This window comes from Impatiens glandulifera, chromosome 5, assembly GCF_907164915.1.
Source record: "Impatiens glandulifera chromosome 5, dImpGla2.1, whole genome shotgun sequence".
Lineage (NCBI taxonomy): Eukaryota > Viridiplantae > Streptophyta > Magnoliopsida > Ericales > Balsaminaceae > Impatiens > Impatiens glandulifera.
In genome coordinates this window covers 7998802-8070890 of record NC_061866.1, presented here as the reverse complement: position 1 = coordinate 8070890, position 72089 = coordinate 7998802, and the positions used below count along the sequence as shown (strand labels likewise).

Genomic DNA, 72089 nt, shown 5'->3' with positions numbered 1-72089 from the left:
TATATTTTAAAAACTTATCATATTTCTAGGTTTTTCATATTCCTAGACTTTTTATATTTTTAAAATTTTCATTATCTCATTGTAGGTTATATATAGGCATGAATATATGTCTATCAATGAAAATATCCAATACTTTTATTCTTCTTCTATATGTTTATCTTTCTATATTCATCATTCTTAGTACTTAAGTGAATTAAGTTTCTTCTTAACACAATTCTGATAATTTTTTCTTTGATTTACAGAGAATTAGCATAACACTCACACTCATGAATATCTGTTTTAGTGAGAATATATTAAATTTGTGAATTTTTGGTCTCTTAGGTCGACTTTTTCAATCGAACAATCTTTGTGGCGCTAGCACGATCTTTATAGTAATCTTACTTAAATTTAAGTGTTCTTAATAAAAAAAATTATCTAATTTTGTTTTAGTTTTTAAGTAAAATTATCTGAGAAAGAAAGAACAGACAAGTAGAAACAAATAGACTTTACAATCTTTGCTAGTTATGTGTGATTTGTATATTAGGAGGTGAATTATATATATATATATATATATATATATATATATATAATAATTTTGTGTTAAATTCAAAATAATCTTCAAATAGTTATAACCCCATATTCTAACCTTAACCCAATAACCTTTATTAATCATTATTATGTGTATATATAACAAGATAAATAAATTTAGTGACCGATCCAACACATTAATTGCAACAATACTATGAAATAAGAGAACGTAGATTTTTTATTGAAAGTGTACACATCTCATTAGTTCACAAGACTATAGACTACCACATATAACTTCAACAAAATTATTTAAAAACAAATAATTACATAATTTATTATATATATATATGAAATATATCATATTTATCTAAAAGTGTCAAATATACTCATGTATAAAATATTTTATTTATATATCTACAAACTTAACTAAATTGTATTTATTAAATTAACGAAAAAAAGAATAATAGTGTTATTATTATTGCGAGAGTTTGACATTAAACAAACTGAACAACAAATATGTCATTATTTATTTTGATTAAAAAGTACTTATTTATAATATTATTATTATAATTATTTCTGAGACTCGTTCTGAAAAATCGATATAGTCCGTCGGGATTGTTAATTGTCTTCTCGAGTACTCACGAATTCGATAACCTATATATTAACGTTTTTTTTATTTTTATTTTTTATATTTTATTTTTATTTTTATGTCATGCTTTTGTTGGTGTGCTTACACGATTTTCATTATTTTTAATATATGATATTTTTTTAAAATAAAGTACTTATTTTTTATATATATATATATATATATCATCTTTGCAATTAATCATTTTATTTAAAATATTTAAAATTTGTAATTTTATTTCAATTCTTTTAATAAGCTTACCAATATCAATTTATGTATACTTATAATAATTAAAATCAACTATAATTAAGAATAAAATATATAATTATATTTAAATCCTCTAATCAAGTTTATAGATACAACAAATAATTCAACATTAACAGCATAAGTGAAGACCAACTAATCAAAATCAAACATTTACGAAAATCATTTATCTCAAAGAGAATGAAAAATGCATTATAATCCACTAAAGTATTATATGACAACCCACAATCATATCCTCACTCACCGGCTTCAACTCATAAGAACGTTTCCTAACTCAAAAATACCTTCATTTGATGATGCACTATGTTCTATCTCTTTAAAAATCACAACTAGTGTAACTATAAAGAGGCAATCAACATTAGGATAAACATTAACCAAGTATTCGGTATTCATGAAACTACCTTGATCGTTCATCTGCAATTCAATTCAATCAAATCAAATCGAATCAAATCAAATTAAATCGAATTAATTTATAACATTATAGAAAATTACTCACTTGAGCAATAAGGTTGTTTTTAGTGTTTCCAGCATATATCTCATTTTCATAGATCTTGAAATCACAGCAACCACTTTCCTCTGAATTGGTAGCCATGAAAACATCATATTCAGTGTTGCTCTGGAACATAGAATGCGACTTCACGCTAAATAGTAGATTATTATCTTCTGTACTGTCTCCCCTGAAAACTTTCCACCTTGAATGCATGCTCATTAACTGAAAATGTATTTTTTTTTCAAAAAAGACACAACACATAGATATGGGGTTGGAAAAAGATTTAGTGAAGTAAAAACGTACACATTCCTGAAGAATTAGGATGGTGTTTCTGGCTGGATCATGGAGGTGTCGACGGCGATGGAAGCTGGAGGAGTGCTCTGTCACCTTAAACAAGATATTCCCATTAACACCGGTGACGGCGTATTTTTGTTTACGTAGGCTGCTGAAGTTCTTCTTTTTTATGATGATATCAACTGGGTAAGCTGTACAGAATTGAGGGTTCAAGACTGAGATCTGGCCGGAGCTGGAAGTTGACGCCATAAATAATCACCGTCCGGTTGAGATATTTGTATTGGTCTTTTGAAAGCCTCTAATTTTCCTTTTATTTGTTTCTTTGTTATTCTTCACATTTGATATCTTTATAAATAGAAGATAGAGAGAAGAAAATGTCTACTACCTATTACTTTTCAATGTTTAGATGGTTAAACTATTTTACACGTATAGATGTTTTTCTTCTTTATGTTATCTTTGAAATTTCTTGCAGCTTGAATTTTATTTATTTTCATATTTGAAATAATAAAAATGTATTAATAAATATTTAATTAAGTTAGGTTCAATAAGGCGTAAAACCTTGTCTCTCTTTATTTTAGTAAGTTAATTTACAGATTGAATTTTATTTATTTTTATATTTGAAATAATAAAAATGTATTAATAAATATTTAATTAAGTTAGGTTCAATAAGGCGTAAAACCTTGTCTCTCTTTGTTTTAGTAAGTTAATTAACGAGTTTATTTGTTATAATTTGAAGCATCAAACATTAATTATCAAGCATAAATATTAAGAATCACGAATAAAGTTTTAAGAATCAAGCATCAAAATTCAAACGAAAAAAGAATCAAACATAAAGCCTCAAGGCTCGAGCCTAAATCTCAATCCTTTAAGTCTCAAGACTCAAGCCTTTAATCATCAAACATCTAAATGTAGCTCTATCGATCTTTTGACTTGACGATCATGTCATCCACGTACACTTTCACTTTCATGTGGATCTTTTGGTACGTGACATTAACATTTTTAAGTCTAAAGGGCATGACTCAATAGCAATACGTTCCAACTTTCATGATAAATATAATATTTTATTTGTCTTCCAATACAATCAACACTTGGTTGTATTCGGAAAAATCGTCCATAATTGAGAACAGTTAATTGTACGCGACATGATCAACCAACACGTTAATGTGCCTCAACGTGGGGATAAAATGAAATTATTTATCTTGACCACTCACACTACATTTGTCACCCCTGCCTCAAGCAATCAAGCCCACATAAGATATCAAACAATAAACACAAGCATTTGACAAAAACCAAATTCAATATTTGGTGGAAAATATTAATAATTTTTTTATTTAATTTGATCTAAATTTATTATTCAAAAAAAAAAAATTATTTAAATAATTTAATATAATTTATTCACAATATCTTTTATACTAAATAAAATTACTTTCATTTTTACTTTAATAACTAAAAAAATAGTTGTAATTATATTGACAACTAAACACTAATTTTTAAATAATTTTGTTATTTTATTTAAATTAGATAAATATTTTACTTGTTATAATTAAAATTTAATAACTACTTATATCTATTACTCATTATTATTTTATATAAAATGAAATTAATTGAATTAAGATGAAATAAATTAATGACACAAAATTCTAAATCGAAGTCTGCAACAAATATAGTAATAAGAAAATCGACAAACAACTCAAATATTTTTGCAAAATAAATTAAATTTCAATGTTTGCAAAATATTTAGCAATAAGTTATATTTTCATCAACTTTTGTATTAAATAATATAATATAGGATTGTTATAGTTGCAAATATAAATATGAAATAACTTTAGTGGTTTTGTTATTTAAATTTATACTATATATTGTAGTAAAACAAATAAATAATCTTTTCGCAACTATATCTCTAGTACTATGATAAAACATCATTGCATAATATATTATACTAGTATTTTATATTTTTTTAAATATTCATTTCACAATAAGATTTGCATTAATTTATATAAATTTTTACTTGTCAGTTATTTTCATATCTATCAGTGTTATTCCTATTAAAAATAATCGTTCATAATCAGTGTGCAACATAATTTACAGTAAGTTATTAAATATAATATTCATCAGTGTAAACGTAGTTGCTAGTCCTATAAAATATAATAGTTCATAAATTGTTCGTAATATGAGTTGCATTAATTTATATAAATTTATACTTAGAATATATTTTCAAATGTTTTCATACCCATCAGTGCAAAGGTAATTGTTATTCCTATTAAAATTAATCTTTCATAAGTTGTTCGCAATTACATTTGCAGTAAGTTATATACATTTATACTTGGTATATATTTTCAAATATTTTCATACCCATCATTGCAAACGTAGTTGCTATACTTATTAAACAAAATCATTCATGATCTTTTAACAATAACATTTGTAGTAAGGTATATATAAATTTATGATATATTTTCAAACGTTTTTATACTCGTCCGTGCAAACGTAGTTGGTATACCTATTAAATAAAATCCTTCATAAATGGTTCGCAATTATATTTGTATAAGTTATATATGTTATGGTTTTGCGTTATATTTAACCTTTATATATATAATAGTGCCAATATTATTGTAGAGCGTTTGAAAAATATTATCCCTCTGTTAGTTAAAAATCTCCTATATTAGTGTGCACTAATATTGACACTAAACAACTTAGAAAATTATATTCCATTAGCGTTTGCGCTAACAAATTGAATGTGTATTGCGAGAACTAGTACAGTCGTATTTATTTTTGAATTCTCGGATAGTAATCTACAATATTAATGTGCACTAATATTTGTACTTAACCATTTATAAAATTATATTGCATTAGCGTTTCCACTAACAATTTGGATATGTATTGCGAGAATTGGTGCAGATTGAATGACATATATTGTAATTATTTTTGAACTCTCGGGTAAAAATCCCCTATATTAGTGTGAACTAATATTTACACTAACTCATTTATAAAATTATACCGCATTAACGTTTGAACTAACAATTTGGATGTGTATTACGAGAATTAGAGCTGATCGAATGACATATATTGTAATTATTTTTGAACTCTTAAGAACAAATCATCTAGTGTGCACTACTATTTTCACTAATCCATTTAGAAAATTATACTGCTTTAGCGTTTGCACTAATAATTTGGATGTGTATTGCAAGAATTAGTGCAGATTGAATGACATGTATTGTAATTATTTTTGAACTCTCGGGAACAAATCCCCTGTATTAATGTGCACTAATATTTGCACTAACCTATTTAGAAAATTATATTATATTACTGTTTGCACTAACAAATAATATGTGTATTGCAAGCACTAGTGCATATCGAATATCAAATATATTATACATCTAATTAGTAACAATTTTAGCATTAACTAATTATTAATTATTTCTCACCAACCTCATCTACTCATGTACTTTTTTACTAACCTTATTCAATTCTTCTTCATTTTCCTTTATTTCATCTTCATCTTTTCTCTACATTTTTCTTACAATCTTCTTCATTTTACATCATTCATCTACCATTTTATTTTCCAAAACTTTATCTTTCATCACCACCTTAGAAAGGATCTTCAAACATTGATCACCAAAATTAAGAACATCAATTCATTGGTTTTGCATTTCAAGTTAATCACCATTTCAAGGTAATTATGTTTACAATTTTACTTTAATTCTATAAACTTCTTCACTCACTTTATCTATTCTTATCTTTCATTATTATATATATATATATATATATATATATATATTTATTTATTGACTAATTATGTTTATAAATAGATATATAATTGACTTAGATATAAACATATTAATTTAGTGAATTAAGATATTTTAATCTATAATAATAGATAACTATGATTTTCTTGTTTTTAATCTGTATTGTAGATTATATACATAATTAGAAATGAGGTCTGACCATGATTGGATGTATAAGAGAAACCTTGGAGGCATGGAATATTTTTTAAAAGGAGTACAAAAGTTCATTTTATTTGCCACAACTCAACTTGGTTATATGGATGGTGAAAAAATAAGGTGCCATTGATTACAATGTCGTATTCAAAAGTAAATTACGTCGGATTTGTGTCTTAATCATTTGATTAAGCATGGATTCATGAAAAACTATCATACGTGGCTTGTTAATGGGTAATCTAGTCAAACCTCGAATGTATACACCTTTCGACGTAAAAGACCTTCACTCGGTTACAATGAAATAACAACAAATCAGTACGAGTCAATGATACATGGCATGGGTTCTAGTTACCAACCAAATGTGGAAAATGAAGCTTCATCCTCTTCCAATTCTAACACATATATTTTATCAGAAAGGTTTTGGAAAGCATTGGATGCGACACACAAACCGATTTGGCCTGGTAAAGATAGTGAGAGTAAACTATCTTCAAAAGTGAAATATCTTAACAAGAAATCCGAGAACAATTGGTCCGAATGTGCTGGAAAAACATATTCATGTTGGCCAGTTATTCTAACACCGTACAATCTACCACCGGGGCAAAGCCAGAATAGAAGCGTCCATATGCAATGCGTATATTTTAAAAGAAATCTCCACGTTTTTTCATATTATTTTGAATCGAAGGTGAATTACAAACAAAGACAACCGCAAATGAACACTAAAGGGCTAGTAACATAACAGAACCACCGATTTCAACTTTCAAGTACCTTGGACGTGGAACTAGTGGTTCATCAAGGAGATTTATGTCTAGCTAAGAAACTTTAGCGGCTCACAATTATGTCATATTGAATATTCTAGAGGTGGATCCATATTATAGGTAATGAATGATTCAATTTGTATTTCAATTAAAAATTTGATTGCCTAAAATTTATATCATGATTGTAAGGCCTTTTGTGACCTGAATATCATATTAGATCAGGGTGAAATAGATTGTTAATTCTCGTCATGATTCCGATCAAAGGTGATGAATGAACTTATGATCCAACAAGAGGTACTAGAGTTAATCCAATCTTTAGATTAGTTGACATTAACATGAAACATAGATTGAAGAAATATGATCCATTTGTTCTTGCACAACAAGTCATACAAGTTTATTATTTGTACTATCCAACTCCAATGAATGATCCTAATTGTGAATGGTTGGCCATTTGTAAAACAAAATCAAGAGGAAAGATTTAGGATATATGAAAAAATGATGTGGAGGTGGAGTATCAACAAGATTATCCAACCATTGAACTGTATATTCACCTTGATATATCGTTGTACAATGTCAATGATTTGAGTGACCTAAATATTTTGAATGTTGAGTTAGATGGATCAAATGAAATTGAATCGCATGGGAGTGATTCAGAGGAAACTGAATTTGTACTAAGTGATTCAGATTACAATACAAATGGAGATGTTGAACCTATATTAGGGGAAGAACAATTCGAAGATTACATTTTTTGATTGCTAATAATATGATTTAAATTATGGTTTATTTAATGACATATTATGGTTTATTTAATTACATAATATGGTATATTTTTTTTAGTTCAAGACTTGTTAGCCTCAATATTATGGTATATTGTAGTGAATATTATGGTGAATTTGAGTGTAAATTATAGTTAATTTTAGTGTAAAATAAATCTAGCACTACCTTTGACACTGACGTAGTAAAGCGATTATTGCAAGAGTTAACGTAGATTAAAATTTACTTATGGTTAAAGGAGAGTATTGCAATACATAGCACAATTGTTAAAATGTCATTGAATTTGCATTAACATCTGTACTGATATTGAAATGTAAATACTACAATTATTAGCACAGATTGGCGCTGAAGTCTGCTTACCCCTATATTAATTAGTTGCAATTTCAATTTGTAAAAATTTATTTGAGGGTTGAAAAATAATTACTTAAAATGTCATTGAATTTGCATTAACATTGCACTGATGTTGAAATGTAAATACTGAAAATAGTAGCGCAATTTGGGGTTGAAGTCCTCTTAATCCTATATTAGTTGCAATTCCAATTTACAAAAACCTAGTAGGACGACACTGAAGTCCTGTTACTCTTAAATTAGTTGCAAGTATCTTTACTCCAAATATTATAACCGGCCTTTTAATTTCATTTTTCGCCTAAATAAAAACTCTTTACCGCCTAAGTCCCCAAACCTTATTTTATTTTCCAAAAACATGTCTCGGCCAATCGAAACAATTATCTAGCTCAAATCATTTCTTCTCAAATCACTACCCTAATCCCTCCAACCGACACCCTAATCCTGCTAACCCTCCTCCAGCTGAAACCCTAATTCCATCTGAAACCTTATCTAACCGTTAACTTATATATTAATGTTTTTTTAATTATTTTATTTTTTTATTTTACTTTATTTATTATATTTTTTATTCTTACACGATTTTCATTATTTTTAAAATATGACATTTAAAAAAAAATACTTATTTAATATATACATATCTGAAGGAATTGTGTCCTTTAATTTAATGTGCAATGACTAAACTTGGATAGGACAAATTAACCGATATAATTTAATTCAATTATTTTAGGAGTCGTAGTGCTTTGCTAGAAGCCAACTACGATTAATGGGGTTAAACCTATAACTATTATAATCGGGTCCTATGAGGTCACACACTTAGAGTTGACCGACTAGATAAACGAGAAAGATGGTTAATTATTAATACATATTAGATATTATTAATAATAAGAAATATTATTTATTTGTGAAATAAAATAATATATAATTAATGGTTAATTATGGAGTTAAGATTGTGAAATAAAATAATTTATAATTAATACATATTAAATATTATTAATAATAAGAAATATTATTTATTTGTGAAATAAAATAATATATAATTAATGGTTAATTATGGAATTTTATTTAATACAAAAGGATTCACTTATTTGCAAGAAAACGGAAGGGAATAGAGAGAGAATTGTTCATCTTTTAAAACGGCTTTTGCTATATTACGGTGAGAACTCCAAGATGAAGAAATCATCTTTTAATCTAGCAATTGAATTGCTTCCCTTTTGTCCTTTTCGTCCTAGCAGTCGAAAGTAAAGAGATCTAGTCGGGCTCGTGTGAACCAAGTAGAGGAGCAACACGTGAGGCTCTCGATTATTCATTACTACCAGATCTGATCCGGTTCACGCATCAAAAGTATATTTCTATAAACTATATATCATGATTCTATCAATTATGCAACAATATCATCTTTGCAATTAATCATTTTATTTAAAATAATAAGTAATAAAATATTTAAAATTTGTAATTTTATTTCAATTTTTTTAATAAGTTTACCAATATCAATTTATATATACTTATATATAATAATTAAAATCAACTATAATTTGAAATAAAATATATAATTATATTTAACACCTCTAATCATGTTTATAGATAAATATGATATTATTCTCTCAAATTTATAATAAGGTAATAAAGAAACAACAAATAATTCAACATTAACACCATAAGTGAAGACCAACTAATCAAAATCAAACATGAGTAAAATCATTTATCCCCAAGAGAATGAAAACTGCAAAACTAGATGATTAGAGCATCCTCATCCCATACATAGATACAAATATGTGCCACATCAGCAGCCACATCACAAATAAATTATACCTCTCAATTTATACCTCTATTCCCCAACCATCTCAAGTACAATTGTGGTCCCACCATCCACATCATCTAATTCATACAATATTTTTTAATTCAATAATTCAAGTAATCTTGTTTTATTTTTTATTATACTAATTTGTTTAAATTAATAAAACTAATATTTATAAATTATATTAAAAAATTAAAAAAATCAATAATTTTTAAAAATAATTTAGTAAATTATTATCACAATAATACTTGAAAAAAATAGACTACTAAATCATATTTTGTTAAATAAAAAATTAAATAAAACGGTTTATTTTTTAAAAATTTTAAATGTTTATTTTTTTTATAAAAAAGTGGGGGTGGGGACCACTTTTTTTGACTTTTTCTCATTTGTACCCAGTAGCAAAACTTTGCTACTCAATTTTCTCTCTCCTAATTTCTACCCATCTCCCCATTAGTGTACCCAAGTACAAATTTTGTCCACATCAGATTTGTACCTACCGATGGAGATGCTCTTACAATCCACAATTCTAAAGTATTATATGACATCCCACCCCTTCAACTCAAAACAATGTTTGCTAACTCAAATATGCCTTCAGAATTTGATGTTCCACCATGTTTAATTTCTTCAAAAATCACAACTAGTGCGACTATAAAGACCAAATCAACATTAGGATAAACATTAACCAAGTATTCGGTATTCATGAAACTACCTTGATCGTTCATCTGCAATTCAATCAAATCAAATCGAATCAAATCAAATTAAATCGAATTAATTTATAACATTATAGAAAATTACTCACTTGAGCAATAAGGTTATTTTTAGTGTTTCCAGCATATATCTCATTTTCATAGATCTTGAAATCACAACAACCACTTTCCTCTGAATTGGTAGCCATGAAAACATCATATTCAGTGTTGCTTTGGAACATAGAATGCGACTTCACGCTAAATAGTAGATTATTATCTTCTGTACTGTCTCCCATGAAAACTTCCCACCTTGAATGCATGGTCATTATCTGAAAATGTTTTTTCTTTTTCAAAAAAGACACAACACATAGATATGGGGTTGGAAAAAGATTTAATGAAGTAAAAACGTACACATTCCTGAAGAGTAAGGAAGGTGTTTCCGTCGGTATCACTGAGGTACCGACGGCGATGAACGCCGAAGAAGTTCTCTGTCACGTTAAGAAAGAGATCCCCATCAGCGTTGGTGACGGCGTATTTTTTTTTACTTAGGCTGAAGAGCTTCTTTTTTATGATGATATCAACTGGGTAAGCTAAACAGAATTCAGAGTTCACGACTGAGATCTGGCCGGAGCTGGAAATCGACGCCATAAATAATCACGTTCCCGGTTGAGATATTTATATTGGTCTTTTGAAAGTCTGTAATTTTCCTTTTATTTGTTTTCTAACGATAATGTAATAGAAGAAAGAACGATAATGTTTGGATGGTCAATTGTAGATATCATTATTTGTTATAATTTTATTATATTTTGACAAAAATTAAAATAAAAAATGTTAGAAAATATTAATAACTCTATTTGTTTTTCATCTAAATAATAATTTGTTTTATCCATTTCTTATCTATTTTTTTTTTATAATTTAATCACATATTTTATACTAAATAAAAATAAAATTACTTTCATTTCTTGTTTTAATAATTTTTAAATTTTTTTTGTAATTATAGTGAAAATAAAATACTAAATTTTTAATAACTTCTGGAAATGCCTAAAATTTTTGGATTATATCCGTCAGCTTGAGTACAAGTCGGATTATTTGAAACAAATGCCTAAAATTTTTTGAGGTTAATACTACACGCTGCTATTCATAATCAAAAAGATATTTTTTTTCTAAACTAATTATTAATTTCACTTTCTTATTTTTTTTCCCACTTCTAATTTATTTATTTTATGTTTCTCTAAATTATATATATATATATATATATATATATATATTATAAAAAATAAACTTATTTAGATGCATATACTAGTACAAATTTTAACAAATTAACTATTAAAAGTTGAGAATATATACCTCTTAACGTTAAGATTAAGATAGAAGTTTGGCTAAATTAGCCTTTCATTATAAAAAAAAAAACTTATTTTTTTTCCCAAATTTATCACTTAATTAAAATATCTAAATACATAAATAATAATAAATTATTTAATAATATTCTTCTTTTTTTTTTAATTCAAATTTGTAACCTAGAAAACTCGCAGGGGCTGGACGTGTGGCCAAAGTGACTTGATGTTCGATAATTTTAATTTTGATTTGTGTATCATACATAATTTTAAAATAAAATATTATTTTAAAAAATTAGTAGTTCTTAAGAGTTTTAAAATTAATTATAAAATAATTAATTTTATTTAAATTTTAATAGTAAGAAATTTGTGATGATCAAACAACAATTTAATTTTTATGAAATCGTTTAAATTAATTAAATATAATTAATTTAAAAATATATTTATTTGAACACAGAGTCGCAAATTGATTTTCTAAAAATAATAATAAAAAAGTATACATGTACAAACGTATTTTTCACCAGAGTTTCGTTTTGATTCGAAGTTTGGTGATACTCAAGAAAGGGCTTTTACACTTCATCATCGGTATTTGTTTTAAAAACCGTCTATAATTTATAAATTGACTTTTTAAAAATCGATTGTATAACGTTTGAGTTTTAACCGATTATTTTTTCGTTCCTTGTCATGCTTTTAGGTTTCAACGTTATTTAAAATATTGTAACAACAATATTTAAATGATGATACCTGTTGCTAACGATAACTAAGGAGAAATATATCAAGGATTGGAGAACACCTCTAGTACCTTAGGGAAGCTTTTGGGATGCTCAAATCCAAGCTTTAAGGCCTTCTACAAAGATTTCAAAAAAGTCTGAAAGCTTGAAGCTTTAATGGAGGAAATATGAGTTTCTTCGATTTGAAGTTGGAGAGTGGATCTCTTAGCTTTGGATTTGTTCAAGAAAGCTATTTATAACCTCCTGAAGTCGGTTGAGGGCTTCAAGTGAATTGAATCAACTAAAATCTAATCATGGTATTAATTTACTGTTCTTTATCCTACTTACCGGAATATGGTTGAATCATCCCTATTAATGTGGGAGAATTGATCACTGTGGTACGGTAGGGTGATCATTACACCTTTCAAATCACCCGAAATGGTGGACTAACGATTGGGCTTCATCTTTGAAAAATCAAAGATGAGACTACATCCTTATCCCTCATGTGTCCTGACGAAGAAGACAACTGGGGCTCAAAACGGCGTTGTTTCGAGTGTAAATCGGACACGGAGCATTCTGTCTGCATTTCGTCCAAGTTCCGTCTGTTCCGTTAGCTGATCGGGTGGTGCGGGTGCGCGTTCCCTCTATTGTAGCGGGCTACACGGTTAGCCTAGGAGCGTTGAATGACAATCCATCACTTATCTACTGACTCTAGTCTTTGCTGTAGTCGAATTTCATAATTTCGGTTACACATGATTATATATATATATATATATATTTAATTAAATCCTTAAGGGTTTGTTTGAAATTGATTTTTTCCCACTCTTTTAGCTTTAATTTTTATATTTTTAAATACACAAAATATCAAAATAAATATAACATATATTTTGCCAATTTATTTTATTTTGTTGCATATTTTAGGGTTAAATAAATAATTTTTGGGGTTAAAATGAGTACACCACATTTCATCCTAAATTATTTATTTTTGATCACTTAATTTTTCTAAAATTATTTATCCCAAATAATTTTATTTTTGTTTGTTTTGGCCTTTACCTTTAACTAATTAGATTTAATTATCATATTAATTAATTTTAATTAATTATTTTTAATTGGCTTTTGGCCATGGGGTTAATTATTTTGATTTTATTTATTTGAAAATAAATCAAAATAATTATTTAATATTATAAATTGGATGGATAGATTTTTAATGCTTACAGAGTGCCCCTCTCGAATCGAGTTTGAATATAATAAAGTGGTTTTGAAAATACTAATTCAAGGATGACATCTAACACTAAGTTATCTTGTCCAATTTATAAAGAGGGTGTTTGAAAAGATGGAACCTATAGCGTGCCTATGTTGGAGTGACCTGATGATGTTGTGCGTAGCATTCGTTGAGGTGCTTCCAAGCGTGGCTTTATGGATCTTTTCTGGGTGGTTATCCTAACAATGATAACTCTTAGGAAATTATGTTTTACAGATCTTAAGTAAAATCTATGGGATAATGATAATCATAGGTATTGAAGAATCAATTCCTACTTAGACATAAACATAAACATCAACAGATTATTCATGTTTTAGTCTTGTAAAAATGGCTAAGGTTATTTTCAAGTGGTATGTAGGGAACATGAAAGTTTTAATAACGTTTCATATGGGTTACTAACAAGTAACATCGTTAGAGTAATCATAAATATATGATTGCCAGACTATCAACATATGAGTCTTGTTGAAGGCTAACAAGCTTACCTAGAGGTCTTAATAACAAGTAATTCCTATGGTGATCATGTATAAATGATCGTCGTACCATAAATGTATATGTTTATCGCGGGAGTTAATAAAGTTTCTACGGGGGTTACCAACAGGTAAGGTTGAACGCAAACATGTACAAATGATCGGGATACTATCAACATATAGATCTTTGTGAGTTAGAAGGACTATACCTATTGAAAAATAGGATTTTTGATTGGATACTTATGAAGATACCTATCAAAGGATAGGGTTTTGTCTGGATCACATACAAATGATCGATGTGCTTCGTCGAAAGACAAGACTCTACTACGGAGTATTGGATTGAGAGTGATGTCGTGGAAAGAGATACCTATCAAGAGATAGGGTTTTGGTATCTATCAGTATAAAGGATTTTTGGAGTACTTGTTTGGATGATAGGGTTTTGGTACCTATCGAGCGATAGGGTTTGAAGTACCTATTTGGATGACAGAGTTTTGGTACCTATCGAGCGATAGAGTTTTGTCGTGATTTAGATCGCGTACGAACGATCTCGAGTTCTTGTCAACAAACAAGGATTTAATACCTATCAAAAGATAGGATTTGGATGTGGAGTCGTGTACGAACGACGTCTCGACCTATCGATATATAGGGTTCTTGTAGATGGAGTCATGTATGAACGATGTCTCAAACTATCGACAAATAGAGTTTTGGTACCAAACTACAATTAAGGTTTTAAAAATGGTATCGTGTACGGATGATCTCACGTACTTATTAACAGATAGGGTTTAGGGTACCTAAATACAATTAAGGTTTTAAAACGGGATCGTGTACGAACGATCTCACGTACCTATCAACAAATATGGTTTAAGGTACTTAAATACAATTAGAATTTTAAAACGGGATCGTGTACGAACAATCTCATGTACCTATCAACAGATAGGGTTTAGGGTACCTAAATACAATTAGGATTTTAAAACGAGATTGTGTACGAATAATCTCACATACTTATCAACATATAGGGTTTAAAGTACCTAAATACAATTAGGATTTTAAAACGAGATTGTGTACGAATAATCTCACATACTTATCAACATATAGGGTTTAAAAAGTGGAGTCGTGTACGAACGTCGTCTCGACCTATCGACAAATAGAGTTTTAATGCGGAGTCGTGTATGAATGACGTCTCGGTCTATCAATAGATAGGGTTTTGGTAACTAACTACAATTAAGGTTTTGAAATGGAATCGTGTAAGAACAATCTCACACGCCTATCAATAGATAGGGCTTAGGGTACCTAAATACAATTAGGGTTTTAAAATGGGATCATGTACGAACGATCTCACTTACCTATCAATAGATAGAGTTTAAGGTACCTAAATATAATTAGGGTTTTAAAACAGGATCGTGTATGAACGATCTCACATACCTATCAACAAATAGGGTTTTTGGTACCAAAATATAATTAGGGTTTTAAAACGAGATTGTGTACGAACGATCTCACGTTCCTATCAACAAATATAGTTTATGATATCTAAATACAATTAGGGTTTTAAAACGGGATCGTGTACGAACGATCTCACGTATGCTTCAACCCATTTGGTGAAATAGTCTATGGCATCGAGTATGAACTCGTGTCCATTTGAAGCATGGAAATATATTTTCTCAATGACATTGATGCCCCATGTAGAAAAGGGCCAAGGAGATGTCATATTGTAGAGGAGCGAGGTCGGTGTATACTTTAGGTTATCATATATTTGGCATTGATGACAACTCCTTACATAACTCAAATATTATTGTTCAAGGTTTTTTCAATAATATCCTAGGCGGAATATTTTTTTGGCTAAAGCCATTCCATTCATGTGTGGGCCGCATGTCCCTACATTTATTTCTTCCATGATCCTCTTGGATTCATCAGTATCAATGTAGATCATGTTTTGACCGTCGAATGATTGACGATAAGCCTGTTGGTGATCCAAGTATAGTTGGTGGAATACTGATGCAATGTCCATTGTTCCTTAGCTCAGAAGTGGTGTAGATATTCTCCATACTCAATATACTTCTAGAGAGTATCGTATTAAGGGTTAATATCATCCTCACAAGAAGTTAATGCTCCCTTCTCAAAAGTAGGTCGTTGTATTTATTGAATTCAAAGGGGTTTAACTTTAATTCTATCGGGAATTTGAGTCATGGCTGATAAAGTAGCCATGGCGTTTGCGAAGCGGTTTCGACTTTTTGGAGCATGAACAAACGATACATGATCAAACTTGTCCATGAGTTTGGTTTGGTGGGTGTGGTAAGGGTTTAGGTTTTCCCCTTTCACTTGCCACGTGTCATTGATTTTGGATATAACCAAATTAGAGTCACCAACAACTTCTAGATTGGTTTCACCTTTTTCGTAAGCCAATTTGAGATCCGAGAGGTATGCCTCGTATTCATACTTATTACTAGTGACGGGATATTTGAGTTTTATGTTGATTGGGTTGTACGTCCCTTTCGGGTCAACTAACAAAATCTCAATTCTGTAATCCTATTTTCTAGAAGCTCCGTCAAGAATCATTTTCTATGTGTCTGATGTAACACTCATAATTCTCTTGTCGGAGAACTCAAGTTTGTCTTCTAACTCAACATTGATGGCTTGGTCAGTAAGGAATTCCACAACAACGCTTCCTTTAATAGACTTCTGTACCATGTAGTCTATGTCGTATTTAGACAACATCATCATCCATTTGGCTAGCCTTGGTGATAGAAGTGTTCATTATAGAAATAAGTGGATCGGGTTCAGTCTTGATACCAACTTGATGGTGGTGGGCTTTAATGTAGTGTCTCAATTTTTTGGTGACCCATGCAAGTGCCCAACATATTTTCTCACTTGGAGTGTAATTGATTTCACATTCAGTCATTGTTTTATTGATGTAGTACACAACCGTTTCGATTTTGTCCTCATTTTCTTGAGCCAACAGGCTTCCCGTAGATGTGTCTGTTACAGTAAGGTATAAGATGAGGGGTATGTCGGCTTTAGGCGACATGAGTAATCCTTGATTCTAACAAATACTTGTGACAACCTTTGTCCATATAAACTTTTGGTCTTTCTTCATAATCTTAAAAAACGGATCGCATGTCATGGTAACGTTGCTGATGAATCGGCTAATGTATTGGATTTTTTTTAGAAATCCTCGGACCTCTTTTTCGTTTTGAGGGACCAGAATAGCTGTGATTGCTTCAATCTTAGAGGGTTCAACTTCTATTTCCCTCTTTTTGATTAAGAAGTCGAACATTTTACCAAATGTGACTCCGAAGTTATATTTCTTCGGATTGAGTCTTAGTTGTTTTTTTCCGATTCGTTGTAGGAAGTTCTCGAGGTTTTGGACATGTCCTTGCCGATCCTTTGATTTGACGATCATGTCGTCGACATATACTTCCACTTCCTTGTGGATCATCATGTCTTGGATGATCATGGTGACTGACATTTGATATGTGGCTCCTACATTTTTAAGACCGAAAGACATGACACAATAACATAATGTTCCTACTTCTGTTATGAACGTGGTCTTTTCCTTGTCTTGCGGGGCCATCTAGGATTTGGATATATTCTGAGAATCCGTTCGAATCCGTCCATGAACGATAGCCATTCATGACCGCAACATGATCGATTAGTATGTCAATTTGTGGTTAAAATATTTTTTCTTTTTATTATCTATAAAATTTATTTTTTAATAACTCAATTAAAATCCAATTAATTAAATAATCTCAATTTAAATAAGATCATATTTAATTTAAAAAATATAAATTTATGATAAACAATGATGTAATTAAAACTTTTTATTTTGAACCAGTTTAAATTAAACAGAAAATCAATCGAGCTGACTATTTATAAAATATTTAAGCCAAACCTAATAATTTGATTGATTGGTTTAGCGAAGGCCTTACCATTTAACCTAATCGATTATTATTAATATTTAAAATATACCTAATTTATTTATAACTCATAGATTATTATTAAAATTTAAAATATACCTAATTTATTTATAACTCATAGTTGATACTGTACACAGTGGCGAACTTACAAGAGGGGGCCTTGGGTGTCCGGGCCTCCCCCAATCAAGGTAAAACTTTTAAGATATTTTATATATATTTACCAAATAAGGCTTTGTCCTGATGACTTTGGAGCTGAAATCTATAATAGAGGTCAGGTGATCAAAACCCTGCCTCTAAGATACAATATTTATAATAATACATAAATTTTAGTTAATATATAAATAAAATTTATTTATATAAGTTAAAATATAAAGAATTATATATAAAATAATGAAAATCATATAATATTATTATTTATTTTAAAACTACATTTATATTATAATTTATTTAAAGGTAAAATAACCATTTATATAAATATAAGAATAAAATATTATTTTATATTTCTTAATTTTAAATTAGTTTTAAATTATTTCAACAAATAAATGTATTTGTTAGATTTTATTTAAGTGTCTAGGGTTGACACATATTTATTTTTAATTATTTATTTTATGTATGATATAGAATAATGGGGATGTTCTATAAACGAATTTGTACTTCTACATCACATGACCATCATGAGTTTTTTCAATCAATTAATGAGCCTACTAATGAGTCTAATGTTACTTATCAAATATATATGGTTAGAATATAGCATATCAAAAGATGCATCATTTTGTTTTGGTGTTATCTTTTCAAACCTTTAAATAGAGAAAACGTAGATGATACATTTATAGGAGATGAGTACAAAAATTGGAAAATGGCATTAGAAAGATTCAATCATCATATGAGAACTTCAAATAGTTGTCATAATGAAACTAAAGTTCAATTTGAATCATTTTAAGATCAAAGTCTTAACGTGAGAAACGTTTTATGTACACATGGTCGTGATATAGAAATAAATTATCGCACCTGTTTAACGACAATGTTTGATGTAACACGCTTTCTATTGAGACAAGGATTACCTTTTCGAGAACATATGAGTCAAGTAGTTCATCAAATAAAGTTAATTTTCTTGAATTGATTGATTGGTATATTCAACATAATGAAGATATTTTGTCTTCTTTTGTACCGACTCATGGACAAGAATAATTTTGTAATTGTGCTTGTTAGTATTTTTATGTAATTATCGAGTAAAATTTTAATTAAAAAATGCATTTATTTGATAGCCAAAAAAATGCTACGTTACTATGTATTTGGCTCCCCGAAAAAATATTTCTGAGTCCGCCACTTACTATACATATTTATCCTAACAATTAAGTTTATCACATTTTTATAGTGCAATATACATTTGATGCTATATGTTTTTTAAACCAAATATACATGTTTGATATTTGTTTTTCTAATGCATAAATATATTATTTAGTAATAATTTTCATACAAATGAATTAAATAATGACTTAAAATTCAAATGATGTCATGGATCGATGTTATGAATGATGTCATTAAGCAAAAAAAAAACAAAATACCAAAATGGGTCCACTTTCTTGCAACATGTTGAAGTCATTGTCGTCTAATTGTATATATTAGGAGTGATTGTAAATAAATTATTATTATTATTATTCTATTTTATATTATAGTATAGAATTAAGCTATTGTGGATTTGATTTTTCTTTTCTTTTTTTTTCATGTTGTTTAAATATAGATGACGTGGAAGCTTGAACTAATTAAGCCTATCTATTCTTTGTGTGGTTCTTGATTATGGAGGAGACTAAGAAGAATGGAGACGACCATAACTCCACTTGGAGGAGTTAATTCATTTCAATCAAAATCAAGAAATCCCTAAATTATTAAACAAAAACAATTAAAAGACTTTTCATATTTATAGACTTCCCTATCCCTTAGACTTTTCATTATCCTATTATTTATATATATATATATATATATAAATAAAATGAAAATACAAAATACTTTTATTCTAATATTCTCTCTACTTATTTTTTTTATATTCATTTCAATTACTTAAGTGAATAATTTTTTTTTAATAATCTTACTTAAATTTAAGTGTTCTTAATAAAAAAAAAAAATCTAATTTTGTTTTAGTTTAAATAAGATTATCTAAGAAAGAAGAACAGTCAATATAAACAAATGGACTTTAATCTTAGCTAATTAGGCCAGATTTGAACATTATCCTTATTATAGACTAGGAGGTGAATTAAAATTTGTAATTTTATACATGAATATATATATTAAGATAATTTTGTTAATATCAAAATAATATTTAAATAGTTATAACCCCATGTTCTAACCTTAACCCAATAACATTTATTAATCATTATTAGATATATATAACAAGATAAATAAATTTTGTGACTGAGCCAACACATTAAATGCAACAATACTATGAAAAAAAATGAATTTATAGATTTTTTTTTTTGAAAGAATGCTACACATTTCATTAGTTCACAATACTATAGACTACCACATATAACTTCAACAAAATTTTTAAAAACAAATAATTACATAATTTATTATACGAAATATATCATATTTATCTATAAACTTGATCGAAGTGTCAAATATACTTGTGTATAAAAACATTTTATTTATATATCTACAAACTTAACTAAATGTGTCGTATTTATTAAATTAACAAAAATATACTAACAGTGTTATTATTATTGCCAGTGACTTTAAAAAAAACTTAACAACCAATATGCCATTATTTATTTCGATTAAAAAGTACTTATTTAATATATATATATATATATATATATATATATTTATTATCTTTGCAATTAAACATTTTATTTAAAATAATAAAAAATAAAATATTTATAATTTATAATTTTATTTCAATTTGTTTAATAAGCTTACAAATATCAATTTATTACAAATATCAATTTATGAATACTTATAATAATTAAAAACAGTAATAATTTAGAATAAAATATATTATTATATTTAACACATCTAATTAAGTTTATAGTTAAATATGATATTCTCTCAAACTTATTACAAGCAACATTAAGATCACTAGCATAATGTTCATCAGTTGCGAGAATAAATAAGATTCACATCTACAAAGTGAAAATAGATAATACTCACATTTTTATTGTCACTATATATATTATCGTTTTATCGCCTTCATCAACTTTTTCATCGACAATATCTATGGTATGAACATGAAGGACTTTAATGGTTGGGACAATCTAGTGGTCGTCTTACTCCTCTCATTCTTGTTTTTGTTATTTATCAAAAAAAAAAAAACATGATAACAAATTTGATAAGGAGACATTCATTTAACTTTTTTCTCATTAGTTCATTGATTTTACCCTCATTTCTCGGTCAACCAAAAATATCATTTCTTACATAATAGACATATAATATTACTAATATCGTAATCTCATTTTTGCACCAAATTATCTCAACAATACCAATATCTTTTAATTTCACTTTTGACAAACACATAATCTCATCATATCATTAACCTTCTTACATTAACTTCTTTAGTAGACCAACAATCTCATAATATATTTAGCCACCAATATTTGTTGTTTTCCAATTAGTCTTTCATTACTAATATATAATCTTATCTCTTGGCAAACCAACAACAAATCTCTTATCATTGACAAACCAATGTTACTAGCGTCTTTTTCCCTCGGTAAACCAACCACATATATTAATGACACTTTCATATCTCTTATCCCTCGACAAACCAACCACCAAACTCAATCACACTTTCACACGCCTCTTATCCCTTTATAAAACACATCTCAATCACATTTTCACACCTCTTTAATCGCGTGACCTCACGATCCTTTATTATCGGTCTTTTATCCCCCGGCAAACTAACCATCAATTTCAATCATCCCAATCCTAATGTTACTGGTCTCATATCCATCAGTAATCCAACCACCAATCTGAATCAACCTCACGATCCTTTGTTACCGACCTCTTATCTCTCGACAAACCAAACACAAATCTCAATCACACTTTAACAAGTCTATTATCCTTAGTAAATAAATATTATCGGTCTCTTATCCATCGAAAAATGAACCATTACCTCACGATCCTTTACCGGTCTCATTCGAACTCTTGTCTCGAGTGTGGGCCTGTTATCCACAAATATAATTTACATAAATTTGTATTTGCAAGGATTCGAACATTTATCTCGGGTGTCAAAGATGATCACTTAAACTATCAGACCATTTATGTTGTGTTTTATTTATAATTTTGTGTATGCATGTTGTTATATATATATTATAACTAATAAAATTTTAATTTTTTAATTTTTGATTTATTTTTTTGATAAATTTCATAAATAACATTAAACCATTTTTATTTATAAACTAAAACTATATTTTCAATATAAAAAATATTATTTATCATTTTGTGTTAAATATAAAATGTGGATAAATATTAAAAAAAATTAATTTATTTTTAACTATTTTTTCAGTATAAAAAATATTAGTTATCTGTCTAATGTAAATTGTTGAAAAGTAATAAAAAATAATAATTTATTTTTATTTAAATATATCGCAAATTAAGTTTTAATAGATTGTTATATATATAATATAATTTTAAAAAATGGTCCATATATATAATATAATAATATAAAAATAATTGATATAAATAGAATTATTGATTATATATATATATTTATTAAAAAATTATATAGAAAAATATTTATTATGTTAATATAATTAAATTAATTTTTATTTTTAAAATTGATTAATTCTTCTATTGTTATTGTTTTATTTATTAGTTAAAGATAGAAATGAAAAATTAATATTTTTATATAATTTAAAAAAATGGTGTAGAATTATTGATAAATTGGTGTAGAATTATTAATATATATCATTACATTTGTGACGAAAATTTACTGAGGTATAAAGGCTGTCAAAAAATTTCGACGATTTTACTTACATCATTTGTGACAAAAATAATGCATAAACAATTATGCAAATTTAGCGATGCTCATTTCCATCATTTTTGTGGACAATAAATACATGACACAAATTCCACGGGAATATTTCTAAGGTATTTTTGATATATTTTTCGACGAATTTAAATTTCGACAGATATTTTTGACGAAATTTGCGCATATTTTTTTGACAATTTCGGATTTCGTCAGAAATTTTTATTTTTGACAGATATTTGACGGAATTTGTTATTAAAATTTCTGTCGAAATTTCGGTCACAAATTTATTAACCTAATATTTTGTAATGGTCATAATTAACTGGTCGTTCATAGTTGGTTTCGCAATCAGCGACTCCATCGTCACCAAGTTATCTCTCAATCTGACCGGTAAATATATAAGACTTTTATCTTTTACTTTATCCAATTTGATTGCTCTTTGATTAATAGTCATGTATGTATGTATGTATATCTGATTACTACTAGATGAATTTCATCTATGCGTCAATTTTATTAATGAACACTTGTTATTCTAATATAATTTATTAAATTGTTAATTTTGATTATACATTTAATTTATTAACTATCCCGTGCATTTGCTCGTATAAGAATATATACAAAATATTATTTATCTATAAATATTTTTAACTTAAAATTTGTTTTAGTTTATAAAAATTAAGTTTAATCTTAAACTTAATGTTAACATATATTTTATTCCCTCGACACCCACTTAATCATTAAAATTACCGTCATCTTGTGACTCACACTTTTTCATATGCGTTTTTTATCCCCTCGACAAATCACTTACTATTCTTAGTCGACCTCAATTGATGACACACCTCTTATCTCTTGTCAAACGCAATCACTAATCCCCCAATTGACCATCTTCCTGTGACTCACACTTTTTCATATTCCTCGATAAACCACTCACCAATCTTTACCTCTCTTTTACTCTCGTTTCAATAAATCAACAACCAATCCCAATTTTGATCACAGACCCCTTATCCAATGTCAAACCAACCACTAACCACCACACGACCTCCATCTCGTGACCTTACACTTTCAAATGATCGTCAAACCAATCACTTATTCTGACTTCACACTTGTTAAACCACCCACCACCCGACATATCCATCTCGTGACCTCACACTTTCAAATGCTCACCAAACCAACTACTAATTCCAATCACACACTCGACAAACCATCCACCACCCGACCTCCATCTCGTGACCTCACCTCACCCTTTCAATTGCTCGTCAAACTAACCACTAATTCTAATATCACACTCGACAAACCATCCATAACCAGACCTCCATCTCGTGACATTACACTTTTAAATGCTCGCCAAACCAACCACTAATTCTGACCTCACACTCGACGAACCACCACTACCCGACCTCCATCTCGTGACCTCACACTTTCAAATGCTCGTCAAACTAACTATTAATTCCGACCTCACACTTTTAGATGCATCGTAATCTTTTGTTTAAAAGTTACGCCACCATATATTATAGTCAAGAATGCATCCTTGAAAATCTAAATTTACATGATTTGGGATTCGAACCCTATTTTTAAGCATGAAATGTGAACACTTTAATCGCCACACCACTTGAGATTGTTGAAATAATTTTATTATTTTGTGTATGTATATATTTTGTATTTAATATTTATTAATAATTAGTTAACTTTTATATTAATCAAAAAAAATATTTATACTGATAGAGAAAATATTATATATATTTGATGAGAAAAAAATATATAATAAAAGAAAAAATGTATTTATATAAAATTAATAATTAAAAATAATTTAATATACATTATATATATATATATATATATATATATATATATATATATATATATATATATATATATATATATATATATATATATATATATATATATATATATATATATATATATATATATATATATATATATATATATATATGGACGGATCTAGGAATTTGGGTGTGCTTAAAATACAATTAAGTTTGATTTAAAAATATTATGGTGGGTTGAATAAAATAAATGAAAATTATGAAAGAAACAAGTGAATAAATATAAATATAATATTTTTTTTAAAAAATTTGTTTAGAAGAATAATGAATAAAAATGAAAAACAATTAAGGAGTCATGTCACTGTTTTATTGGGAAAAAAATTATTTTTTTGTTTTGTGATTCTAAGCACACTTCAGCCTTAAATATGTAACTGAAAAAATGAACAAAATATAATTTATAAAAATTATCACAGATAAATGATAATATTATTATTATTGAAAGATTAGTATATGCTACCTTAATATTAATTATTATAAAAAAATAATTATTTATTATATTGGTCATAAAAAAATTATGGATGTAAAAGAATTGAGTTATTGTGCTGGTGGATAATTGTTTTGAGTTTAAATTTTAAACATATAGAAATAGAATAGAAAGAGAAATGAAATCAGATTAGATCTTCGGGAAGATAATATAATAAATAAATAAATAATTTATTTATTTATTTACTATATTACCCTTCCTCTTGTCATAAGAACATGTTAAGTTAACACCAGAGGATCTCATGACAAATGAAATAAAACTATAAAAAATTTTATTCGTTTTCATATTCAAACTGACTCACCGGACCCATACCGGCTGTATTCTTAAAAGAATGAAACTGCAAACTAGATGATCATCTATCAGATCACAATTCACTACACTATTTATTTTATTATTTAAAAAAAGAGAATAAACATGACAAACAACCCCATCACGCATTCAAACTCGCCAGAACAAAATAAGATTTTTTTTTACTATGTTCCATCTCTTCAAAAATCACAACTAGTGCAACTATAAGGACGTAATCAACATTAGGATAAACATTAACCAAGTATTCAGTATTCATGAAACTACCTTGATCGTTCATCTGCAATTCAATCAAATAGAATAAAATCAAATCAAATCAAATTAATTTATAATATTATATATAGAAAATTACTCATCTGAGCAATAAGGATGTTTTTAGTGTTTCCAGCATATATCTCTTTTTCATAGATCTTGAAATCACAGCAACCACTTTCCTCTGAATTGGTAGCCATGAAAACATCATATTCAGTGTTGCTTTGGAACATAGAATGCGACTTCACGCTAAATAGTAAATTATTATCTTCTGTACTGTCTCCCCTGAAAACTTCCCACCTTGAATGTGTTGAGTTATGGAGCATACACTTATAATAAACTCTACATTGTTAATTAGAGTTTATTGGGTTTTCTTTTTTTGGTTTTGGGCTTGGGCCTGACCAAAGTTATTTAGGTTTATTACCTGAATGTTTACCCTATAAATATGTGATTATTAAGGGTTTACATTGGTTAGACAGAATTCTAGAGAGAAAAAGTGTGAGGCAAAAACTCTGTATTCCTTCTTCTTCTTCATAGTAAATCTGGTGGTGGCTGAAGTGGATGTAGCTCAATTTGAGTGAACCACTATAAATCTGTGTGTTCTTGTGTTCTTCTTTCTTGTGTTTTTACAGATTGTTTTCAAGCTGGTAGGATTTGGGAGATACAAATCCTAACAACTGGTATCAGAGCAGCTAGGCTAGATCTGGGCATTGAAAATAATGGCAAGTGAGAATAGTATAGGACATGGGATTGGAAGATTTGATGGGAAAGATTATGTCTTCTGGAGAATGTAGATTGAAGATTATCTCTATGGAAAGAAGCTTCATGTTCCTTTAAGTGAGAAACCAGAGAAGATTGATGAAGCTGAATGGAAACTCCTTGATAGACAAGTTTTGGGAGTTGTCCGATTGACGCTAGCCAAGACAGTTGCTCACAATGTAGCAAAGGAGAAGACCACCATGGGTCTGATGAAAGCTCTTTCTGATATGTATGAGAAACCATCTGCTAACAACAAGGTACACTTAATGAAAAGACTCTTTTACTTAAGAATGGTTGATGGTACTTCTGTCACTACTCATTTGAATGAATTCAATACAATTGTGAATCAATTGCAATCTATTGAGATTGATTTTGGGGATGAAGTTAGTGCCCTGATTTTGTTAGCATCTCTACCAAATAGCTGGGAACCTATGAGGGCAGCAATTAGTAATTCAGTTGGAAATGCTAAACTGAAATTTGTTGAAGTTAGAGATCGTATTCTTGCTGAAGAGGTTCGTAAAATTGATTCTGGTGAAACGTTCAAAGGTTCTGCTCTGAATGTGGAAAACAGGGGAAGAGGTAATGATAGAAATTTCAACCGAAGTAAGAGCAGATCTATGTCAAGGAGCAGGAGGAGTCAGTCCAAGTATGGGAGGACATTTGAGTGCTGGAATTGTGGTAAACAGGGTCATCTGAAGAGGAACTGCAAAGCACTGAAGAAAAACGGTGATGATAAAAATGATGCAGCCAACGTTGTTACAGAATCTGTCACTGATGCGTTACTTCTGTCTGTTGATAGCCCGATAGATTCATGGGTTTTGGACTCATGAGCGTCTTTCCACACCACTGCTCACAAAGAATTAATGGAGAATTATGTGGCTGGAATCTGTGGGAAAGTTTATCTCGCAGATGGTGAGCCACTGGATATTGTTGGCATTGGTGACATCAAATTGAAGATGGCAAATGGTTCTGTTTGGAAGATTAATAAGGTGAGACACATTCCAGGTTTAATGCGCAATTTGATCTCTATTACACAACTTGATGAAGAAGGTCACAATTTCAGTTGTGGAAATGGTGCATGGAAGGTGACTAAAGGAGCAATTGTTGCTGCTCGAGGTCACAAAACTGGAACGTTATACACGACTTCAACTTGAAGAGAAACAGTTGCTGCTGTAATTGATGACTCGAAGAATAGTGAGCTATGGCATTGCAGGTTGGGCCATATGAGCGAAAAAGGGATGAAAATTCTTTTGAAGAATGGACAGATTCCAGAACTGAAGTCTGTTGAACATCAGTTATGTGAAAACTGCATTCTTGGAAAACAAAAACGGGTGAGTTTCTTAAAAACTGGGAAGGAGCTCAAGAAAGAAAGACTAGAGTTGGTACACACTGATGTGTGGGGACCTGCACCTGTTTCTTCTATTAGCGGATCATACTACTATGTGACTTTTATAGATGATTCAACAAGAAAAGTATGGGTTTACTTTATGAAGCATAAGTCTGAAGTATTTGCTATTTTCAAGAAGTGGAAGGCTTTGGTTGAAAATGAAACAAATCAGAAAGTTAAGTGCTTGAGATCCGACAACGGAGGTGAATATATCAATTCAGATTTCAAAGAGTATTGTGCTGAGAATGAGATCAGTATGGTGAAGACTGTTCCCCGAACGCCTCAAGAGAATGGAGTAGCTGAAAGAATGAATCGAACATTGAACGAGCGTGCTAGAAGAATGAGATTGCATGCAGGGCTGCCTAAAACCTTCTGGGCAGAAGCTATTAATACTGCTGCCTATTTGATAAACAGGGGACCCTCTGTTCCTCTTGAATTCAGAATTCCTGAAGAAGCTTGGAGCAATAAAAAGGTAAACCTTTCTTATTTGAAAGTGTTAGGATGTTTATCATATGTTCATATTAATGAATGTGATAGGAGCAAACTTGATCCAAAGTCTAATAAATGTTTTTTCATTGGTTATGGTGATATCGAGTTTGGTTATCGTTTCTGGGATAATCAAAATCGGAAGATCATTCGTAGCAGAAATGTTATCTTCAATGAACAGGTTCTCTACAAAGATTGTGTTGGGAAGACATTAGGTGGTGATTCCAAGTTGGAAGAGACTAGTACAGTCGATTTGAGAGAATCTTCAGCTGAATATATACCGGTTGTCGAAGAAGAACAATGTGTTGTTGAAGATGAAATCGTTGAGAACGTGGCCCCAGAGGTAAATCAGCAAACACCGGTTATACAGTTGAGAAGATCATCAAGGAATCGAAAACCAGTTGAGAGGTGGTCTCCATCTCTAAACTATATCTTGTTGACAGATAGAGGTGAACCTGAATGCTATGAGGAAGCAATACAATCTGATGAATCGGTTAAGTTGTAGTCTGCGATGAAAGATGAGATGGACTCTTTGATGTTGAATCAGACTTGGAAGCTCACTGAGCTACCAAAGGGAAGGAAATCACTTCACAACAAATGGATCTTCAGGATTAAAGAAGAACAAGATAAAACCATGAGGTATAAGGCAAGGTTGGTTGTGAAAGGATTTCAACAGAAAGAAGGTATTGACTACAATAAAATCTTCTCTCCAGTAGTTAAATTGATGACAATTAGAACTATTTTGAGTTTGGTTGTGAAAGAAGACCTTCATCTTCAAAAAATGGATGTCAAAACTGCTTTTCTTCATGGTGATCTAGATGAAGAAATTTATATGCGACAACCAGAAGGATTTGAAATCAAAGGAAAAGATGAGCTTGTGTGTAAGCTTCAGAAGAGTCTGTATGGTTTGAAACAGGCTCCAAGGCAATGGTACAAGAAGTTTGATAGCTTCATGAAAAGTAACAATTTTTTGAGGTGTGAAGCTGATCATTGCTGCTATATCAAGAGGTTTGATAAATCGTACATTATTCTTCTTCTCTACGTTGATGACATGTTGATTGCTGGAGCAAGCTTGTATGAGATTAACAAGCTTAAGAAAAAGTTGTCTGAAAAGTTTGCAATGAAAGATTTGGGTGCTGCAAAACAAATCCTTGGGATGAGAATTTTCAGGGATGAAGAAGTTCTCAAGCTTTCACAAGAAGAATATGTGAAGAAAGTTCTTAGTAGGTTCAACTTGTATGATGCAAAACCAGTTACTACCCCCTTAGCTAGTCACTTCAGACTATCTAAAGATCAGTCGCCTTCAACAGAGGAGGAGAAAAATTACATGGCCACTGTTCCATATGCCTGTGCCATTGGTTGTATTATGTATGCGATGGTTTGCACAAGACCAGACATAGCACATGCAGTGGGAGTTGTTAGCAGATTCATGAGCAATCCGGGTAGACAACATTGGGAAGCAGTAAGTGGATACTACGATACTTAAGAGGAAGTACGAGTCTCGCTTTGTGTTTTCGAAAGTCTAATATGGGTTTAGAAGGATATGTTGATGCTGACAATGGTGGTGATGTTGATAGTAGAAAGAGCACAACATGGTACATTTATACTCTGGGAGGTACTGCAATCAGTTGGGTATCAAAATTGCAGAAGATTGTTGCTCTTTCTAGTTGTGAAGCAGAGTATGTTGTTGTGACAGAAGCTGCTAAGGAGATGATGTGGTTACAACCATTTTTGCGAGAATTGGGTCAAGACTACGAGAAAAGTGTGTTGCGATGCGACAGTCAGAGTGCCATTCATTTGGAAAAGAATCCTGTTTATCATGGCAGGACGAAGCATATACAGGTTCGTTATCATTTCATCCGGTCAGCTTTAGAAGATGGAGTATTAGCTCTTGAGAAGATTCCCGGGAGTGAGAATCCAGCTGATATGTTGACGAAAACTGTGACAAATGAGAAACTGAAGTTGTGTGCAACTTCAGTTGGTCTTCTTCGTTAAGACACCGAATGGAAAGCCACTACCGATCGAGAGATGATGAAGTTAGTCTCCAAGTGGGAGATTGTTGAGTTATGGAGCCTACACTTATAATAAACTCTACATTGTTAATTAGAGTTTATTGGGTTTTCTTTTTTTGGTTTTGGGCTTGGGCCTGACCAAAGTTATTTAGGTTTATTACCTGAATGTTTACCCTATAAATATGTGATTATTAAGGGTTTACATTGGTTAGACAGAATTCTAAAGAGAAAAAGTGTGAGACAAAAACTCTGTATTCCTTTTTCTTCATAGTAAATCTAGTGGTGGCTGAAGTGGATGTAGCTCAATTTGAGTGAGCCACTATAAATCTGTGTGTTTTTGTGTTTTTCTTTCTTGTGTTTTTACAGATTGTTTTCAAACCGGTCGGATTTAGGAGATACAAATCCTAACAGAATGCATGGTCATTGTCTGAAAATGTATTTTCTTTTTCAAAAAAGACAACACATAGATATGGGGTCGTTGGAAAAAGATTTAATGAAGTAAAAACGTACACATTCCTGAAGAGTGAGGATGGTGTTTCCGGCGGGATCAAGGAGGTGCCGACGACGATGGAGGCCGAAGGAGTGCCCCGTCACCTTAAACAAGATATTTCCATTAACGCCGGTGACGGCGTATTTTTGTTTACTTAGGCTGCTGAAGTTCTTCTTTTTTATGGTGATATCAACTGGGTAAGCTAAAAGAATTGAGGGTTCACGACTGAGATCTGGCCGGAGCTGGAAGTCGACGCCATAAATAATCACCTTCCGGTTGAGATATTTGTATTGGTCTTTTGAAAGTCTTTAATTTTCCTTTTATTTGTTTTCTTCTTATTATTCTTTATAAATAGAAGAAAGAGAGAAGATAATGTTTGGATGGTCAATTGTAGATATTTTTATTTGTTATAATTTTATTTTATTTTGACAAAAATTAAAATAAATGGTAGGATATATTGATAACTTTTTTTTTTATCTAACTAATAATTTGTTTTATCCATTTCTTATCTATTTTTATTTTATAATTGAATCACATATTTTATACTAAATAAAAATAAAATTCCTTTCATTTCTTATTTTAACAATTTAAAAAAATATTTGTAATTATAATGAAAATAAAATACAAATTTTCTAATAACTTTATTAATTAATTTAAATAAGATAAATACTTAGCAAATAATATTATAGATTTGATTTATTTGTTATAAATTAAATTTAATAACTACTTATATCTATTACTCATTCTTTTATATAAAATGAAACTAATTGAATTTATATGAAATAAATTAATAACACTAGCTTCTATTTCTATTTGTATTGATAATCGTTGAAAAATATGTTTGTCATTACGTATAGTTGTTTTTATTGACCGTATCAAATATAGAGAATGATTAAAAAGTGATGAAAATATGTTAAAAGATTTTTGTTTATGATTAGAAATAAGGGGTTAAATTCGTCTTTTCGAAATTTTATGCGGTGACGTCATCTGAATAATTTTTATGTGAGACATTGTTACACTTTTTCAATAAAATTAGCCCGATTGATCTCTATTGGAAAAAATTATGGGAGTCTAAGATGCCTACCAAGATTTATTTTTTGTTGGAGTGTTATTCACAACAGAATTCTCACTGACGATAAATTTATGAAAAAAATACATGATTATTGTGAGTTATTGTTGTATGTGTTACAAAGAGGTTGAGATAGTTTCGCATCTACTTTTACATTGCCACGTTGTTGCAAGTCTATGAAGTTTTTTGTGGAATCTGACTGGATTTCAATGAGTTATGTCGGAAACCGTTAGTGGTTATTTGGAAACATGGATTGAGGCGACTAAAAATGCGAGATTTAGAATATGGGTCTTTATCTCTATAATTTCCTGGTGGACTATTTGGTTGGAAAGAAATCGGAAAACACTTAACAACGAAAGTAAGTTATTAATGATTATTCACAATGTCATTATCATGACGATGTCAGAGATTAGATCTGAAAATATGTGGATTCGTGTGGAGATCTTATTGCTCTTCTTGAAGATTTTCGAGTCAATTAATTATTGTAATGTATTCAATTTGTACATAACTTTTTTTCATGTTATGCTTTTATCCTTAAACTATTTTTTTATTAAATAGATCATTTAAAAAAATTACTAGACTTTCCATTTATGATAGACATGTAGGACATAGCCTTGATGACCATTTCTTAGAGTGTAACCAAGCACTGAACCCTGAAAAATAAATATATGATTTTTTTATTTAGTTTTTTTGAGAAATAAACTAAAGTGGCGACTCTAAACTCAATTAGATCGATTTGTCCGCGAATGGATCGATCTACGACGTATACGTGCCAATTTGAAAAAACATACGCTAGAGAATTCTATTTTCCATTTCTCATCCATTATATTTTCATCTTTTTCGGGGTGCAGAGGAAAGTAAGTTAAGGAGTTCTCTAAAATAGCTAGCCTGAATAACACAAAAAAAAATTCTCCAAAAATAGTGCACGGGTCGAGTCTACCATAAAAGGTCGATCAATTTCAGATTGCACGAACCACCCTTAAGGACGGGCCTTCGGAAAACAATCTAATTGGAGATTCTAACCAAACTGGAAAAAAAAAAGTGAATGTGGACTGTAAAAAAAACGCATACATTCTCAAACCAAGTACATTAATTATATTTTGACTCGTGTTGATATGCATTAATCCAAACCACTACACTCCGGTTTCCTCGTGTTCCTCCTTGTCTCAAAATGATGGGAATCACTACCTAATCCTACTATATATCGAAGTATCTCTTCAATACTTTACAATCTGATCTGCAAACCGAGCTGGTTAGTTTATGTAATCACCCATCACAAGCATTTTGTATTATCTTCATCGATTTCCTTATAATGGCATTTTCTTCCGTCAGACTCAAAACCTTACACTAATTGTCTATTCTCATGCAAATTGGGCTGGTTGTCCTGATCATGCTCGGTGCTCTACGACATAATATGGTATATTTCTAGGAGATAACCCTATTTCATGGAAATCTAAGAAACAATAAGTGATAACTCGCTCAAACACTGAATTTGAATATCACACACTTACTTGCATATGCGACTCTAGAACTATGTTAGCTTCAATCATTTCTTGGGGAACTAAAATTTCTCTACCATCTCTGCCAATCTTGTGATGTGACAATATTAGAATGGTATTTTTATCGACCAATCCAATTTTTCATGCTTGAACTAAACACATTGAAATTAATTTACATTTTATTTCCTGAAGAGTTGTCAACAAGTTACTAATCATCAAATACATTTCTACGAAGACCAAATTGCATATATTTTTACGGAAAGGTCCCTCAACGTTCTATATTTTTTCGAGTACCTTCCAGTTTCTCCCAATTTTGCTTGCGGGGATGTTAGAGAATAAAATAATAAAACTCCGAGGGCTATAATAAATGAATTAATAAACTTAATATATTTAAGATAAGAATTATCTATTAAATATATAAAAATTAATCTTTTTGGAATCATAAGTAAAGTGCAGCCTGTGTAGGCTATATAGTATGTTTAGGTAAGTATATAAATAATATAAAAGAAAGAAGCAAAACTGCTAGAACCTAAATTATATCTCTATCCTCTTCATTCAAGTTCTTGCTTATCTTGTTTAGTTTCTTTCTCATTCTAGTTTTGGGAACTTTAGGGAATGTCCATTGTTTTCAAGTATTAATACGTAGGTTTCTGTTTAGTCTCTCACTGAAGGATGGTCTGGTTCTAGGATTTCGATGGATCAAGAACATGTCCAAATTACTGAAAGAGAACTGTAGATACAAAATTCTGTAGAGATTCCCGATTAATTTTTCCACTTTTGAGCATTTGATTCCTCTTTGGGAGATGATTATAGTATTGGACTTTGAACGAAAAGTAAAGTTGATGATTCAATGGTGTTGACAATAACACTAGAAAACATATGTTACATTTTGGTCTATGTGACTCTTTTCACTTGACATTCTGGTGAGATAAGGAGACATATAAAATTGTAATAGCTCAAAAATAAATATTACATAATTTATTATAAGTTAATGAATACAAGAAATACTAATCATTACATAATTTATCTGTCAAAATCAAATCAAGATACAACAAATAGTCCAACATTAACATAATCATAAGTGAAACCCGCTTAGAAAAAAAAAAATAGACAACACCAACAAATCAAAAACCAATCATTGACGAAAATCATTTATCCACAAGAAAATGAAAACTGCAAACTAGATTATCACATTCACACTACTAAACTATTATAATTTCTTCTTGCACATGATTGAATCTCTTCATAAATCACAACTAGTGCAATTATAAAGACATAGTCAACACCAGTATAAACATTAACCAAGTATTTGTTACTCATAAAACCAATGTGATTGTGCATCTGCAATTTAATCAAACCAAACCAAATCAAATCAATCCATCCAATCAATTTATAATATTATAGAAAATCACTTACCTGAGCAATAACGATGTTTTTAGTATTTCCAACATATATCTTATTTTTACAGATCTTGAAATCACAAAAATCATTTTCCTTTGGATTGGTAGCCATGAAAATATCATATTCAGTATTTATTAGGAACATAGAAGACCTCTTCACGCTAAATAACAGATTCTTATATTCTGTATTGTCTCCCCTGAAAACTTCCCATCTTGAATGCATGTTCATACCCTGAAAAATGTAATTTTTTTTTTGAAAAATACAACACATAGATATGTGGTTGGAAAAAGATATAATAAAGTAAAAACGTACACTTTGCTGAAGAGTGAGGATGGTGTTTCCGGCGGGATAAGGGAGGAAGAGACGGCGACGGAAGCCGAAGAAGTTCCCTGTCACCTAAAACAAGATTGCCTCATTAACGCCAATGACGAGATTCTATTTTATGGAGATATTAATAATGTTTTGTTATAATTCAAATTTAATAACTACTTATATCTATTACTTGGAAAAACAAATTCCGTTTAATGTAAAAACATACACTTGGGTAAAGAGCAAGGAAGGTGTTTATGGAAGGATCAAGGAAGATGCGACCGAGATGGATGGATCCGATGTTTTCTGTCACATGAAACAAAAACTCCCCATTAACACGATTGACTGCGTATTTGTGTCTACTTAGGGTGGTGATCAGGTTATGTTTTATGATGATATCAATTGGGTAAGGTGAACAAAATTGAGGGTACACGACTGAGATCTCGCCGGAGCTGGATGTCGACGCCATAAATAATCACTGTCTGGTTTTAAGTAAGATTGACCTATTTGTATTTGGTCTTTTGGAACTTGTTTCTTAATCCACATTTATAATTTCACGGTTCTTATTAAACTTGGTCATAAAATATTAGAGAAGACCATAATTAATAGAAGAAGGTGACCCACCTTCTATATATATATTTATATTCTTTAATGTTTGGATGGTCAAACTATTTATTTATTTTATTACCTCTGCAACTTGTATTATATATATATATATATATATATATGAAAATACTAAATAAATAATTACATTATTTTAAAACTATTTTATTATAATTTTTATTTTTGTAACACACAAAGTATAGTTGCACTAGTAAAAAAAGGACATTTACCGACGGTTTTTCCCGAAGGTTTTGTAAACCTCTCCTAAATACTCCCGAGAGGAACAAATCCTTCGGGATTAAAAATGGATTCCGAGTGGGGTGTAAAACCTTCGGGTTTATTCATTATTACCGAGAGTTCTACAAAGAACTTTCGGTTTTAACCTTCCCAAAAAACCCAAAAAAATTCTAAGTGTTGGATGTGGGTTAATTGCGAAGGTTTTTGTCAAAACCTTCGGTTTTGAAATCCCTTGGTTTTTTAATTCCGAAAGTTTTACAAAGAACCTTCGGTTTTGCTCATTAAAAAAAAATTATAATTTTTGAAATTGTTTTTTCCGAAGGTTATTTAATAAACCCTCGGTTTTGACTAATATCAAAACCGAAAGTTTTATAAAACCTTCGGCCTCAACCTCTATAAATACAAACCCTAACCCTTCTCTTTTTCATTCCGCTTCTCTCCTTTCTCTCTCTTCCGCCTCCGCCGCCGCCTGCCTCCTCCAAGCCGCGGGTTCTTCTCCTCTCTTCAGGTAATTTGTTTGATTTGGTTTTTTTGTTTTGTTTATTGTAAGATTTAGATTTTTCTTAAGTTTGTATATATATATATTGTAGATCTAGATTTATGTTAGTTTACAATTTTTTGTTTGATGAATATATATATATATATACATATATCTGAAATGCATTTAGGATATGGGTGATGATTCGACATGGAAGAGACTTCGGCGTACACCGGAGAAACTGCATCTGTGTTACCAGAATCTGATAACACAATCAGAAATTGCGGCACGTGAGGAAGATGTCAGAAAGATGACGCTGGAAATGGAACAAATCCGACTAAGGGATGCCGAAAGAGGTCGTTTGCTCAGTGAAATCAAAGCGGACCGGACCGAAATGTCTCAGAGATTAGAGAATCTCGAACAGGAACTTGTCTTGTTGAGGAGTCGACTGAATCAACCACCCCCTCCTTCCACCCCATCTAATAATTAATTTCTAGATTTATTATGGATTTATTATGGATTTATTATGGGTTTATGACAGTTATGTTTTAATATTTATGAATTATTGTTATTATGTTTGTTTGGTTTGGTTGAATATGTTTTAAATAATTATGTTTTTGTTGACTTTTAATCTTTTTTTTAAAAAAAAAACCGCATCGCCAAAACCGAAGGTTTATTTGAAAACCTTCGGTTTTGACCTTACATTAAAAAAATCATAGGGTAAAAACCGAAGGTTTTCAAATAAACCTTCGGTTTTGACCTTACATTAAAAAATCAGATTTTTTTCTAAGTATGGGGAAGGGTAAAAACCGAAGGTTTTCAAGTAAACCTTCGGTTTTGACCTAGCATTAAAAAAATCAGATTTTTTTCTAAGTATGGGGAAGAGTAAAAACCGAAGGTTTTCAAGTAAACCTTCGGTTTTGACCTAGCATTAAAAAAATCAGATTTTTTTTCTGAGTATGGGGAAGGGTAAAAACCGAAGGTTTTCAAATAAACCTTCGGTTTTGACCTTACATTAAAAAAATCAGATTTTTTTCTAAGTATGGGGAAGGGTTAAAACCGAAGGTTTATTTGAAAACCTTCGGTTTTGACCTTACATTAAAAAAATCAAATTTTTTTCTAAGTATGGGGAAGGGTAAAAACCGAAGGTTTTCAAATAAACCTTCGGTTTTGACCTTACATTAAAAAAATCAGATTTTTTCTAAGTATGGGGAAGGGTTAAAACCGAAGGTTTTCAAGTAAACCTTCGGTTTTGACCTAGCATTAAAAAAATCAGATTTTTTTCTAAGTATGGGGAAGGTTAAAAACCGAAGGTTTTCAAATAAACCTTCGGTTTTGACCTTACATTAAAAAAATCAGATTTTTTTCTAAGTATGGGGAAGGGTAAAAACCGAAGGTTTTCAAATAAACCTTCGGTTTTGACCTTACATTAAAAAAATCAGATTTTTTCTAAGTATGGGGAAGGGTTAAAACCGAAGGTTTTCAAGTAAACCTTCGGTTTTGACCTAGCATTAAAAAAATCATATTTTTTTCTAAGTATGGGTAAGGGTAAAAACCGAAGGTTTTCAAATAAACCTTCGGTTTTGACCTTACATTAAAAAAAATCAGATTTTTTTCTAAGTATGGGGAAGGGTAAAAACCGAAGGTTTATTTGAAAACCTTCGGTTTTGACCTTACATTAAAAAAATCAGATTTTTTTCTAAGTATGGGGAAGGGTAAAAACCGAAGGTTTCCAAATAAACCTTCGGTTTTGACCTTACATTAAAAAAATCAGATTTTTTTTCTAAGTATGGGGAAGGGTAAAAACCGAAGGTTTCCAAATAAACCTTCGGTTTTGACCTTACATTAAAAAAATCAGATTTTTTTCTAAGTATGGGGAAGGGTAAAAACCGAAGGTTTTCAAATAAACCTTCGGTTTTGACCTTACATTAAAAAAATCAGATTTTTTTCTAAGTATGGGGAAGGGTAAAAACTGAAGGTTTTCAAATAAACCTTCGGTTTTGACCTTATATTAAAAAAAATCAGATTTTTTCTAAGTATGGGGAAGGGTAAAAACCGAAGGTTTTCAAATAAACCTTCGGTTTTGACCTTACATTAAAAAAATCAGATTTTTTTCTAAGTATGGGGAAGGGTAAAAACCGAAGGTTTTCAAATAAACCTTCGGTTTTGACAATTCCCAAAAACAAGGTCAAGACCGAGAGATATATTTAAAATCTTCGCAAATACACATCAAAACCAAAAGTTAATTTTATAACTTTCGGTTTTAACACTACCTAGTTTGTTCAATTATTTTGTTTTTAACCCACTAATCTTAACTTCTAACTAATATAATCAATTTCGTGTTGTATTTTAAAAATTAATATTGTGTTTCATGTTCACATATTTATGATTGTGTTTGATTATTATAGAGAAGTCTATATGAATGTTCATGTTTGATTATCTTATGAATGTAGGTAATGTTTGATCAAATGGATTGTGCAATATTTTGAATACATCAAATGTGGTAAATTAATATTGTTATAGGTCATTAGAAGGTGAAAAACCAAAGAATTTAACCTTTTGTCAAGTGATAATTCCGAAAGTTATATAATTAACTTTCGGAAATAACCATCAAAACCGAAAGTTTTCTATAAACTTTCGGATTTTACATTTTCTCAAGAACGAGGGTTTTATATAAACCCTTCGGTTTTGATGGATATTTCCGAAAGTTAATTATATAACTTTCGGAATTATCATTTCACAAAATTGTAAAATTCATTGGTTTTCTACCTTCCAATCTAGACTACTAAATAATATAATCAAGTGTGTGTTTTTATTTTAAAAATTTTAATTGTCTTTAATGTTAAAATGTTTATGAATGTGTTTGATTATATATAGAAGTGTATATGAATGTTTATGTTTGATTATCCTATGTATTTGTGTAATGTTTGATCATATGGATTGGGAAATGTTTTAAGGATATCAAATGTGTTAAATTAATGTTGTTCAACGTTATTAGAAAGTGAGAATTCAAATAATTTAACAAGTTCTCATGTTGTAAAACCGAAAGTTAAATATATAACTTTCGGAAATATGCATAAAAAACGAAAGATTTACCAAAGCCTCTCGTTTTTGTGTATTTAAATTTAATTCTAAAAATGTATTTAAACATTAAAAACCGAGAGTTATATTAAAAATCTCGGAATTTGAACATTATAAAACCGAGGGTTGTATATAAAACTCTCGGGTTCTATAAGGGTATAACCGAGAGGTTTATACACAACTCTCGGGTTTTAATAACGGTAAAACCGAGAGTTCTTTATACAACTCTCGGAAATGACATCCTAAAATTAAAAAAGCGCCTCTTCCTCTTCTTTTTCCCGATTTCATTTCTCTCTTCTCCTCTCATCTCCGCCGCCCTCTTCTCTCTCCCCGACGAACAAGCAGACACGAAGACCACCGAACATCTTGCGCCGCCGCCCTGCCGAAGACCACCGAAGCTGTTGAAGAATCGCCCTCTGCCGCCGCCGCCGAAACTTGAAGAATCTCTGCCGTCGCCGCCGCCGCCGCCCTGCAAGGTTAGTTTAGGGTTTTATTTTGAAAGTAGGTTAGATTAGTGTTAGATTGTTGCAATTAGGTTAGATTAATTTTAGATTCTTGTTAGATTTTTCAGATTAGATTAGATTATTGTTAGATTTTTGAAATTAGGTTAGATTGAAGTTAGATTTTTGTTAGATTGTTGCAATTAGGTTAGATTATTGTTAGATATTTGTTAGATTTTTGTTAGATTTGTATGTTAGGTATTTTGTTTGATATTAGGTTATTTGTTTGATTTTAGGTTATTTGTTTGATTTTAGGTTATATTTGTTTGATTGGGTTGAAAATTTGGTTGATTTTGGTTAGTTTAGGTTATATTGAATTGTTACATTAGGTTTATATTATTGTTAGATTGATTAGTTTAGATTATGTATTGGATTTGATTTTTGTAATTGGTTGTTGGATTTGATTTTAGGTTATATTGAGTTTGGTTGTATGATTTTGTTAGATAATGTTAGATTAGGTTGAAAATATGTTTGATTTTGGTTAGTTTAGGTTTTGGTTGAATGTTTGTTGGTTTGATTGTTATTTAATTGAGGTTTGATTTAGGTTAGATATGATTGAAGTTTAGGTTAGAATTTTAGGTTAAAATTTTAATTTTTGCTAGATTGATGTTTGATTGGAGTTTGATTTGATTAGATTTATTGGTTTGAATATTTGGTTATATTAATGTTGGTTATTGTTATTAGGTTAGGATTAGGAATTTAAGTCGCCCGCTGCCCGCTCGTCGATCTACATTCGCTGCTCTTCTTCGTCGCTCTATTTGTGCAAGGTTAGTTCTTGTTGGTTTATTATATGGTTAGGTTAGTTTCATGTTTGATTTATGTTAGATTTGAAGTATGTTAGATTAGGTATTATGTTAGATTAGGTATTATGTTTGATTTATGTTAGATTATGTTAGATTATGTTAGATTAGATTATGTTTGAAATGTGTATGAATGAAATAATGTTGAATTATAATTTAAATAGGTTTTGAAATGTGTATGAATGAAATAATGTTAGAATATATGTATGTTTAGATTTAAGTTAGATTTATGTTAGGAGAAGGTCCAAGTATGTACTCGTCTATGTATGTCTGGTGTAAAGTAAACGGATTCAAATTCTGTACAGAAAAACACGACGAAGGTTTGACAACTCAAAATAGTGGGGTGGTTGTTGAGGGGTACAATGGATCTGAAACTATGTCGTACTACGGAGTTTTGACGGATATAATCGAATTACAATACTATTCTCACAAACGAGTTGTTTTATTCAAGTGTAAGTGGTTTGATACACACTCGGGGGAACTAGGAGTGAAAGTGGATAAATATGGCTTCGTAAGTGTAAATGTAAACCGAATATTGAAAACGCAAAGTCAAGACCCATATATATTGGCGAGTCAAGCAAAACAAGTATTCTACGCCCCTGATATGTCAGCCCGACCCGGTTGGAAGATTGTGACAAAAATAAAACCGCGGTTTACAAACATATAGTTCAGATTAATTAATTAGGTAGATTTAATTATGTTTTTAACTTTATATTCATTTTTATTACTACTTTATTTCAAGTATTCACTCATTTTTATTAATGGTGTGAATTAAGAATGTCTGAAGCTCCTAAAACAACTTGGAAGAGTATGAGGAAGACACCCAAGAAATTGGATAAGAGTTACCAAAACCTACTTGCCCAATCCGAGTCGTTAAAGCAACGAGAATCGTCTTCGAGAGACCAACCACCGATTCATGTGGTCCCGATAGCTACTGCGCCTCCCCGAACATACGAGACTAAAGACGATATTGATGACTTCGCATAGTATATAGAGAGCACATTCGCTGATAACCTGCCTACCGATGAGGCTGAAGACGAGGGTCTTGAGGAGCCTATCGAGGAGCAGGATGACGAGGAGGAGCACGGGACCACTCCCGACCCATCATCGACAGGTATTTCGTTTACAAATTAGTTAGTGTTTCAATTGATTGACATATTTAATTAAGATTTTGATAATTTTGAAGAATCTTCTGCCCGCAAGAGACGGGGGAAGAACAAGAATATTGCGCTGTCTAAGAGGCTAGCGGGGACGAGGATCCCTCTAACGTTTAGACAGAAGGATGGGAGGCCAGGCGGTACAGATGTGGGAAGAACACGGTGGTCTAGACATGTGGGGTCGATTATCCGGGACCCCGCAGCCGTCTCACACCGTCTTCTCAAGTGGAAGGCTTTAAGTGCAGACCAATTGGATTCACTGTGGATTGCTATCAAGGTAATACTTATAACTTGATTATACATTACGTCATTAAATAATTATTTGTAACATTTGGTTGTTATTTATTTCAGGATCCGTTCGAAGCGACTAATGGTGACATTGAGTCTTTTCGAAAGACGGGGTTGGGACACGCCAATCAGATATGGGATAGATGGCGGTCGGATTTGAACAAGAATTATATCCGCGTCCACAACGGATACGAGGCGGCGGTACTGGCTAATCCTCCACCGGACTACAATCGAGATGATTGGGAGTTTGTGTGTCGCAACCATTTCTTCACAGAAACGTTTAAGGTACGGTTTCATAATTCAAATAAAAGTTGATATTAATTAATCTAACTTCATTTGTTATTTCAAATACAGAGACACAGTTCTACCAATATGAAGAACCGGAAGAATCTGAAATTCCCTCATCGAACGGGAAGTAGACCGTTTGCACAAATTGAAGACGAGTTGGTAAGTTCATTATTTGTAATAACTTAATATAAAAATTGTTATTAATTATATAAATCATTTATTTCAACAGGCGATTGAAATGGGACGGCCACCGTCTGTAATTGAAGTATTCAAGAGGACCCGTACACCAAAACCGACACAAGAAAACCCAACACCCGTCCCGGACGAACACGTGCAAGAGAAAATTGTAAGTGAATTGAATATGCCTAGTTTTTTATTATAGAAATGATATTTTATTTGAATTGTGCAGGCTGAGATGGAAGAGGTTGTTAGTAACGAACCGGGAATATCGGATTTTGAATTGACGGAGAGGGTGTTCGGACAACAAAAACACGGGGTAGTGTTCGGAATGGGATCAGGCGTCCGGCCCACACACTTTCGTGAGGATCGTCGTAGTGGAAACAGTTCACAGCGAAACAGTGAGCGATTGTTAGAAGAGAATCAAATAATGAAGCTCAAGCTGGAGGAACTGGAGAAGAGAGATGAAGAAAGAAGGCAGAAAATGGAAGAATTGCAATCGGAAAAGCAAGAAATTGTGGAAAGAATGGAGAGGGAGAAGTTAGAGATTACCGAAAAAATGGAGAGGGAGAAGTCAGAGATTACCGAAAAAATGGAGAGGGAGAAGTCAGAGATGAACGCGAGAATGGAGAGAATCGAATTATATATGACGCAACAACCACCTCCTCCCCCCACAAACTAAGGTTGTTTCGATTATGAACATGTTTTCATTATAGTAGTTAAATTTATAACAGATTGTTCGGAATATTTGTTTGGTTTCGAATTTTGTAATGTTCACGATCAATTAATGTGATCGTTTAATGTATGCTGCATTTCTTTTATCATTAATATATTGGTTTGGCTGAACAGGTTTTGGTTAGGTTTTGGTTGCGAGCAAAATAATCCGCACATTTTTAAAAATTTAGGGGAAAAAACCGAAAGTAATATTGAAATCTCTCGGTTTTTCTCTTTTTGGAAAAAACGAGAGATATTAGAAAACTCTCGGTTTTAAGCCAAAGAGAAAACCGAGAGTTATATGACAAACCCTCGGTTTTTATCCTAAAGAGGAAAACCGAGAGTTATTTACAAAACTTTCGGTTTTCCTCTTCGGGTAAAAACCGAGAGTTTTAATATAACTTTCGGTTTTCTTGAAAAGGAGAAAACCGAGAGTTAGTGGAAAACTCTCGGTTTTACAAGAAGAGGAAAACCGAGAGTTATTTACAAAACTTTCGGTTTTAACCGAAGAGGAAAACCGAAAGTTTTGTAAATAACTCTCGGTTTTCCTCTTCGGATAAAACCGAAAGTTCTTTGCAAAACCCTCGATTTTTCCACAGAGAAAAACCGAAAGTTATTTGTAAAAAGAGGAAAACCGAAAGGTCTTTATAAAACCCTCAGTTTTTCCACAAAAGAGGAAAACCGAGAGGTCTTTGTAAAACCCTCGGTTTTTCCAAAAGAGAAAAACCGAAAGTTCTTGTAAAACCCTCGGTTTTTCCACAAAGAGAAAAACCCGAAAGTTTTCATATAACTTTCGGTTTTTCTCTTTATGGAAGTCCCGACAGTGTCAATACCGAGGGATGGCGAGGGTTACTAAAACCTTCGGTAAGGTGTCTTCACCGAAAGTTATAGGGTCAAAACCGAGAGTTTTAACTCTCGGTTTTGACCCCTTTTTCACCAGTGTTGGTCAGATACTTTTTTTTTTAAATAATTAATTTTTAATGAGGTTTATTCAATTTTTAAGGAAATTATTATTTTTTAATTTTAATAATCAAAATCTGCTCTACTATTGAATCCCATTAAAAATTATGAAAATGATAGATTTGATTAAAAAATTATTAATTTTTAGAGTAGCCACTCTATTTAACAAATAAAAAAAATAATCTAAGTGTAAAAATATTATTTTGATTTCAATTATTGTTGAAACTTACTCGTTTCGAATATACAAATAAAATGGGACAATATTAAATATGTAGCCTACAAACACACTTAAACATGCGTATAATTTTACGTCTAACAGACTCAAACTCAGGACCTTATAGTGAGAATATTGAATTATTGTTATCACCAGGTTAAAAAATGGAATTATATATATATATATATATTATTTTGTTTTGAATGTTTGGATGGTGAAACTATTTTTAACTTTTACCCATGCAACTTGTATTATAATATATATTTGAAAATAATTAAATTATTTTTAAACTATTTTTGTTATAATTTTGTTACAAGTTTAAATCAATACCATTTAGTTGTTAACAAGTTAGATAGCTCAATTAATACGTTCATTTTTTACTTTTAAAAGAGGATTGATAAACTTAACGAAAGATTTAACGAAAGTAGATTCACGAATTCGACGTAGCCTTCCAGGTGTCCCCACGTCCCGAAAGCGCTCATTTCGGGTTTCGAAACCACTCATTTCGAGTTCCGAAACCACTAATTTCGGGTCCCGAAACTATTCATTTCGGATCCCGAAACGGTCATTTCGGGAAGAAAAAAAAATTCCGAAATGACCATTTCGGGAAGAAATTTTTTTTTGTTTCTGAAATGGCCGTTTTGGGACCCGAAATTACCGTTTCGGGACATTTGAAAATTTTCTCCATCCTACCCACGTGTCATACCACGTTAATTCGTGGACTTACTTTAATTGAATATTAAGTTGAGTTTATCATTTTTTTTCTTTTAAAATTAGGTTGAAGTGGGGTGAGGTGGAGTAACTTGTATATTAAATAATAATAATATTTGGTTAAAAAAATTGAATATTTTTGTTAGTGTAACTTGATCTAAATTTTATCTAAGAATTAAATATTTTTATATAATTTAATTATATCTCTAATATCAAACACAAATAAAATCATTTTATATTTTACTTTAACAGTTTAGAAAAGTATTATAAAATCTTAATTTCTAAAGAACATAAGATTAGATAAGATACCTTTCAAAATAATATTATAAATTTAATTTATTAACTCAAATTTAATAATTACTTATATCTATTACTTTATTATTTTTTTACCTGAAATACAATGATTTGAATTTACATAAAATAAATTAATAAAATTAAAATTAAAATCAAAAAATTATTTAAAAATAAGTAAAATTATATAAGTACAACAAATTACATTAAAGGATAGAAATAAATTATATTACAAACATAAATGTGAAACTATAAGAGAGTAGTACAATAATTCTCTTGAAGTTCAAGTCTAATCAAACTATAAAAACATGTCACATCTTTATACATAATATACATGTTTTTAAATTTTATTTATTTTTTTTAATGAAGGAGAACTAGCATAACACCCCACAGTCATGCTCACCCGCTTAAACTCAAAGCGCTTCCATGGAATCGAAACCGTGATCTTTTGTTCTCTTAAGCCAACTCTTACCATTTTTTTTGGGGGAAAAACGACTTAGCGTCATTTCATTAAAAATTCCCAAAAACGGGAAAAAAAACCACGAGTTTAAGAGATCATTCTAGACAGGCCTAGAATGATTTTGAAGTCGTAACATTCTGAATAAAAGCTAAAAAGCTAAAAACGTAAATGAATTATTTGTTTACAATGATTTCAATTCTAGTGAGTTTAAAAAACGGTAAATTCCACTTCTTGCAGATATTCCAGTTCTGCTCCGTGCTTGGAATTCTTCTCCACGTTCCCGCGAGGGCGCTGCAATCCGATACAATATCTTTCCATAACTCGTCAATGCTCCTACGGGTTCTGTCATATACCCTTGCATTCCGTTCTTGCCAAATGTTATACACCACTGCTCCAAAGCCACACTTGAACACGCTTGTTGCAAATCTATTTCCCTTGGCTTTGAGTAGTGCTGCTTCTTTAATTTCATTTCATTCGCTCGGAAAACTGGTCAGCTCCAGGCTTTTATAGAATCTGTCCCAAAGCTCCGAAACAATACAGTAGCTCCCGAATAGGTGATCTATGGTTTCTTCATTTCCTATGCATAGAAGACAGCTCGCGTCCGGGATGCTCATATACTTACTGATACGATCACGAGTGCTGAGTCTTTCCTAGAAGGCGAGCCATAGAATGAACTGGTGTCGAGGGATAATCTTCGTTGACCATACAAGAGGAGCCCATTCTACTTTCTGCGCTTTTTCCCGGATTACCTCCCATATTTTCTTCAATACCAGCTTCCCATTGTCCTCAGCTTTCCATTCATGAATATCCGGTCTGTCGTGTAGTTGTATGTTACTTATATGATCAAGTATCCTCTTTCCTTCTGGAGTTCTTCTTAAGAGCAAGTTCCAATTCCCGTCTTTGATGTCTCTAATTTTCGCTTTTACGCAGTCCCTTCTGATACGAGTATTTTGAAACTCCTCCCTGTCGATGATAGGCTGGTTTTCAAACCAAGGGTCATGCCAGAATAAAGTGCATTTCCCGTCCCCTAGTCGGATGTCATAAAGATCTGCAATATCGCTTCTTAGTTTAAGAATCTTTTTTAGAGACCAACTCATACCTTCGTGAATTTTGCAGGTCCAGATGTTGGTTTCGTGTTTCATAAACCTCGTATGCACCCATTTGATCCATAGTGACTCCTTATTGCGCTCCAAAGCCCACAGATGCTTGAAGGTTAGAGCCTTGTTCCACTCGATACAGTTCTTCAAGTCGATGCCTCCCTCGTCCTTCGGTTTGCAGAGAGCGGTCCATTTGACTTTCTTTCCTCCTTTTCCACTACTACCCCAGATAAAGTTTCTCATCAGCGTGTCGAGTTCCTTCATTACCTTCTTCGGAATGACCATTTGCTGCGCCCAATAGCCAACTATGCCCATAACCACGGTTTTGATAAGTTCGATCCTCCCTGCATAAGAAAGTTTTTTTGCTGCCCAGCCAGATATCGCGTTTTTTACCTTTTCAATCAGCGGCTTGCAGTGTGAGATCTCGATCTGCTTCGCAGTTAACGGAATTCCTAAGTACCTTATGGGAAAGCTGCCTTCCTTGATGCCCATGATGTTGAAGATGTCCTGCTTTGTTTCGTCCTTCACGCCTCCATAAAATGCCACACTTTTGCTTTCATTAATAGTTAAACCTGTTACCTCAGAAAAGAACGTTAGTGCAGCCCTAATAGTTTTAATGGAATCAACGTCTGCGTGCGCTAGAATGAACAAATCGTCAGCAAAGCATAAATGTGTTACCTCACAGAATGGGTCAAAGATGTATGGATGATTCTTTCGGAACATCGCGAAGATGCTCTCAAAGATCGCCATGATAGCTACGAAAAGGTAAGAAGAGAGGGGGTCCCCTTGCCTTACCCCGTTTTCACCCTTGAAATAGCCTTTGTGGACTCCATTGACGCTAACAACAAAGCAGGATGATGAAACGCATTGCATAATCCAATCGATAAAAATCATAGGAAAAGCAGAAACAACCAGAAAGTCTCGAATGACTTCCCATCTAACAGAGTCGAAAGCTTTCTTGATATCTATTTTAAAAGCCACTCTCGGGGATATTTTCTTTTTCTCGTAGCCTTTTAATAGGCTCTGCATGAGAAGAATATTATGAGAGATTGTCCGACCGGGGATGAATGCAGATTGATTAAGATTTATTATTTTTCCTATTACATTTTTAAAACGTTTAAAAATGATTTTTGAAATTATTTTATAAATCACATTGCAACAGGAAATTGGTCTGAAATCTTGTACTTTCTCAGGTACCGCAGTTTTGGGGATCAAGGTTAGGACCGCTGTATTTCATTGCTTTAACATCTTCCTATTTTTGAAAAACTCCAGAACCCCATCAGTAACATCTTTACCCACAACCGACCAATTATCTTTGAAGAACTGTGCATTAAACCCATCAGGACCTGGGCTTTTATTCCCATCAATACTAAACAGAGCTTCTTTAACCTCAACCTTCGTGACCACCCTTATCAACTCGCGACTATCTTCTGCAGAGATTTTCCTATCAATAATTTGATACAAGGTATTCAGGTGACTTTGATGCTGCTTTCTTGTACCCATAAGTTGTTTATAGAAATCAATAGCCAGATCTTGGACACCCTTTTGACCCTGAACATATTCACCATCATCATTCTTCAGCTTGTACACATTGTTTCTCATGTTTTTAGCCTTGCATTTTCTGTAGAAGAAAGCTGTGTTTTTGTCACCCAACGAAAGCCAGCTCTGTCTTGATTTCTGTCTAACAAAATTCTCTTCAAGCAGACTCAGTTTCCTAAAGTTTTCAAGCGCATATCTTTCTGTTTCATTGAGTTGTTCATCACTATCATCCCTTAATAACTTTTTTTGAACCTCTTCCAGTTCTTCTCTAGCAGCCAGAACTCTATTGGAGATATTACTGAACTTCTTCTTGTCAAAGCTTTGGAGATGATTCTTCAGGAGCTTAAGCTTCTCAGAAACCCTGTACATGTTGGAACCTCTGACATCTGTTGACCATACGCTTTCGAGAATACTCTTGAATTTATCATTATCCATCCAGAAATTGAAAATTTTAAAGGGCCTTTTGAGCCTTTCTTCCTTTTCCCAGAACAATTTAATCGGGCATTGATCAGATATACCCGGATTCAAATCATGAAGTTGACTTCTCGGAAATTGGTTAATCCAGCTCTCATTTACCAGACATCTGTCAATTCTACTTTTTCTAATTTGCTCATTCCCTCTCGTAGAAGACCAAGTGAAGAAGTTCCCAGAATTGGTAGGCTCGATACAACCCATATCTCTGATGCAGTCATTAAAGTCAATCATATCTCGAGTAATTTCAGATTCTGGGCTACGATCAGATTCGTTTCTGGTTACGTTGTAATCACCGAGGATAGCCCAAGATTTATCAATACCGATCCAGTTTCTAAGACAATTCCAGAGGAGTCATCTGTCAGTGCTTGAGTTGCTACCATAGACAATAGCAAGATTAAACACGATTCTTGTGATTCTGTCTTTGACCTCCACCAAGATTGCTTGATCATTCGAAAAGAGAGTCATCACCTCAACAACTTTGTTATCCCAAATAACCCAGATTCTGCCCGTTTTGTCATTTGAGTTGTGAATGATTTCCCAACTACTATCAATACACAGTTTGCTAACCTTCTCAACATTCTGACTTTTGACTTTTGTCTCAAGAATACCCATAATAGTGATCTTCTGATTCTCAATGATCCTCCTGATTTCTTTACATTTTAGAGGGTCATTGAGTCCCCTTATATTCCATGTCACTATATTCATGAATGAATATAAGTGTTGGGTTCCTGACTTTCCAGACTGTCCTGGACCTCTTCATCAGAGAAATCATAAGCATCACTTGCCTCACTATCCTCAATGGCTACAGTTTGATTACATGGAATACTATTGCCATTGAGTGAGAGTTGCCTCATGTAGATCTCATCTTCTCCCGTGATATATTTAGTAGCTTCTGGATCCAGAATCTTTCTGCTTTGTCTTCGATTTTCATCTTGTTCTGCTTTAGTAGGTTTTTTCTGAGTTTGAACCTCTTCACTACTGGATTCATGTTTGTTATCGGTTTTAATTCGCCTACTTCAGAACTAAGGCTCACTGCCTTATTCAAGACCAAATTGTCTTCTTCTGCACTTGATCTTTTGATTTCACAAAACCCAAGATTTCCTAGTCCATTCTCAAGAGCTTCTTTATTACTTATTCCAAGATTCTCCTGTTCATCATCTCGAAAGGTGGCTCTGAGCCCAAGGATCAGGTAATTTCGAATTTTGATGACATTGTTTTTTCGGTTCCTGCTTGCATTCCTAAAACTGTGAAGAGTAGACTCACGACCTATTGGAGTGCCTTCAGATCCAATTTTGCTTGTTTCATATGGGCCAAGTATTCCCCGTCCCATAGATCTTTGAATTTCAGAAACTTTAGAACTAGGACATGTGGTTACACAAGACCAGTTCTTTGATCAGTATTGGGATCGGTGGAGTTATGACCAACAATAGTATCATCCACAATAATAGGACTTGTGCCAGTATCAGGACCAATATAGTCGGGATCAGCAATGGTTGCACATTTTTCATCAGGACCTGTAGTAGCAAGTCCGGTAGCTTGAGTAGTTTCATGATCAACAAGTCCAGGATCAGTCTTAATATGGTTAATATGGCTAGAAACAGTAGCTTTATGAGAAATTCTAGGATCGGTGTGTCTATGTCCAGCTTTATCAGGACTGATACCCTGACCAGGACTGACATTTTGAACAGGACCTATTCTTGAGAAAACAGAATCCCTAGGACCGGTGCCCTGAACATGACCAATATGATCAACGTTAGTAGGGCCAGCTTGTACCCTTACCCACTTCATTCTTTTTCCTATCTTCTTCCTTACCCTTATATGTTCTTGCTTTTGGTTGCCCATCTTATCACCCTCAGTGCGTTCATTGCTGTTAAGTTCAGACCTGTTCACATTTCTCTCAACCTGAGCCTGGTTAGAGTCATTGATATTGCTTACTTGAGTGTTGTTATTGGCCTTCGATTTTAGATTATTATTGACTCTTACCATTGGGCTACCTTGGTAAGTGTTTTTATATTTCTTTGTATGCATAAACTTCTTAAGAATTATAATATACTATTTTAGAAAACCGAGACTAAATCAAATGATAAAAATAAAATATATCACAAACTTTATGCATTGTTTGGTATATGTTATTTAAATAACTTGTAACTCAAAAATATCATATCAACTTTTCTCTCTTTCATCTTATCATTAAATTCATTATCAAAAATACTTTTCATTTTAAATTATTATTTTTTATTTTATTATTATATATTAATATCTTTAACTTTTTTTAACAAAAAAAATATACTTACCTCAAAATAATCACCAATCATTTAAATAACCCGTTTATTTAAATAAACTGAACAAGGCCTTAGTTTAAATAATGTTTACCAACTTATTCAATTTTCAAAATAAAAATCACCAAATTCTCATTTTATTTTAAAAATGATTAAATGACTTATACTTATTTTTTTTTCAAAAGTTAACATAGGAGATTTGTTGTTTTTTGTAAAGTTGTGTGATCCATAAATAATCGAGTCATACTTCATTTTTTCTTATTTCGAAAATGCCAATAGTGTTGACATGAGGAGTATTTTTTTTAAATAGCGATGCATTTTTCCGACAACAGCCGACTTATACTTCATTTTAGGGTTCTCATCGTTTCGTTTTTTTAAGTTGCGTAATCCAAAAATAATTGACTTATACTTCATTTTCTTTTTATTCTGAAAATTCCCAAAGTATTGACATATGTGTTTTTTTTCTTTCTTTTTGTCGAGAGTTAGAACGAAATCTTAACCTCTTTTTATACGAATCATCACAATCATTTGGATTCAAAATATTTTCAGAATTAAACCTTAATCGTCATTCTTTATATTGGCTAAAAAAGAAACAATTTTCTTTTGTTTTTTATCATAAAAAAATCATCGATCATGAACTCGATCTCGTGTATATATAATTTGATAGAATTGGTGTAATCAATAGAGACGGGAGTCTAATTATTGATAACAACTTCGGACAAACAGATTGATAGAAATCCTATTAGGGATTAATATCACTTTCTATTCTGTGCAAACCTTCACAAATACTTGAAACGAACACAACAGGTTGTTTATGGATGTTCGGAGCTAACTCTCCTACGTCACCCCTTCTTCCAACAACCGAAAGGATTTTACTAAACTTCTTGAATCAAATACAGTTTACTGAATAACTAACACTTTATGAAACAGAACATAGTCTGTTTAACTTACAATATGATCAGGAATATCTCTAAACTAGACAGTTTTTGATTCTCTCTTGAACTTGAATATGATGTACAATCAGTAAGTGTAAGAGTGATTCGGTAATTCGTAAGGCAGTTATGTAAGAAGAGTAACTGGTAATTCTTCTAGCAGATTGTCCGTTGTCCTTGAGCAGCTAAATATAGAGGAAGGACACCAACGGTCGAATCTTCTGTATGGACACGTGGCACGCGCCCATAGGATGGTCGCCTAAAGGACATAGTATAACAGACTTTGTGCTCATGGAACGTAGCCGTACTGAACGGTAGTGCACCAGATATCTTTCTGGAACTGTCATGTACTAAACAAGTAGTGGAAGGAATATTTGCGTATGTGGCGTTCATTCATTTGATACAAGTAGCTGGCGTACTGGACTGCAACATAAAGTGGAGAAGGAGTAGCGTACAATTAGTTGATCGTGGGTAGACGTATGTTAACTTCAAACAACTTCTGAAGTGAGGCATTAGACGTGCTCGACTAGACTACCAAGTCTAAGAGAGTTAGACGTCAACGTCTAACAACGAGTTCCATTATACTACCACGTCTAATGGAGTTAGACTGCCACGTCTAACTTCACATCCCATTAAACTACCATGTCTAATGGAGTTAGACTTCATTGTCTAACTTCAAATCACCTTAGACTAGTCTGAAGGAGTTAGACGTCAACGTCTAATTACGTGTATGTTAGACTTGCACGTCTAACTATGTATCTTTTAGACCGGCACGTCTAACTACGTATTTGTTAGACTTTCACGTTTAACTACGTATCTATTAGACTAGCACGTCTAACTACGTATCTGTTAGATTTGTACGTCTAACTACGTATCTGTTAGACTAACACGTCTAACTACGCATCTGTTAGACTTGCACGTCTAACTACGTATCTATTAAATTGACACGTCTAACTACGTATCTGTTAGACTAGCATGTCTAACTACGTATCTGTTAGACTAGCACGTCTAACTACGTAACTGTTAGACTGGCACGTCTAACTACGTATTTGTTAGACTGACACGTCTAACTACGTATCTGTTAGACTGACACGTCTAACTACGTATATGTTAGAATGTCACATCTAACTACGTATATGTTAGACTAGCACGTAGTTAGATGTGACATTCTAATTAGCCTGCTTAGACCACGTCTAGTTTAGCCAAATCTGATGCACCTGCATAGAAACAATTAGACGACTTAACTTCTTTCATATCTAAACATCATCAAAACTTAATTGATTAATATTTAGAACTTTTCTGTTAATTAACTCTTTACTTAGTTTTCCAAACAATTTCCTTTTAGTTAATTAACTCTTAATTTTTCCCAACACAATTGTTTTGACTTTTAATTTCTCGAAAGAGTTTGGTCGAGCATCTTCCACTTTAATCTTGGGCCTCCACCTTGGGCCACAATTATGAGGTTGTTTCATCTCCATTTCATTTCTGATTTCAGAGAATATTTTATAACTCTTGTCTTTGAAGAGTGTTTTATTAGACTCGGAGTGTATCTGATAGAATCTGTACATTCAAGTTCTTGTTTTTACAATTTAGACAATGTCTTGGTGAACAAAGAATGGTGATTTCAATATCTCAATATTTGTAAGTCATTTAGTTTGGCAAACGGGATATATTTAGGAGAATCGGCATAATTGCGTTTTTACGAAAACAAGTGGTGATTTCAAGACCTCAACAAACATGTGAGCTTTTGTTTTTTAGCACCACATGTATATCTGTAAGAATCGATACACTTGTGTTCTCTTGAAACAACAAGTGGCGATTTTAAAATCTCAACCACGATGAGTACTTTTGCTCTTTGGTTTTTTTAGCCATTGAATTTAAACATTTCTGTGAGATAAGACGTCTTCTCTCAATTTGTGGTTTCAGTCTTGGATTCATCATCTTCTTTCTCTTCATAGATTTCTTTCGAAAGCTAATCTTTCTTAGAATTTAGAGAAACACGAGACTGAGCTCAATCAAATATCTTTCATTCAAATTGTTTTCCGCTAAACATATAGTTTCCTTTCGAGATAGTCCTTCAAATGATAGTTACGGTTTTGCTTTTACTAATTTCTTGAAATCCTCATGTGCATGTTCATTCTCATTGTTTTTCTCATTCATTATTTTTTCAATTTTTTTAAATGGGTCAAAGCATCGATTTTTCTCATGATTTCAAATGAAGGAAAATTATATTAAAATGGGGGTGAACCTATGAATATACTACCTACATATCTCCGGAGAAAGGAGAATTAAGTCAAACGTAGTTTCATGTACATGCACTTATAAAAATGAGATAAATTTGTTTTTGAAGAAAGTAAATCGAAATGAAAATGAAGTGTTAAAGTTGTAAAAGTGGGAAGAAGATTCTCCGGTTTCTTTGTTCGTTCACGTTTCACCTCATATTGATTTTTCATTCACCATGGTATGACAAATGAATCTACTTTGTTATTTCTGATTTGGCGATTTGGTAAGGACTCCAGTTTCAATAAGATCCTTTATTTTTCCTTTTAATACGAAGCAATGCTCACGAACATGCCCCTTTGTTTGATAGTACACAAAAATAGTCTGTCTATATTCCCAAAAATATGTTTATGAGCTTTAGTTGTTTCTGGCTGAATGAGCTCACTTTCAATCAATAACACAAGATCACGATTCATATGCGAGATGTCGTCTTCTCCGCAAGGCCCAACACAGAAAGAGCCCATTCTTGGAAAATGTAATCTCCACCATTGTCCACATCTAATCCGCTAGTTGTCCAAAAGGCTAGTTTGTTTACTGAGTTTTTTTTCCTTTTTCTTTTTTCTACTTTTAGATGCCTTAAGATACGGCACTGTTTGGATTTTGTTTTATTTTTTAAACTAACATTTTATTCTTTTTATAAATACTATTTTTGTGCATCACTCCAAGGTTATAGGTTTTCACATTTTTTTTTGGTTATTTTAGACTTAAGATTTATGACAATGACATAAACACATAGCTTAAGAACATATTGATACCAACCTAGACGCATGTTTATGCTCGGATTCACCCTTACACGCAAGTGTTATAACATAATAAATAAATAATGTGTAAAATAAGATTTTTTAAATGATCAAGAGTTTAAAGTAGAGATCGTAGTTCAATTGGAATATAAAAAATGACGTCGATACTCTTTCTCAGGTGTAACAAAGTACCGAATCAAGAATATAATCTTTAAATGCATTTATAAACGCAAAATATTTTTCTTTTTTAATTTTTCGATAAATAGATTAGGCAAGATTCTAATAAATCAAAACTATTCCAAAATAAAACCCTTTACATGAGTTTGAATCGCTATTATCATTTTGGTTTTTTGTCTTACTCAAAAGGAATAGGAATGTAAGTTATAGGAAGTCAATTATCGAGCTGAGACGCAATCTTTCTAATGGACAAAATATGAGCATTACAATATAGATATGTAAATTGAAATAATCTGCATATTATCTGGTATAGGTAGCCGGACTTGAATATTATCCTTATTATAGACTACATAGATCTTAAGCTTAGACCAATTATTTTTATTAATTTTGTATATAAATAAAAAAATTGATCATTTTTATTAATTTTCAAATTAAGATTTAAAGCGTTTTTTATCGGGTTTATATTATTATATATAAGATTATAATCAAATTTTGTGAAAGATACCTACCAAGGTACGTAGTTCAGTATCACTTTAAATTTAAACGAAGGTCATGAATATGGAGTTTCATGTCAGTTATCCTTTAACTAAAAAATGATTTGTGACAGAACAAACACATTAAATGTAAACATACTATAAATAAAAAAGAATGAATTTGTAATTTTATTTGTATTGAAAAATGCTACACATTTCATTAGTTAACAATATAATATAAACTAACACATAATTGTGTTGAAACAACAACCCAAATAAAACAAATATTACATAATTTATTTTAAGTTAATAAAGATACAAGAAATACTAATCATTACATAATTTGTCTGTCGAAATCAAATCAAGATACAACAAATAACCCAACATCAACATCATCACAAGTAAAGACCCACTTAAACAAAACAAAACAAAAACAAAAAACTATGCAACACCAACTATCAAAATCAAACATTGACTGAAAACAATTGTCCTCATTTGATAGTTCTATATAAAATATAGAGGAAAGAAATTGCAAAACTATATGATCACATTCCTCCATTATTATTATGTCTTCTTGCACTTGATTGGATCTCTTCAAAAATCACAACTAGTGCAATTATAAAGACGCAATCAACATTAGGATAAACAGTAACAGAGTATTTGTTACTCATAAAACCAATGTGATTGTGCATCTGCAATTCAAACAAAACAAAACAATTCTAATTCAATTCCAATTAATTTCTAAATCAAATTACTTACCTGAGCAATAGCAATGTTTTTAGTGTTTCCAGCATAGATCTCTTTTTTACAGATTTTGAAATCACAGCAATCATTTTCCTCTGGATTGGTAGCCATGAAAACATCATATTCAGTCTTTATTTGGAATATATTCGACCTCTTCACGCTAAATAATAGATTCTTATAATCTGTACTGTCTCCCCTGAAAACTTCCCATCTTGAATGCATGCTCATACTCTGAAAATTATATTTTCTTTTTTCAAAAAAGACAACAAACACAGACATATGGGGTTGGAAAAAGATTTAATAAAGTAAAAACGTACACTTTGCTGAAGAGTGAGGATGGTGTTTCCGGCAGGATCAAGGAGGAAGCGACGGACATGGAGGCCGAAGAAGTTCCCTGTCACCTGAAACAGGATATCTCCATTAACGCCGGTGACGACGTATTTGGTTTTACTTAGGGTGGAGAGCTTCTGTTTTATGGTCATATCAACTGGGTAAGCTGTACAGAATTGAGGGTTCACCACTGAGATCTGACCGGAGCTGGAAGTTGACGCCATAAATAATCACCGTCCGGTTGTAATTAAGATTATGAGATATTTGTATTGGTCGTTTGAAAGCCTATAATTTTCCTTTTATTTGTTTCTTTGTTATTCTTCATATTTGATATCTTTATAAATAGAAGATAGAGAGAAGAAAATGTCTACTACCTATTACTTTTCAATGTTTAGATGGTCAAACTATTTTACACTCGTATAGATGCTTTTCTTATTGATGTTATCTTTGAAATTTCTTGGAGCTTGTATTTTATTTATTTTTATATTTGAATAATAAAAATGTATTAATAAATATTTAATTAAGTTAGGTTCAATAAGGTGTAAAACCTGTCTCTCTAGTTATTTTAATTCATTAGGCTATTTGTGTTTATTTGTTATAATTTTAAGCATCAACCCTCAAATCAAACATCAAGGTCTCAAACATATAGCATCAAGAATCATGAATCAACATCAATTGTCAAGCCTAGACTTAATGATCAAGCATAAAGCAAGAAAAATTCCAAACCGAAGTCAAACCCTTATGCCTATTGTTGCTGAAGGCTGCCGCCGGCTTGAGCTCATCATTGTTATTTAATTAAAAATCTTGGTGGTCAAATTATCGAAATATTATATTAATTCATCCAAATATAATACGAATAACCTTATTTCATTTACAACAATGCACAATAATCCACATCATCAAAATATAATCTACGTCCATTAGTATTTTCTTTCTCATATACTCTTCTTCTTAATTAAATTTTAAAAACTATAAATATATTTTATCTTATATTTTTTTCTTTCCTAATTATTTTCTCTCCATAATTATATATTATTTTCTAACCTCGACAACTAAAAATGTCCCAAAATGATTAAAGTTCTAACAGGAGTCGCACTTTCCAGTCCCATCTCCATCGAAGTTACAAAGGACGATCCATTCTCAGCGATTTCACCTTCTTTGAGCTCACTTCTTCTTCACCTCCCATAACTATAAGATCTCGGCGTTACTGTGGCTATGGATGACGATACTAGTGAGTTTGGGTTATGTGCCTTTAATGTCGACTCTGTTTGGAGAGAAAGTGATTTCCTAGGGTTAATAGGCGACTCTCCAACACTTTGGTTTTTTATTTTGATATTATTTAAAAATCACTATAATTGTGATGGTGAAAGTAATAAAATTCAAATTAGAATTCAAATATATATATATATATAATGTAAATTCAAATTAATTTTATTATATTTTTCAAACATAAAATTAGAATTAAATTGTAATTTTATAATATTTAAAAAAATTAAATTTAATATAACACCAACAAAAAAAATAATAATAATTAAAATTAGATCATTATTAGTTATTTAATTTGAGTGATTGAAATAAAGACTATAAAAATAACATAATAAAATAGCTAATAGTTATTTATTAAAATAAGAGAAAATTAAGTTTTAAAAATTTATATTGGTATTTAATGATTAACATTTAATGTACTAGTATTTATGTAAAATGAAAATAGTAAATATATTAATTTAACCTCTAGATTTATGGATAGACAAGGATTCAATAAAGGAAGTGTAGTCAAATAATGACAACTACTTATTATCCAGATCTTATCCCTACAATGTTGACTCTTTGGTATAGGACAAGGTAATTTATGGGTATTCAATCTATCCATCTCAGTCTTTTCTTTCCCTTTCTCCTCTTCAGCGCATCGTTATCTTCTGTAGTTTTTAATATTTGGATTTTCGATATGTGATTTTGTATTTGTTAAGGTTTCGGAAAACTATATCTTAATTATGATCTTAGATTCGAGCATGTTATGCGACAAGTTTCGCTCGACTAGTTCATTTGTAATTTTTTTTGCGAGCTATATATTTAACCCGTAAGTTTAGTCGCATTCCAAATGAGAAACGGAGCGTTATAAAAGAAAAAGTTTTGAAAACTGAGTATTATATATACTCGTGTCCTAAATCAAATAATCTCGGTTCTAATCTCCCTACTAATAATCTCTAAAAACATGGACATACAAAAATTTAATTTCTGATGAACAACAATATGTGTCTTTCTTCATTATTTTTTGCAATCTATTATAAAGTTACAACAAATAATCAAACATTAATAACATCATAAGACATCTGTTCTAATGTAATAGTACAATATAAAATAAAGAGCAAACTAGATGATCACAATATTCCTCCACCACTATCAGTGTTTATTCCTCCACTATTTATTATTCCTCCACTATCATTGTTTCTTCTTGCTCTTGATTTGATCTCTGTAAGGACTACAGCAAGAGTAACTATAAGAGAAATGATAATATCAACGAATGAGTAGCGAAAGCAAGGCCACGAATCCTACGTGGCCTTGCCAGCTAGGAGAGAGAAAAAAAAAAAAAAAAAAAATTAAAAAAAAAAAGAAAAACGTTTCAGTTTCCCCTTCTTCTTTCCTCTCTCTTTCTTCTTTTCATTTATTCTTTCCGGCGGCGATTTTTCTCTTCTCTGGCGATTTTTCTCTCCGGCGGCGGCATCCCCGACTTCTTCAACTTTATTCATCTTATTTCTTTCGATCGAAAATGGTAGGTCTTTTCCTTCGGGTATTTCCGTTCACTTCACTGTCTGCATTCGTGAATATCTTTTCTCTTTTTCAGGCTGGTGGTCCAGGTATATCTCCAAGCAAGACTCCAAAATCTCCAAGGACAAGGTAAATAACATCTCCTTTAGAATTCTAAAACATTTTGATGATTTGAAGACCGTTTAGGTTTTTGCGGTTAGGGTTAGGGTTTAGGGTTAGGGTTATGGATTTTTATGATTCTGCTGATTCTAATGATTTTAACGATAGAAATGGTTGATTATTTTGTGTTTATTTGCTTCTATGTGATGATTTATGTGATTTTTTATATGTTTGGCTGTTATGGGTCCCGAAAGTGTTGTTTCGGGGACCCGAAAGTATGATTACATAGTCCAGAAATTTGATTTTGATATGTGTTTTGAATGAACGGTCCCGAAAGTGTGGTTTCGGGACCCGAAAGTGTTGTTTCGGGACCCGAAATGTGTTGTTTCGGGACCCCAAAATTGAATTTTGATATGTGTGGCTGTTATGAGTCCCGAAAGTGTTGTTTCGGGACCCGAAATGGTTGGTTTCGGGACCCGAAATGGTTAGTTTCGGGACCCGAAATGGGTTGTTTCGGGACCCATAAATCTGATTTTGTAATGTTTGTCTGTTATGGGTCCCGAAAGTGTGGTTTCGGGACTCGAAATGGGTGGTTTCGGGACCCATAAATCGTATTTTGTAATGTTTGGCTGTTATGGGTCCCGAAAGTGTGGTTTCGGGACCCGAAATGGGTGGTTTCGGGACCCATAAATCGTATTTTGTAATGTTTGGCTGTTATGGGTCCCGAAAGTGTGGTTTCGGGACCCGAAATGGGTGGTTTCGGGACCCGAAATGGGTGGTTTCGGGACCCATAAATCGTATTTTGTAATGTTTGGCTGTTATGGGTCCCGAAAGTGTGGTTTCGGGACCCGAAATGGGTGGTTTCGGGACCCATAAATCGGATTTTGTAATGTTTGGCTGTTATGGGTCCCGAAAGTGTGGTTTCGGGACCCGAAATGGGTGGTTTCGGGACCCGAAATGTCTGGTTTCGAGACCCGAAATCTGGTTTCGGGACCCGAAAATGGGGGTTTCAGGACCCGAAAATGGGGGTTTCGGGACCCGAAAATGGTGGTTTCGGGACCCGAAATCTTGTTTCGGGACCCGAAATGCTGGTTTCGGGACCCGAAATTTAGATTTTTAACTTGTTTTCTCTTGGTTTTTAACTTGCTTTAACTTTGTTTCTCTTAGATTATCTGTTTCATGTTTTTTAAATGTTTATCTTTTGTTTTTGTAGGGCAAATAAACGTAAAAAGAATGCCCAAGAAGCAGCATCTCCCAAAGCAGTTCACAAATCCCCAAAAGCTCCCAAATTAGTTCCGAAATCCCCCAGAGCAGCAGCTCCCAAAGCAGCCCCACACAACCTTTTTTTAACTAGGACATCTTCTTTTGGCCTTTTCAATCTTCTCCAACTTCTGTCTAATGATCAAAAGGAGGCTGTGAAGTCAATAGGCTTTGGCCATCTACTTTCATTATCACTTTCAAAATGCCCCGGGGAGATATCCCGTTATCTAGTGAGGCAGTTTGACTGTGATAAATGTTCTTTCACTCTAGAGAATGGCGAGGAAGTGAAAATCGAAGAAGAAGATGTTGAAATGGTATTGGGTCTCCCCAGAGGGGAGTTGGACATTGTAGAATATCAGAATAACGAGACTGATGACAAGCTGAAGGCATTTAGGACTCGATGGGGTAACCCTATTAATGGCGCTCCTTTAGTGACTGCTATGCCGACGAAAATGATTGAGAACAAAGCTGCTGACAACAATTTTAAGATAGACTTCGTATTATTTGTTGTCAGCTGCTTTCTCTGGTGTGATCACCTAGGTCAACTATCAAGGTACTATCATTTTTGTTATTTCATTTGCATCACAACTTATATGACATGTTAATATGACTCAAATATGTTTTTTCCCCTTGCAGGTATAGAATTCTGAAATCTATTTCAGATGTTCAAAATATCAAGAAGTTCAATTGGTGCAAATTTGTACTTCAAGGATTAGTTCAATCATGCGCAAAAGTGAAGGAGAATGAAAAACGACATTTCCAAGGACCACAGACGTTCCTTATTGTAAGTTATCCGTTAATTAATTTCTCTGTTTGCAAAAATAATTGGTTTTAATTAACATATGTACGTTTTCAGTTGTGCTACGTGTATAGGGTGAGCAACCCACAAGTGGGAGGAGTTAATGACCGTCGATTTCCAATACTGTCATGTTGGAATGACACGACTTTGAAGTTTAGACTGGATACGGAGTTAGAAAATGGAGGATTCGGACAAGGAAGCGCTGTGGGACGAATTCCACTACCGGGGATGTGGGGGGAGAACGATGAGGAGGATAATGATGTGGGGGATGATGATGAGGAGGATATGAATGAGGGGGTGTCTGAGACCCCAAAGGCGGCGGCGGCAGCAGCAGCAGCAGAACCTAGGAATAGGTCACCACCTAGGACTAGGTCACCACCTAGGACTAGGCCACCTAGGATGAGGTCAGAACCAACGCAATCAACACCTACGAATCAAGGCCTACCACCTATGCATATAACACCTCTTAACACGGCAGGTCCGGACGTTGATAAACTGACTTTTATAGAGAATTTGGCGTGGATTGCTAAATGTACGCTGTTTATTGAAAAGGCCACGAGAAGACTGGAATCTTTAACTTCAGGCTGGGATGCCTCGCCAATGTATGACAACGCCATCCACGTAATTTATAGAGCAATGGACAGTAATAAACCTTTTAGGGATGCCATGCACAGATACTTCAAAGATCGAACACCCACAGAGGATGATGGGGTAAACGCTCACACTGAGGGGGCTCATACTGAGGGGGCTCACACTGAGGGGGCTCACACTGAGGGGGCTCATACTGAGGGGGCTCAAACTGAGCGTGCTCACAGTGAGGGGGCTCAAACTGAGGTAGCTCACAGTGAGGGGGCTCAAACTGAGGTAGCTCACAGTGAGGGGGCTCAAACTGAGGTAGCTCACACTCAGGTGGGTGATCTCGAAGAGGAAGATGAAGATGAAGTACCTGAAAAAGATGGATCTCCAAGAAAAAGAAGGAGAAATCCAGTGCGACATATGAAAATTCCAGCACGCCTTAAATCTCCATACATGACGCAGAACAAGCCGACGAAGATCATCGAGCCTGCCCCTCAAACTCATGCGGGAAAAGAATTGGTTGCTTCCAAAAAACAGAAGAAATATCCCATACATATGATGGAACTTCCAAAAAGCCTTCAATCTCAATATATGAAGCAGAACAAGCAAAGAAATGTAGAGTTCTATCATTATGTCAATATGGAATACCGAGATGAAGTCGTTGTGGGATTCATTTATGCAGCTGATTCGAATGCCTTGTAAGTCAATATTTCATAGTTTTTTAAATCATGTTTGTTTGGCTGAAGTAATGGTCCCGAAAGTGTGGTTTCGGGACCCGAAAATGGTGGTTTCGGGACCCCAAAGTGTGGTTTCGGGACCCGAAATGGTTGGTTTCGGGACCCGAAAGGTGGTTTCGGGACCCGAAATCTGGTTTCGGGACCCGAAATGGTTGGTTTCGGGACCCGAAATGGTTGGTTTCGGGACCCGAAAATGGTGGTGATTGAAATGTTTTGGCCACAGTTATTCCAGCTTCATCGTTTGTATCCAATCTTCTCTTTACATTTCCGTCAATTACTTTGTAGGATCTAACATGACGTATTCTCTTAGGGCTTAAAGAATGGTTGTGCTCAAGAAAAATACTTGTTATCACATATTCCCCTTCATTTCGAACAACAACATTAATCTTTGCTTTACAATCTGTCTTCGTTATTGGTCTAGGCTGATGAAACTTGTTTTTTGACTTCGATTCTTTCAGAAAACTCTTGGCACAACCAACGCTGAAGTATTTCCTCTTACCACCTACATTTTTGCTCCCTAATTTGGTAATGCCGAATCCCGTTAAGTGGGCATATGATGTGTAGAATTCAAGAAGTTGTTCTTCGGAGGAAAATGTCATTCCAACACTAGGAATGTGACTGCAAAAATTAAGTGAAACCGTAAGAAAAAAGTCCATAAACCAATCATTTCGGGTCCCGAAACCACCCTTTTCGGGTCCCGAAACAACCCTTTCGGGTCCCGAAACCACCCTTTTCGGGTCCCGAAACCAACCATTTCGGGTCCCGAAACCACCTTTCGGGTCCCGAAACCAACCATTTTGGGTCCCGAAACCATCTTTCGGGTCCCGAAACCACCTTCCGGGTCCCGAAACCAACCGTTTCGGGACCATTTCGGGACAAGGAAGGACCCTTTCTTGTCCCGAAACCAACCGTTTCGGGACAAGGAAGGACCCTTTCTTGTCCCGAAACCAACCATTTCGGGACAAGGAAGGACCCTTTCTTGTCCCGAAACCAACCATTTCGGGACAAGGAAGGACCCTTTCTTGTCCCGAAACCAACCATTTCGGGACAAGGAAGGACCCTTTCTTGTCCCGAAACCAACCATTTCGGGACAAGGAAGGACCCTTTCTTGTCCCGAAACCAACCATTTCGGGACAAGGAAGGACCCTTTCTTGTCCCGAAACCAACCATTTCGGGACAAGAAAGGACCCTTTCTTGTCCCGAAACCACTAGATCTGTTCAGGGTACCTTTCGGGTTCAACATGGGTGGATCTGTTCAGGTTAAGTTCTTCATCTACTGGGTTGTTCAAGTTCGGTGCTTCGGTTTCCTGAAAATTCAAACAGTTTAAATCCATAAATACTTATGTAAAATGTAAACCCTAGATCTGTAAAATCAAAACCCTAGATCTATAAAATCTAAACCCTAGATCTATTCAAAAAAAAATAAAGATCCTTAAAAAGGATACCATGGAGAAGTAAATGCTGCCGTAGAAAGAAATAAATGTAGCCGGAGAAGAGAAATAAATGCAGTCGGAGCCGGAGAAGAGAAATAAATGCAGTCGGAGCCGGAGAAGAGAAATAAATGATGCGTTTCAGAGAGAGAAAGAAATACAGAAATATGAAACCCTATTGGGTGAAAGAGGATAAATTTGTTTTTTTCTTTATTTTTCTCTCTCCTAGCTGGCAAGGCCACGTAGGATTCGTGACCTTGCTTTCGCTACTCATTCGTTGGGTTTATCAATACTCTAACTATAAATGCAGAATCAACATTAGGATAAACTGTCACCCAATATTTGTTCCTACTCCTTATAAAACCAATTTTATTGTGTATCTGCAATCCAACCAAATCAAATCAATTTAATATAATACAATACAATTCAATCCAATTAATTTCTAATATCATAGAAAATTATTCACCTGAGCAATAACAATGTTTTTAGTGTTTCCAGCATAGATCTCTTTTTTACAGATTTTGAAATCGCAACAATTATTTTCCTCTGGATTGGTAGCCATGAAAACATCATATTCAGTCTTTATTTGGAACATAGAAGACCTCTTCAGGATAAATAGTAGATTGTTATATTCTGTACTGTCTCCCCTAAAAACTTCCCATCTTGAATGCATGCTCATACTCTGAAGATTGTATTCATTTTTTCAAAAAAAGACAACAAACAAAGAGATATGGGGCTGGAAAAAGATTTAATTATAATAAAAAACGTACACTTTGCTGAAGAGTGAGGATGGTGTTTCCGGCGGGATCAAGGAGGAAGAGAGGGACATGGAGGCCGGAGAAGTTCCCAGATGTCACCTGAAACAAGATATCCCCATTAACGCCGGTGACGGCGTATTTGTTTTTACTTCGGGTGGAGAGATTCTGTTTTATAGTGATATCAACTGGGTGAGGTGAACAGAATTGAGGGTTGATCACTGAGATCTGGCCGGAGCTGGAACTTGACGCCATAAATAATCACCGTCGGGTTGTAATTGGTCGGAGCTGGAAGTCTTTTGAAAGTCTGTAATCTTCTTGTTCTTCCTCACGTCTAGTAGTATCTTAGAGAAGAAATAATTAATAGAAGAAAGTGTCTACCTCCACCTTCCATGTATATAATATATATAGCTATTACTTTTCAATGTTTGGATGGTCAAACTATTCTAAAAATAATATTAATAAATTAATTAATTTTCAAACTATTTTATTATAATATATTTTTTTAAATTTTTTCACAAATTTAAATTAATAATATATTAAGATAACTCAACTGAATCAACAAATAGATTTTTTAAGCAAAGATCACAAGTTGATTTTTTTTTCAATTAGAACTCTACTAGGCTAGGGTGTACCATAATAAATAATAATATTTGGTTCAAAAAATTGATCAATTTTACTTATTTTCTTATATATAATTTAATTATATCTTTAATATCAAACACAAATAAAATTATAATGTCTAAACTATTAGAATTTGGATTCCTAAATCATGGAGACCAAGGGTCCGGCTAAGAGTCGTTGCTAAACTAGATGTTGAAATTTAAGCTGACAAAGCCTCAAATCAACAAAGTGAATATGATGTGTAGTCCCACCAGGTCAGTCACTAATATAACTATTGAATATGGAAGTGTATGTGTGGATGGACGAACAAGCTTAATGGGAGATTTAGAGACGATGATAGAACAACATAATTTGGCAATGATTCAACCTTTAGAAGACCTCATTGTTGGGGACTCTGAAAACGATGTAATTATAATGAAGTAAAGACGATGTCAGTGATAAAACATAAAAAAAAATAGGAAGGGGTGTAAGCAGTTCGATTTGGTCGGGTTTTTTCACCAAAAATTCATCACAATCATTAGTGTCAGTTTTTTCAAAATCTTCATCCGTCGGTTGACAGTTAAATGTCGATTCGGTTTGGTCGGTTATAAAATTGGTTAGGTCGGTTTAACAGTTTAATCGTTGAAAAAATTATATATATATAATATAATAAAATAGAAAAAAATAACAAATATATATAATATAATAAACTAAAAGAATGAAAATTGATTTAAACAACTATTTAACTTAAAAAAAAAATATATTAGAATACTAATAAAAACAAAAATAGCTTAAAAATATATCAAATATACAAAATAATAAAGATGTGTCTGTCTTGAAATTATTTATTCTTAACCAAAAATAAATAATATCTTTATCTTTACCACTAGGCTAGAGAGACATATACTTAAAGAATATCTAAACATATATATATATATCTAAACATATATATATATATATCTAAACATATATATTACATATATATATATATATATGAGAAATGATATTCTCAACGAAGTTTCAGCGAAAACAATACCACGAATCCTATGTGGCATTTTCACGTGGCTAGGAGAGAGAGAAACAAAAAAATAATTAAAAAAAAACGTTTCAGTTTCCCCCTCTCTTTCTTCTTCCCCTTCTTTCTTCTTTTCATTTCTCGCGATCCGCGACTACTTCTCTAGCTATTTGGCTCTCTGGCATCCCTAACTTCTTCTCCTTTCTTCATCGTCTTCCGATCGAAAATGATAGGTCTTCCTGTTGTTTTTGGCACAATTAGAATCCCACATCGGAAGATGATGGGAGTGAAAAAAGTTTCTTAGTATATAAAAGAAACTATATTCACAATTAGAATAAATCCCATATCGGAAGATGATGGGAGTTGGGGAAGTTTCTTAGTGTATAAAAGAAACTCTCCCCTCTTTGGATTATAGCACCCAATATTTGTATCTCTTCTTCTTTATTAATTGATAGTCTTAGTGCTCAGAGACGTAGATAACATTTTGGTCGAACTCCGTTATCAAATTATGTTAGTGTTCTTTTGGTTGTTTTTTTCTTTTGTGTTTCTGTCAGGGTTTTTCCCAACAAGTGGTATCAGAGCCGAAGGTTCGTCCTTGGCATGGTGGAGTCTTCAAAAGGGGCGTCAACTCCTTCTTCATTCTGGACGAGGACATCGATGTCGAATTTGAAGTTTGCGGTGGAAATTTTTGATGGAACTGGTCATTTTTGCATGTGGCAAGGTGAGGTTCTAGATTGTCTTTTTCAGCAGGGTCTAAATATTGCTATTGAGGTCAAAAAGCCAGATGATATAAAAAAAAAATAGAGTATCATGAATCGGTTGGCGTGCGGAATAATTCGATCATGCCTGTCCAGAGAACATAAGTATGCTGTGAAGAATGAAACTGCTGCACAGAAATTCTAGCAATCATTAGAGGACAAATTTCTGAAGAAGAGTGGTCAGAAAAAGCCCCTTATGAAGAAGAGATTGTTCCAGTTTGATTATCAATCAAGTACTACTATGAATGAACATATTACTAAGTTTAATGAATTAGTAGTAGATCTTTTAAACCTTGATGTTAAGTTTGAAGATGAAGATCTTGTTTTGATGTTGCTATCATCCTTTCCTGATGAATTTGAACACTTAGAAACAACGTTATTTCATGGGAAGAGAAATATTTATCTTGATGTTGTAAATTCTGTTTTATATAGTCACGAATTGAGAAAGTAGGATAAAAGAAAAAGCAAAATAGGTACAACAGATGAAGCATTGATGGTCAGGGGCCTTCAGAAAAACAAATCGAAAGGGAAAGGAAGAAGATCTGAAAGTAGAGTTGCCAAAGATTAATGTGCTTTCTGTCGTGAGAAAGGACATTTGAAGATTAACTGCCCAAAGTTGAAGAAGAAAGAGAAATATTCTGAAGATGCGAAATGTTGCAGAAAACAACAGTGATGCAGATTCAGAATACTTTTTATCGATGTCACACACAACATCACATCCTGATGGGTGGATATTGGACTCAACCTGCACTTATCATATGACACCAGTTCGAAAGTGGTTTTTGACTTTAAGGAACTAGATGATGGAGTTGTTTACATGAGAGATACTAGTACATGTAAAATAAAAAGGATATGTTCAATCAAGCTGAGAAATGATGATGGATCCACCAGAATTATCATAGATGTTCGGTACATACCGAATATGAAAAAGAATCTCATTTCTTTGGGGGGCTTGGAGTCAAAAGGCCTACAGGTGAAATTGGAAAAGAGAATTCTTAAGATAATCTCTAGAGCGCTAGTGATGTTGAAAGCTATCAGGAGAAGTAATAATTTGTATTATTATCAAGGTAGTACAGTTAATGGGACAACATATGTATCAACTTCCGGGAGCAGTAAGGAGTTAGAGGCAACAAAGCTATGGCATGTGCGATTGGGGCATGCTGGTGAGAAATCTATGCAAACTCTTGTCAAACAATGATTGCTAAAAAGTACAAAAGTTTGTAAATTAGATTATGAACATTGTATTCTGGGAAAACAAAAGCGAGTAAAATTTTGCACTGCTATCCATAACACCAAGGATATTTTGGACTATGTGCACTCAGATGTCTGGGGACCTGCCAAGACTCCTTCTTTTGGAGGCAGACATTATTTTGTTACTTTTATTGATGATTTTTCCATAAGAGTTTGGGTGTTGACTATGAAAAACAAAGATGAAGTGTTGGGATTTTTCTTAAATGGAAAATTCAAGTTGAAGACGAGACATGAATTTTTTTGTCAAATGCTTGTGCTTGTTTGATGTCTTATCCGAAGCTTGAGGTTAGGGAGGACGTTCAAAGGTCGGGGTTTTCGAGGTTGTCAAATGACCAAAGTGAGTGATAAATGTAGTTTTAGTGGCCAAGATATATAGTTTCTCGTCACCCCACATGACGTGTTGGTTGATCATGTCGCAAACAATCAACTACTCTCATTTATGGACGGTTTTTACGAATACAACAAATTGCGAAAGTTGGAACATTTTTTTATTTGGTCATGCTTTTTGGACTTAAAAATGTTAGTAACATCTAACTAAGAGCAACTACAAATATACTTAATGACATGATCCACACGGAGGTGGAAGTGACAACATGATTGAAATTCAAAAGATCGAGAGAGGGCTGCTTTGATTTTAATGTTTGATGCTTTATGTTTGATTCCTGATGTCTAATGAATTTATGGAGAGACAAGGTTTCATGCCTTATTCAACCTAACTTAATTAAATATCTATTAATACATTTTTATTATTTCAAATATATAGATAAATAAAATACAAGCTCCAAGAAATTTCAAAGATAACATAAATAAGAAAAGCATATCTATACGTGTAAAATAGTTTGACCATCTAAACATTGAAAAGTAATAGGTAGTAGACATTTTCTTCTCTCTATCTTCAATTTATAAAGATATCAAATGTGAAGAATAACAAAGAAACAAAAAATAGGAAAATTACAAGCTTTCAAAAGACCAATACAAATATCTCATAATCTTAACTACAACCGGACGGTGATTATTTATGGCGTCAACTTCCAGCTCCGGCCAGATCTCAGTCGTGAACCCTAAATTCTGTACAGCTTACCCAGTTGATATGACCATAAAACAGAAGTTCTCCGTCCTAAGTAAAACCAAATACGCCGTCACCGGCGTTAATGGGGATATCTTGTTTCAGGTGACAGGGAACTTCTTCGGCCTCCATGTCCGTCGCTACCTCCTTGATCCCGCCGGAAACACCATCCTCACTCTTCAGCAAAGTGTACGTTTTTACTTTATTATATCTTTTTCCAACCCCATATGTCTGTGTTTGTTGTCTTTTTTGAAAAAAAGAATACAATTTTCAGAGTATGAGCATGCATTCAAGATGGGAAGTTTTCAGGGGAGACAGTACAGATTATAAGAATCTATTATTTAGCGTGAAGAGGTCGAATATATTCCAAATAAAGAGAGAATATGATGTTTTCATGGCTACCAATCCAGAGGAAAATGATTGCTGTGATTTCAAATTCTGTAAAAAAGAGATCTATGCTGGAAACTCTAAAAACATAGTTATTGCTCAGGTGAGTAATTTTATAATAATAGAAATTAATTATATTGGATTGATTTGATTTGATTTGATTTGTTTTGTTTGAATTGCAGATGCACAATCAAATTGGTTTTATAAGTAACAAATACTCTGTTACTGTTTATCCTAATGTTGATTGTGTCTTTATAATTGCACTAGTTGTGATTTTTCAAGAGATCCAATCAAGAACAAGAAGACATCATAATAATGGAGGAATGTGATAATCTGGTTTTGCTATTTCTTTCCTCTTTATTTTATATAGTACTATCAAATGAGTACAATTGTTTTCAGTCAATGTTTGATAGTTGGTGTTGCCTAGTTTTTTTGTTTTTGTATTGTTTAAGTGGGTCTTCACTTATGATGATGTTAATGTTGGATTATTTGTTGTATCTTGATTTGATTTGATTTGATTTTACAGACAAATTATGTAATGATTAGTATTTGTTGTATCTTTATTAACTTAAAATAAATTATGTAATATTTGTTTTATTTGGGATTGTTGTTTCATTACAATTATGTGTTAGTTTATATTATATTGTTAACTAATAAAATGTGTAGCATTCTTTCAAAACAAATAAAATTACAAATTCATTCTTTTTTATTTATAGTATGGTTACATTTAATGTGTTTGATCTGTCACAAATCATTTTTTTTTTAATTAAAAGATAACTGACATACATGAAACCTCACATTCATGACCCTCGTTTAAATTTAAAGTGATACTGAACTACGTATCTTGGTAGGTATCTATCACAAAATTTGATTATAATGTTATATATATAATAATATAAACCCGATAAAAAACGCTTTAAATCTTAAGTTGAAATTAGTAAAGATGGTCAATTTTTTATTTATATACAAAATTAATAAAAATAATTGGTCTAAGCTTAAGATCTATGTAGTCTATAATAAGGATAATATTAAGATCTATGTAGTCTATAATAAGGATAATATTCTAACCTATACGAGATTATATGAAGATTATTTCAATTTACATATCAATATTGTAATGCCCATATTTTGTCCATCAGAAAGATTGCGTCTCAGCCT

General features: G+C 32.2%; 5 protein-coding genes across 5 annotated transcripts; 1 reads left to right on the top strand and 4 right to left on the bottom strand.

Moving 5' to 3' along the window:
• Nucleotides 1-10301: 10301 nt before the first annotated feature.
• On the bottom strand, nucleotides 10302-11174 carry LOC124940677 (protein LURP-one-related 15-like). Its single transcript, XM_047481209.1, has 3 exons — nucleotides 10882-11174; nucleotides 10584-10799; nucleotides 10302-10506 (listed from the first exon to the last, which is right to left on the bottom strand). Exons 1-3 carry the CDS (start codon nucleotides 11116-11118, stop codon nucleotides 10339-10341), a joined length of 621 nt encoding a protein of 206 aa, XP_047337165.1. The 5' UTR covers nucleotides 11119-11174; the 3' UTR covers nucleotides 10302-10338.
• A 23715-nt stretch (nucleotides 11175-34889) lies between these two features.
• Nucleotides 34890-35874, bottom strand: LOC124938969 (protein LURP-one-related 15-like). Its single transcript, XM_047479489.1, has 4 exons — nucleotides 35635-35874; nucleotides 35409-35492; nucleotides 35112-35327; nucleotides 34890-35036 (listed from the first exon to the last, which is right to left on the bottom strand). The coding sequence occupies exons 1-4, from the start codon at nucleotides 35872-35874 to the stop codon at nucleotides 34890-34892; spliced, it is 687 nt and encodes a 228-aa protein (XP_047335445.1).
• Nucleotides 35875-56658: 20784 nt separating this feature from the next.
• On the bottom strand, nucleotides 56659-57715 carry LOC124940563 (protein LURP-one-related 15-like). The gene is made up of 3 exons (XM_047481088.1): nucleotides 57417-57715; nucleotides 57115-57330; nucleotides 56659-57047 (listed from the first exon to the last, which is right to left on the bottom strand). Exons 1-3 carry the CDS (start codon nucleotides 57651-57653, stop codon nucleotides 56901-56903), a joined length of 600 nt encoding a protein of 199 aa, XP_047337044.1. The 5' UTR covers nucleotides 57654-57715; the 3' UTR covers nucleotides 56659-56900.
• Nucleotides 57716-65544: 7829 nt separating this feature from the next.
• On the bottom strand, nucleotides 65545-66177 carry LOC124938968 (protein LURP-one-related 15-like). The gene is made up of 2 exons (XM_047479488.1): nucleotides 65867-66177; nucleotides 65545-65778 (listed from the first exon to the last, which is right to left on the bottom strand). Exons 1-2 carry the CDS (start codon nucleotides 66104-66106, stop codon nucleotides 65545-65547), a joined length of 474 nt encoding a protein of 157 aa, XP_047335444.1. The 5' UTR covers nucleotides 66107-66177.
• Nucleotides 66178-70496: 4319 nt separating this feature from the next.
• On the top strand, nucleotides 70497-71260 carry LOC124938967 (protein LURP-one-related 15-like). Its single transcript, XM_047479487.1, has 3 exons — nucleotides 70497-70733; nucleotides 70819-71034; nucleotides 71114-71260. Exons 1-3 carry the CDS (start codon nucleotides 70497-70499, stop codon nucleotides 71258-71260), a joined length of 600 nt encoding a protein of 199 aa, XP_047335443.1.
• Nucleotides 71261-72089: the final 829 nt, after the last annotated feature.

Excerpts from the sequence above, each read along its gene's own strand:
- LOC124940677 (XM_047481209.1), bottom strand. The coding sequence starts at position 11,118 with ATGGCGTCGATTTCCAGCTCCGGCCAGATCTCAGTCGTGAACTCTGAA. Across the intron at positions 10,800-10,881 it reads TCCTTACTCTTCAGGAATGT|ATAATGACCATGCATTCAAG; the intron begins GTACGTTTTTAC and ends AAACATTTTCAG. Across the intron at positions 10,507-10,583 it reads AAAATAACCTTATTGCTCAA|ATGAACGATCAAGGTAGTTT; the intron begins GTGAGTAATTTT and ends ATTGAATTGCAG.
- LOC124938969 (XM_047479489.1), bottom strand. The coding sequence starts at position 35,874 with ATGGCGTCGACATCCAGCTCCGGCGAGATCTCAGTCGTGTACCCTCAA. Across the intron at positions 35,328-35,408 it reads TCCTCACTCTTCAGCAAAGT|GGTATGAACATGCATTCAAG; the intron begins GTACGTTTTTAC and ends TACATTTTTCAG. Across the intron at positions 35,037-35,111 it reads AAAACATCGTTATTGCTCAG|ATGCACAATCACATTGGTTT; the intron begins GTAAGTGATTTT and ends ATTAAATTGCAG.
- LOC124940563 (XM_047481088.1), bottom strand. The coding sequence starts at position 57,653 with ATGGCGTCAACTTCCAGCTCCGGTCAGATCTCAGTGGTGAACCCTCAA. Across the intron at positions 57,331-57,416 it reads TCCTCACTCTTCAGCAAAGT|AGTATGAGCATGCATTCAAG; the intron begins GTACGTTTTTAC and ends TATAATTTTCAG. Across the intron at positions 57,048-57,114 it reads AAAACATTGCTATTGCTCAG|ATGCACAATCACATTGGTTT; the intron begins GTAAGTAATTTG and ends TTTGAATTGCAG.
- LOC124938968 (XM_047479488.1), bottom strand. The coding sequence starts at position 66,106 with ATGGCGTCAAGTTCCAGCTCCGGCCAGATCTCAGTGATCAACCCTCAA. Across the intron at positions 65,779-65,866 it reads TCCTCACTCTTCAGCAAAGT|AGTATGAGCATGCATTCAAG; the intron begins GTACGTTTTTTA and ends TACAATCTTCAG.
- LOC124938967 (XM_047479487.1), top strand. The coding sequence starts at position 70,497 with ATGGCGTCAACTTCCAGCTCCGGCCAGATCTCAGTCGTGAACCCTAAA. Across the intron at positions 70,734-70,818 it reads TCCTCACTCTTCAGCAAAGT|AGTATGAGCATGCATTCAAG; the intron begins GTACGTTTTTAC and ends TACAATTTTCAG. Across the intron at positions 71,035-71,113 it reads AAAACATAGTTATTGCTCAG|ATGCACAATCAAATTGGTTT; the intron begins GTGAGTAATTTT and ends TTTGAATTGCAG.